The sequence below is a fragment of the Gopherus evgoodei genome, chromosome 6, assembly GCF_007399415.2.
Source record: "Gopherus evgoodei ecotype Sinaloan lineage chromosome 6, rGopEvg1_v1.p, whole genome shotgun sequence".
Taxonomy (NCBI): domain Eukaryota; kingdom Metazoa; phylum Chordata; order Testudines; family Testudinidae; genus Gopherus; species Gopherus evgoodei.
Window position 1 is genome coordinate 124,528,900 of NC_044327.1, and position 71,785 is coordinate 124,600,684.

At 46.3% G+C, this 71,785-nt stretch overlaps 2 protein-coding genes across 2 annotated transcripts in view; both read right to left on the reverse strand.

Annotated features, from left to right (window-relative positions):
* Positions 1-6,336: 6,336 nt before the first annotated feature.
* LOC115654056 (urea transporter 2-like) lies at positions 6,337-49,007 on the reverse strand. The gene is made up of 13 exons (XM_030567990.1): positions 48,916-49,007; positions 47,760-47,809; positions 29,592-29,663; positions 27,433-27,562; positions 24,033-24,192; positions 23,152-23,341; positions 22,421-22,549; positions 19,762-19,954; positions 13,392-13,539; positions 12,395-12,529; positions 10,848-10,897; positions 9,562-9,933; positions 6,337-6,408 (listed from the first exon to the last, which is right to left on the reverse strand). The coding sequence occupies exons 4-13, from the start codon at positions 27,445-27,447 to the stop codon at positions 6,337-6,339; spliced, it is 1,464 nt and encodes a 487-aa protein (XP_030423850.1). The 5' UTR covers positions 27,448-27,562; positions 29,592-29,663; positions 47,760-47,809; positions 48,916-49,007.
* Positions 49,008-68,309: 19,302 nt separating this feature from the next.
* LOC115653892 (urea transporter 2-like) overlaps positions 68,310-71,785 on the reverse strand; it is a 15,263-nt gene continuing 11,787 nt past the window's right edge. Inside the window, exons 6-7 of the mRNA XM_030567646.1 lie at positions 70,089-70,138; positions 68,310-68,600 (exon numbers count right to left, since the gene is read on the reverse strand). Coding sequence (XP_030423506.1) covers positions 68,400-68,600; positions 70,089-70,138 — 251 coding nt within the window. The 3' untranslated portion in view covers positions 68,310-68,399. The remainder of the gene's footprint in view (positions 68,601-70,088; positions 70,139-71,785) is intronic.

The following is a 71,785-nucleotide window of genomic DNA, read 5'->3' on the forward strand; positions in this document are numbered from 1 at the left end:
TGAGGTGGAAGCTGTTGAAATCGTGGTGGAATTTTTCCAGAGTCTCCTTCCCATGGGTCCAGATGATGAAGATATCATCAATGTAGCGTAGGTAGAGAAGGGGCGTGAGTGGATGAGAGCCGAGGAAGCGTTGTTCCAGGTCGGCCATAAAAATATTGTTATATTGTGGGGCCATGCAGGTGCCCATAGCGGTGCCACTGATCTGGAGATATATATTGTCATCAAATTTGAAATAGTTGTGTGTGAGGATAAAGGCACAGAGCTCAGCAGCCAGTTGTGCTGTGGCATCATCAGGGATACTGTTCCTGACAGCTTGTATTCCATCTGTGTGTGGGATGTTCGTGTACAGAGCCTCTACGTCCATGGTGGCTAGGATGGTGTTTTCTGGAAGGTCACCAACGCATTGTAGTTTCCTTAGGAAATCAGTGGTGTCACGGAGATAGCTGGGAGTGCTGATGGCATAGGGTCTGAGTAGAGAGTCCACATATCCAGACAGTCCTTCAGTGAGAGTGCCAATGCCCGAGATGATGGGGCGTCCAGGATTTCCGGGTTTGTGGATCTTGGGTAGTAGATAGAATAACCCTGGTCGGGGCTCTAAGGGTATGTTGATTTGTTCCGGTGTTAGTGTAGGGAGTGTCCTGAGTAGATGTTGCAGTTTCTTCGTGTATTCCTCAGTGGGATCTGAGGGAAGTGGCCTGTAGAATTTGGTGTTGGAGAGTTGTCTGGCGGCCTCCTTTTGGTAGTCAGATCTGTTCATGATGACAACAGCACTTCCTTTATCAGCCTCTTTGATGATAATGTCGGGGTGGTTTCTGAGGCTGTGGATGCCATTGCGTTCTGCACGACTTAGGTTATGAGGCAAATGATGTTGTTTTTCCACAATTTCTGCCTGTGCACGTCGGCGGAAGCATTCAACGGTAAAGAAGTTTATTGACTACAAAAGATAGATCTTAAGTGATTATAAGTGATAGGCAAAACATCAGAGTTAGTTGCCAAAAGAAAAGAAAATATAAGCATGCAGTCTAAACTCTCAACCTATTAGACTGGGCAACATCTAGATTAAGCAGTTTTTCGCACCCTAGTGGTTATTGCAGTTCATAGTACACAGGTTTCACCCTTGAAACCTGGGCCAGTCCCCTCTGTTGGAGTCTTCAGAGTGTCCTCGTTGTTTGCAGCATCAGTGAGGGCAGGAGAAAGGCCCAGCATGTGGCCACTGTGTTCTGCTTTATACCCTCAGTCCCATGTTCTTCTAGAACATAAGTCCAGGCATATCTGGTGGGCATTGCTGAGTCCCCAGGCAAGGCTGAACAATTCCCCTGGCGTGACCTTATGCAGGTGAGCCATTGAATTGTAGCTCCTTTGCTGGACAATGACTGTTCAGCATCCACACAGGTGTTGGTTACCTCCTTTGTCATTGTTTCTGGAGAGCTAGTATCTGAGCACCTCCCAAACTCACAGCGTATTTTAGTGACAACCATACAACACAGTCTCATAACTTCATATGCATTGATGATATACATATTTGGATAGAAAAATGACTTTCAGCAGATCATAGCCTTTCCCCTGATACCTCACACGGCCTGCTTTATATGCAAGCTAAATTACTGTATATATAAATGAGGAATATGGGGGTTACAGAGTGCTCCCCCAAGATATAGAATGTCACAAGAGGACCCTGCTGCACCTCCCCCCTGGCCTCGGAGAGGAGGTGGAGAACCTCAGTAAGAGCAGAGGTGAGGCTGGCAGGGAGGTGAGGGCTGAATGGACGAAGAGCAGCAGGTAAGCTGATCAGAGAGAGCCTGAGTGGGAGCAGAATTATTTACTGGGCAGGAGATGGGCAGATGTCGGGGTGAGAGTTCCTGCAGCAGGAGCTGAAAAAGCCTTGACATCTGGACATGTGAGCACCAGTGACTGGCAGCCAAACCCTTTGGAGCTGTGCAGGGGGAAGTTGAAAATCAAAAGACAGACCGAAAGAAATGCAACTTCAGGTTTTCTTTATTTTTTAACCTAAACTCATGATTTGTGGTGTCTGGCTCATGACTTTTGAGAGCTTGTGGTTCCAGCATTGCTTCTGTGGCCAGTTCCGGGGCAGAAGATGTCCTGTTTGGGGCTGAGGGGCTGGGGCTGCTGGTAATATGGACTCCTATGACAATGAGGGTCCAGATATCCCAAAAGGAGAACCCCGGGAATTAACCTGGGGCAGGGAGTGTTAAACTCCAGGAATAATCAGTTACATCAACTGATTACATGTGGTGATATCGTATTATTAAAGTATCGGGGGTAATTGTGTTAGTTTGTATCCAAAAAAACAACAAGGAGTCTGGTGGCACTTTAAAGACTAACTGATTTATTTGGGCATAAGCTTTTATGGGTAAAAAAACCACTTCTTTAGATGCATGGAGTGAAAATTACAGATGCAGACATTATTATACTGACACACGAAGAGAAGGAAGTTACCTCACAAGTGGAGAACCAGTGTTGACAGGGCCAATTCAATCAGAATGGATGTAGTCCACTCCCAGTAATTGATGAGGAGGTGTCAATTCCAGGGAAACTTGCTTTTGTAGTAAGCTAGACACTCCCAGTCCCTATTCAAGCCCAAATTAATGGTGTTAAGTTTGAAGATGAATTTTAGTTCTGCAGTTTCTGTCACTGAAGCTTTTTTGTTCAAGTATGGCTACTTTTAAATCTGTTATAGAATGTCCAGGGAGATTGAAGTGTTCTCCTACAGGAGAGGTGGGCAAACTACGACCTGGGGGCCACATCTGGCCCATGGGACCGTCCTGCTTGGCCCTTGAGCTCCCGGGCAGCGCTCTGGGCGGCGGGGCTCTGAGCTCCTGCTGAGCACAGTAGCAGCGTGTCTAGCTCCGGCCTGGTGGCGCGGCTGCCAGACATGCTGCTCTGAGTGGCATGGTAAAGGGGCTGGGGGGGTTGGATAAGGGATGGGGGGTACTGGGAGGCAGTCAGGGGACAGGGAGCAGGGGGCGGTTGGATGGGGCAGAGGTTCTGCGGGTGGGTGGCAGTCAGGGGATGGGCAACAGGGGGCGGGGTTGGATAGGCATGGGCTCTCGCGGGGCTTGTTGGGAACTGGGGTGTGGATATGGGTCAGGTAACTGGGAGCAGGGGGGTTGGATAGGGGGTGGGATCCCGGGGGGTGATTAGCGGCAGAGGTCCCAGTAGGACACGGTCAGGGGACAAGGAGCAGGGGGATTAGACGGGTTGGAGGTTCCGAGGGCGGCAGTCAGGGGGCGGGAAGTGGGAGGGGGCTGTTTGGGGAGGCAGAGTCTTCCCTACGCGGCCCTCCATATGGTTTTGCAAGCCCAATGTGGCCCTTGGGCCAAAAAGTTTGCCCACCTCTGTCCTACTGGCTTTTGTATGTTACCATCCCTGATGTCCAATTTGTGTTCATTTATTCTTTTGCGTAGAGACTATCCGGTCTGGCCAATGTACATGGCAGAGGGGCATTGCTGGCACATGATGGCATATATCGCATTAGTGGATGTGCAGGTGAATGAGCCCCTGATGGTGTGACTGATGTGGTTAGGTCCTATGATGGTGTCACTAGAGTAGATATGGAGACAGAGTAGGCAACGAGGTTTATTACAGGGATTGGTTACTAGGTTAGTGTTTTTGTTCTGTGGTGTGTAGTTGCTGGTGAGTATTTGCTTCAGGTTGGGGGGCTGTCTGAAGCGAGGACTGGCTTGTCTCCCAAGGTCTGTGAGAGCGAGGGATCATTTTCCAGGATAGGTTATAGATCGTTAATGATGTGCTGGAGAGGTTTTAGGTAGGGGTTGTATGTGACAGCCAGTGGTGTTAACAAACCTCGTTGCCTACTCTGTTCTGATTAAGCTGTTCTGGCAGCCTTTGTTTCTGGGGCTTATTCCTGCCTCCCTAAGCATGGACATGGGAAGTAGGGATGCAGGGGGTGCTGCAGCACCCCTAGGTTTTATGCAGGCCCCGTGCCCCGCTTCCCAGCCGCTGGCTCCGCACATAAAACCTGGGGGTGTTTCCTATGCCTATGCCCTGCTCCTAATCCTCCGCCCTCACTCTGCTCCCCAAACTCTCATCTTAAGTGAGGCTCGGGTCCTGGCTACCAGCTCCATCTCCGCTCCCCGGTTTTTGCTCCCACGGCCCGCCCCACTCCCAGCCCTGGGCCCGGGTCTCTGCTCCTGGGGCCTGGGCTGCCGGCCCAGCTTCCTGGCTGTTGGCCCTGTGCCCGGGGCCATGTGCCTGGCTCCACAGCTGAGCCTCTGCTCTTGGCCCCACACGTGGGGTCCTGGCTGCCGGCGCCTGCCTGGGGTTCCGCTCCTGGCCCCATTCCCGTCCCCAGCTGTGGCCTTGGCCTCCTTTCCCCTGTCCGGGTCCCTCCTTCCCCGAGGCACACCCTTGCTCCGAGCCTGTGGATGGGGGAGGGACAGGGGTAAGGGGGGTGACTTTTAGCACCCCCACTAGTAAAAATGTTTCAGTGCCACTCTGACCGCAAGGAGTGGAAGGGTCCCAATGGGGTTCAGGCCAAGTGAGAGACAAGTGGAGTTCTCAGGCATGGGGCATGGGATCTGGGAACCACTTAACCCAGCCTGGGTTGTTTCTAGGCTTATGGTACTTCCCCAGGGGTAGATTCCTGCCTCAGCAGGCAGAGCAGGCTATTTCCTCTCACTTCCCAGCATGCAAAGGGCTGGAGTGCTACCAAAACACTAATTCTGTATTCTCAGAGCCAGCTGTGTTCCTTGCTGACTCTGTGCCACTCACACTCAATGACACCCAGTGCCTTCACCTGCCTCTTGAAATTCAGGGTGTGACATTCCCCTCTGGTGTTATCTGGACTGTGATGTGTTAGGTGACTCCAATCCTTGACTCTGGGAGCCAGCCTTACCATGCTCTGCTGTAAACCCTCCCACTCCCCACAGCCAATGGCATGTAAGTTTCTCCTTGGATCATGCAACCAAATGACCTTAGCCAATATCTCTGGCCCCAAACATGATCCTAGGAAACTCCGTCTGGCAGTGTCCAGTTATGCCTGCTGGATGCTGCAAGCTTATATGAGTTCATCAATTTAACTAAGAAATTGATATGTACCAGGCTTGTTATCCCAAGGGAAGTCTCTGATGCGCTTCAAACCAAACACACTGCTTCAGGTAGAATAAACAAATAGATTTATTAACTATAAGGATAGATTTTAAGTGATTATAAGTCAAAGCACAACAAGTCAGATTTGGTCAAATGAAATAAAAGCAAAACACATTCTAAGCTGATCTTAACACTTTCAGTGCCCTTACAAACTTAGATGCTTCTCAATTCAGGCTGGCTGGTTGCCCTTCAGCCAGGCTCTCCCCTTTGATCAGTGCTTTCGTTGCTTGGTGGTGGTGCCTGTAGATGTAGGTGGAAGAGAGAGGAAGAGCATGGCAAATGTCTCTCCCTTTTATCATGTCCTTTCTTCCCTCTTAGCTTTGCCCCCCCGCTTCAAAGTCAGGTGAGCATTACCTCATCCTAGTCCCAAACTGAACAAAGGAAGGGGGGTGATTTACTCGAGAGTCTAACAGATTCTTTTGTTGTTGGCTAGGCCAGTGTCCTTTGTTCCTGTGAGGCTGGGCTGGGTTTCTGCCGTCCAAGCCCTGATGAGGTGTGAACTGCCCCTCTGTTCTTGGAGCGTTTTTGCCTGGGCTTGCTTTAAGCCATGAGGACACATTTTCAGCCTCATAACTATATACATGAAATTATAACCTATAACCTTACTATAACATCACTATAAAAACCATGTTCAGTGCATCATGAGCCTTCTGAAGACACACAACATGCCAAACTTTGCATTGGATACCACACAATCATTTTACAAGGATGAACATGGGGGTGCTGGGTGTTCCCCCGAGGTACAGAGCATCGCTGCCAATGGAGTTTCCTGGCACGGGGTGTGGAATTTAGGGACTACTTAACCAGCCTGGGTGGTTCCTGCACTTACGGTACTTCCCCAGGGGTAGATTCCTGCCTCAGCAGGCAGAGCAGGCTATTTCCTCTTACGTCCCACAGTAGGCAAAGGGCTGGAGTGCTACCAAAACACTAATCTCTGTATTCTCAGACTCAGCTGTGTTCCTTGCTGGGTCCGTGTCCACTCACACTCAATGACTGTCAGTGCCTTCACCTGCCTCTTTAGACTAGGGGCGCAGGAAGAAGTGTCCCCCTTCTTCTGAAGGAGGTTGGATGTTTGTTGAAGAACCGCCAACTGACAGCAGGAGCGGTGATGTGGTGGGTGACAGAAGCAGATACTGGTTGGGGGTGTCACAAATTTCATTGATGTGGGGTTATTGTCCAGGATAGGATGCAGAGGTCATTTATGTGGGGCTAGGAGCAGGGTGAGGTCTCAGAGGTAGCTGATCTGTAGGGGTGCAGAATTAAACTGATGTAGGACAAGAGCTGGGGAGAACATGTGAGACTGAATTAGGGGACACATAATTAATTAATTGGCATATGTGTTTTCTGAGAGGAGATGGGAATCCTTTTGTCATCAAGCAGAACTTGATGTAAACATTCTAATTTTATTCAAATGTAACTTTTTAATGCAGCTGGGGGTTTTTGTGATGTGATATTGACGGCTATGGGGGCTGTGTAAGAAGGAGTAGAAAAGAAAACTCTCAGAGTGAAAAGCTCCCTCATACTGGAGACATTTCTCACAATTCCACAATTGCTCATATTTCAGTGTGAAAAAATGAGAATGCAAAAGGCAGCTTGAAAACTCGCACAATTTGTGAACTTCAAGTACAGCTTATTTGGTATAAATGACACAGAGAAACACAACAACGTAGCTTCAGTAATAAGGTAAGTTACTTCTGTAAGCAAGGATGAAGCTGTTTGTTGTTCTGGGAAACAATGACAAAATAGGTATGTGTAGATACAACAGTGAATGGCAGGGATTCCTGGATAACATTTCTGTGGTAACTTGTCTGAAATTAAAGTCTGTCTAATATATACAGTGTGGAGTAGACTATTTGTCACAGTGAGGCAAATGCCAGTTCTGTATTTGATATATATTGTCTAAGGCTAAAAGCGACATATAGGATCTTATGAATGACTGAAGACGACACACTTCATTTCTATTTTTTTCTGAATGACTTGCTTCAGTATTGCTATAATAACCCTGATTCTCAGTTGGTATAAACTGAAATAACTCCATCAAAGTCAATGTAACGAGGCTGATTTCCACCAGCTGAGGATCAGGCCTTTAAAATGTATGCTCCATATAACTCTGTAGATTTTGCAATATCAATAAAATCTGGTCTTTGCCTTTCCTCTGTGGTTTTTACCTTCTCTGGTGCAGATTCCCTTGACAAGGTAGATTTCAGTTCAACAGTGATAGCTAACATTTTCCAGAGGAATATAGATATACAGAGAAATATAAACATACACATCCTCAGGACAAAATATGACCCAATCCAATACCCATTGAAGGGACCTGTTGACTTCAAAGAGAATTGAAGTGGACTCATGCCCTGATATTAAGGACCTCATCCCAGCGTCCAGGTCTTCAGGCACAAAACTGTGCCATCAGCTAACTGTGTTCACAGCTGCAGGTGCGAACACTAGCACTTTGGCATCTAATCATTGATTTGTGTGGCACCGTTGTAATTTAGATGCAATTAATTGCAGATGTAAATCTGCACGAGCACAAATAGAGTCTGAGTTGTAAAATCAAACCCTAAATATTGCATCAGTCATTGGCTACAGTCTCTTAAAAATCTGGAAAGCCGCTGAGTTTTCTGTTGCTTGTCTTCACATATAACTTACTTCTAGTCTATTTGCTATCTTTACAATCACTTAAACAATGCGCACTTTTGGAAAAAATGCTGCAACTAAACAGAGAAGGAAAATGTATATATGAAACCCTGAAACCTAGATGTGCAATTTTTTATTTACACCACAAAATGCTGTGCAGAGCTTTAGCAAGTAAAGCATGGCAAACGGTATTATTTCTCAACTGATTTTTGAAGCATTATTCATATTTAAATATTGCAGTTCGAAAAATCAATAAAAAATTTGCAGGAAAATACTGCCTGGTCACCTTGAATATTTCTCCTTTGGTGCTTGACTTACTTTACTTTCAAGGCCCTTCACAGCATATCCCAACCCTACCTCGCCTCTTTCATTCAGTTTCAAGATGCTGAATCTTGCCGCCAGTCGGCCCAAGGTATCAGCCTTCTTTGCCCACTTGTTACATTTTCAAATACCTTTGTGCTCTCTCCCATGTGGCCTCCTCACACCTGGGAGAAGCTCCTCATAAACACCCACCAGGTGTGGGTGAGCAGGCTCAGCCTGGCAGCAGGATCCAAGTGCAGAGGGACTTAGTGTGGGGGAATGCAGGGGAGGATAGGAGAGTTCTCTGGGGGGCAGTCTGGGTGCGGGCCGCTCAGTGGGAGGTCTGGATGCACAGAAGCTCATTGAGGGTTCCAGGAGCAGGGGCAGTGGGACTCTGCAGGGGATCCAGGTGAAGGTGTTTGGGGCTCAGCGGGGAGGTCTAGGTGCAGGGGAGGTGCAGATCATTTGGGTGGGGGTGCAGGTGTTTGGGACTCAGTGGGGAGGGTGTCTGGGGGGCTCATTGGGGTGGTACAGATACAGAGGAGGTGGGGTTTGTCAGGGTGAGGGTTCGATAAGCCTGCTTAACAGGGAGCCCCAGCTTCTGCCAAGGGGATCCTCATGCTGGGCCCCACTTCCCCCTACCCTCACTTGCCCCATCCCCTTCTCTTCCCCATCCCATGCCCCTTCCCCACCGCTCCATCTCCTCCGCATCCCACCCACTTCCCCCATCCCCTTCTCTTCCCCATACCATGCCCCTTCCCCATCCTATGCCCTTCCCCACCGCTCCATCTCCTCCCATCCCACCCACTTCCTTCCCCACTGCCTCTGCCGCCCCTGCCCCCACTTCCCCCATCCTCTTCTCTTCTCCATCTCATGCCCTTCCCCAATGCTTCATCTCCTCCCCATCCCACCCACTTCCTTCCCCGCTGCCTCTACTTCCCCCATCTCCTTCTCTTCCCCATCCCATGCCCCTTCCCCACTGCACCATCTCCTCCCTTCCCGCTACCCCCACTTCCCCTATCCCCTTCTCTTCCCCATCCCATGCCCCTTCGCCATTGCTCCATCTTCTCCCCACCCCACCCCCTTCTGCCCCTGCTTTCCCCCTGGTCCCGCTTCCCCCATCCCCTTCTCTTCCCCATCCCATGCCCCTTCCCCACTGCTCCATCTCCTCCCCAGGCTTGGGGGGAAGGGAGTAAACCGCCACCCAGCACGAGCCAGCGGAGCGGAGCGGGATGGGGTTGGGTTGCTCTACTTCCTGCCACCCGGTGATTGCAGGGTGGGTCTGACCCCGCACTCACAGGGTGGGGGAAAGTGAAGTAACTTGGCCCCCACCTGCTCCGCTCTGATCCCCTGGCTCCCAGCCTTGGGACTTGGCGGGTAGGGGGTAACTGCCACCCAGCACTCACCAGTGGCATGGCTGGGAGCTGGCGGAGTGGAGCGGGCTGGAGCCGGGTCACTCCACTTCCCACTCCCCGCTGAGTGCAGTGTGTGCCCCACCCCTGCTGCAGTCCCCCAGGATGCATAGCTCAGGGGAGGGGATGGAGTGGGGGCGGGGCTGGTGCGGAGCAGAGGGGGGAAGAGATCGGGTGGGGGCGGAGCAGGGGTGGAGACAGCTTTCCTGGCTGGCTCAGCTGGCTGGGGGATCGATCTGGCCGGGGCCGCTTCTGAGTTTGGGCCCAGAGCCATGGCACCACTGGTGCCATCGTAAACCCAGTACTGCTTCTTCATCGTGAGGTAATACACTCGGTTAGCTTCTGGGTAAGTGACTTTGTTGAGAGGTAACTTGTAGATCGCGGAGATGTTTGTGTTTAGTAACAGAAAGGTGAAGGCAGACAAGCAAAAAGCCCAGGTAAACGCTGCTAATCCGAACTGAAAAGAAGAGAATATTCATCATTTTAATCATTCTGTGACCCTTCTTAACTTAATCCTCCAGCCCCAAACATAATTCAAAGCTAGGTCTGCGATGAGCCTTCTCAGAGGCGTCTTGTTTCCCAAGTGGGTAGGTGCCTTTTTCCTCTTTACCAAAGCTTGTGGGATGATAACAACATTATGGAACTTGTCACATACGATGAGGACGGGCTGCACCGAGAATGGTGTATGACTAACGCCTTCCCTCTGTCACACCTATGCAACTCCAGTGAGGTCAAGTGTGAAGCGGGGCAGTATGTGGCCAGCAGGCTACAGAGCCAAATGCAGGAGTAAAAGCCAGGAAATTAACTCTGCCCTGGTTCTTGCACCAACGCCTTATGAGCACTTGGGCAAGTTGTTGTTGTCATCATGACAAATCCCAAAGGGACCTGGCTTCCTTGCAAATTGAGCGCCATCTGGATCAATCTCTGGCTAGGTCCTTAAGGTGGTCTACCTGGGCAAGTCACTTAGTCCTATATCCTCAAAGGCATTCAGGTGCCTAACTCTCATTGTGGGAGTTAGGCGCCTACATACCTTTGACGAGTGGGGCCTTAGTGTCTTCAGCTGTAAAATAGGGCGAATGAGCCCTACCTTGAGGGATGATTAGTTCATGTAGTGCCTGCAATTTGAAGATGAAAAGTTCTAAGTTATTTATAATATATTTTAATGAGCAGTGCAACTGTCCCATGAGGCAAAACCTGTTCCCGCTCTGGCGGGGTTCTGGAATGCCTGCTCAATGGGATTGGATGGCGCTGTATAAATAACCTGTTTACACCACACTGGAGATTAGGAAACAAAATATTGAGGATTTAAATCTGTCTTCAGAAACACATCTCACTTCCCTGTTAGTTGGCCCTGAGCTATTAAAAACTTACCACGGAAAACATATTGGCTACAGCTGCTCCCAGATAGGCACAAAAGAATGCTGTGAAAAGACAGATAGACAGACAATTCCTGGTAAATACGATTACTCACAGCACTTGGAGAAATGAGTAAGGACAGTGATCTTGGGCAAGCCTTGCCACTACACTTTACAGTCGCCTCCTCCTGTGATTCATGAGAGCCTAAGGATTAGTCTCATTCTGAATGCTACTTTTCACAGAGAGTGCGTGCGCCTTCCAACCATGCAAAAGGCACAATAGGTTGTGCCCAGCAATAGAAATGAAACAATGAAAAGATCTAATCTACCTGGATTTCAGGAAAGCAGTCCCACATAGGGTATTTGTTACATTGGAGAAGATGGGGATTAATAAGAGAACTGAAATGTGGGTTAAGGAACTGGTTAAGTGGGAGACTACAATGAGTCATGGACTGTCAAACTGGAGGGAGATTACTAGCGGAGTTCCTCAGGGATCAGATTTGCCACCAATCTTATTTAACATGTTAATTAATCACCTTGTTGCAGGGTCTAACTGACTGCTATATTTGGGATCGGGAAGGAATTTTCCCCCAGGTCAGAGACACTGGGTTTTTTTCACCTTCCTCCGTAGGGTGGGTCACTTGCTGGTTTGAGTTACTGTAAATAGTGACTTCTCTGTAACTTGAAGTCTTTCAATCGAGATTTCAGGATTTTAGTAACTTAGCCAGAGGTTATGGGCCTATTACAGGAGTGGGCGGGTGAGGTTCATGAGGTGAGCAGGAGGTCAGACTAATGATCATGACGGCTCCTTCTGGCCTTAAAATTTACAAGTCTCAGAGTGTGACTGTGGAAAGAGAATCATGGGAAATGTGTCTGCTGAAATTGCAAGGATGCACCTCGAAGGCTGGTATGAGATGGAAAACACTGTTTCCCCCGTATCTCTTCTGTCTTTAGGACACAGCAAGACTATAATGGGAGCCAGTGAAGAAATCAAATCTCATTTACTGAATGAGGGTCCATTCTGAGATCTACATGATGCAGATATACTGAAACCTCACCTGGAATTGCTTAATAAAGGCATTTCTGAAAGAACTCACAATTCCACTCTCCATTTAAATAGGGATAGTAAGTTGTGTAATGTAGTTTCAGGTAGAGATGGATCAGTCTGGTGCTGATTGTCTCCAGAGTTTAGGCATGTCCATATCTGGGGAAATCGTTTGGGTCCATCCCTAGTTTCAGCTATACCAGCATGACATATTGAAGAGCATTTAACAGATACATTTTATACATCAGAACATCTATCGATAAGTCACAATCATTAGGCAAACAGCTCTTCCTTTGGCATGGCTGAAGGCAAAGGTATTATTTTTGTTTTGACAGCATAAATTAGAGGGATGGCCCCTAATCAACATCTTTGATGGAAATAATCTTCAGCCTTACCTAAAATCATCTGCAGACCTAGCTGTGAACTTTGTGGCTTCACTCCTCTCTAGTACAAAAGCCTCCTGTATTTTTGTTTTCATAAGGAATCACCCCAGCCATAGACATCCATCAGGTACATACCACAAGCAATTGCTAGCAGGTGGGTCTGCCATGTCAGAGCATAGAACATGCCCCCGATAGCGATGCATGCGAGGCAACTGTTGTAACTCCACAAGCCAGCATAGATATTGCTAAAAGGTGCTGCTAGGCTCAGTGCTGTAAAGGAAGTCAGAAAAATGTCACTGCCGGGCTTAAGGAGTAAAAGAAGTAAAGAACTGGAATGAATCAGACTTATAAAGGGTTCAGTTCTGTGCTCAGGGGTATCACTCCCATTGGGCCAAGCTCTGATTTCACTCCCACTGGTGTAAATTCAGAGTTACTCCACCAAAGTCAGTGGAGTTACTCTGGACTTCCTTGGGGTGACTGAGAACAGAATCCCTGCTTCTATGAACTCACTGGAAGTTGATGAATGAAGGCAGATTTGGACCATGAGGCTAACTTTCCCTAATGCCCAGGGGAAGTTAGCCATCTAGGTACCTTTGTGAATCTGGGCCTAAATGCTTTCCCAGCCCTACATTTCAGAACCACAGAAATCTCTTGTTGTTTATGGAGGTGGTCAAAAAGGTCGGTATATTTCTTGATTTTTTTTGTTTTATTTGAACTTTACCACAAAATATATTTCATGTTTTCAATGAAAAATTTCTAAACAAAATTTAAAATAAAAGACATTTGAAAAATTGTGTTTCATTTTGGTGTGTAAAAATCATTTGTGCGCTCTCTTGTTCTTGTTTTTTTTTAACTGTTTGTCCATTGATAAAGGGGAGAGGAGAAGTGAAGAAGTGAAAGTAGCTTTCCCCCTCTCATTGCAACAAAATGTTTTTTTTTAAATCGTGAAATTTTTCATCACAAACTCAAAACTTCAACCAAAGTGCTTTTTGAAAAAGTTTTCATTTTTGTCAAAAAAAGCCATTTTTCCATGAGGAAAACCATTTATAGATAGCAAATGTTTCCACCGGCTTTAATTCTTTTCATTCTAAGTGATCGTGTATGACATTTGTAAGAGAGAAATCTGTAATACCTGCCAGCATCCCCACTGCTGATCCAATTGCAGCATGCAAGCAAATGAGAGGAGAGGAGATGAATAAAGCAACCAGGAAGATGCCACCAGTCCAGGGGTTATCACAGCCATACACCTGGCCGACGCCGACTGGAATGGATTGTAACAGCTACAGACATTTTTAAAGGAGAGGTTAGTGTACGGTACATAAGAACATAAGAATGGCCATACTGGGTCAGACCAAAGGCCCATCTAGCCCAGTATCTGTCTACCGACAGTGGCCAATGCCAGGTGCCCCAGAGGGAGTGAACCTAACAGGCAATGATCAAATGATCTCTCTTCTGCCATCCATCTTCATCTTCTGACCAACAGAGGCTAGGGACACCATTCTTTACCCATCCTGGCTAATAGCCATTTATGGACTTAGCCACCAGGAATTTATCCAGTTCCCTTTTAAACATTGTTACAGTCCTAGCCTTCTCAACCTCCTCAGATAAGGAGTTCCACAGGTTGACTGTGCGCTGTGTGAAGAAGAACTTCCTTTTATTTGTTTTAAACCTGTTGCCTATTAATTTCATTTGGTGACCTCTAGTTGTATTATGGGAATAAGTAAATAACTTTTCCTTATCCACTTTCTCAACATCACTCATGATTTTATATACCTCTATCATATCCCCCCTTAGTCTCCTCTTTTTCAAGCTGAAGAGTCCTAGCCTCTTTAATATTTCCTCCCTTGGGACCCTCTCCAAACCCCTAATCATTTTAGTTGCCCTTTTCTGAACCTTTTCTAGTGCTAGAATATCTTTTTTGAGGTGAGGAGACCACATCTGTACACAGTATTCGATATGTAGGCGTACCATGGATTTATATAAGGGCAATAATATATTCTCAGTCTTATTCTCTATCCCCTTTTTAATGATTCCAAACATCTTGTTTGCTTTTTTGACCACCTCTGCACACTGCGTGAACATCTTCAGAGAACTATCCACGATGACTCCAAGATCTTTTTCCTGATTCATTGTAGCTAAATTAGCCCCCATCATATTGTATGTATAGTTGGGGTTATTTTTTCCAATGTGCATTACTTTACATTTATCCACATTAAATTTCATTTGCCATTTTGTTACCCATTTTGTTGCGCGGTATATTGTTTGCATTGTTGTTGTACCCATGTTGGTCCCAGAATATAAGAGACAAGATGAGTGAGGTAATATCTTTTATTGCACCTACTTCTGAGGTGTTAATGCCCACTTCATTTTGAATATTTTCTTGCAACATGTGTTAACTTCTTATGCTTAACAATCAGGTCCACCTTGTATTTCGTTGTGACACTTGGGGTTTGTCTGGACTGCAGTTAAGTGCCTGTGGCTGGCCCAGATTTGATGACTTGGACTAGGACTGCTTGGGCTATGGGGCTGTACAGGGGCGGCTCTAGACATTTTGCTGCCCCAAGCATGGCGGCATGCCATGGGAGGCGCTCTGCTGGTTGCCGGTCCCGCGGCTCTGGTGGATCTCCCGCAGGCACCTCCTCCGAAGCCGCAGGACCAGTGGACCCTCCACAAGCACGCCTGCAGGAGGCCCACCGGAGCTGTGGAACCAGAGGACCCTCCACAGGCATGCCGCCGAAGGCGGCCTGCGTGCTGGCAACCAGCAGAATGCCCCCCTCGGCTTGCCACCCCAAGCACGCGCTTGGCGTGCTGGGGTCTGGAACCGCCTCTGGGGCTGTATACCGTGTAGACATTCAGACTTGGGCTAGAGTCTGTGCTCTGGCAGAAATCAGGAGACTCTCAGAGCTCAAATATCTCCACAGCAATTAAACAGCCCCGCAGCCCGAATCAGCTGACCGGGTGCAGCTGAAGGTGGTTACTTGCAGTGTAGACATGCCCGCTAATTACCTTTCCCAAATCTGAGGAAGAACCCTGTGGTGCTTGAAAACGTGTCTCTTTCACCAACAGAAACTGGTCCAACAATATTATCTCACCCATTTTGTCTCTCAGCTTGGTAAAGAGTTTGTTATTTCATTTTTCTGAGCATACAAACAAAACCCAAATGCATGGAAATTTCCCGTAGTAATGACACAGGGATTAGGAGGAGGAAATCCTCACTGCTAGGGCAGAGGAGAGCATTAGTAGTACTTATGGAGTGGAGTAGCAGATAGAGCCCATATTCGTCCCCCCCACTCTTTTTGTGGCCCCATGAATCTGCACTGGACTTGTACCTCCAATAATGGAAAGGTTCTGTACAATTTAACAGGGATGAAGCTAATGGGATTCAATAACAAGACCTCCAAATACCTATCAAATTTAATAAAAATGCTAGCTTGTTTCTATGCAGTGGAGCTGTAGCCAGGTCGGTCCCAGGATATTAGAGAGATGCAGTTGGGGAGGAAGAAGCAGCTCTGTGTGGCTGGAAAGCTCGTCTCTTTCATCAACAGAAGTTGGTCCAATAAAAGACATCACCTCACCCACCATGTCACTCTAACAACCTGTTAATATTTTATTTTTTAATCAGCCTACAAAATTCTATAGCCTGGATATAGTTTTGGATCATCCTATAGAATTCAATAGAAAACATCTGTAGAAAATATATCTATTAAATTTGACAGGGATTTTCCATAGTGAATGGCCACACTTCTGCCCCATCCACTTCCTTTAACCCCTGTGATGAGCCATGTAATTTTTAACCATGATGCACAGAGGATAGGATTTTGACTTTAACTGTGCTGGGTCCTCCTTTATGCAGCAGATCTTCACAGAGACATAGATTTTAAGACTGGAAGGGATCATTATATCATCTAGTCTGCTCTCCTCTTTATCACAGACCATAGAATTTCATCCAGTTACTGCTGAATTGAGCACAATAACTTGTGTTTGACTAAAGGCCTCCAGTCTTGATGTGAAGACATCAAGAGACAGAGAATCCACCACTTTCCTTAGTAGTTTGTTCCAGTAATTAATCAACCTCACTGCTAAGAATTTATGCCTTATATGTGAGTGGAGTTTATCTGGGTTTAACTTCCAGCCATTGATTTCTATTATGCCTTTCTCCACTGGGTTAAAGAGTCCTTTACTGTCTGGTATTTTCTTCCCATGAAGTGACTTATACATCACGATCAAGCCATCTCTTGATTTTCTTTATTGATCAGCTAAACAGATTGAGCTCCTTAAGTCTCTCATTGCAACTGCTGCTCTCAGTCCTAATGCAACTGCTTCAGTGCATGCTGTGTTGTTGCAGAAAAAGCATCAGAAAGCATCACCCCCGCCAAAAAAAAATTCCATATGAAAGTTTATGGGAGAGTTTAGTCAGAGTAAAGTCCTGGCAGCAGAGCTGAAACTTAAACAGTGGAGTATTTCAAAGCCAGATCTCAGGCTTTCCCAGTGCTTACTACCAGTCTGTGTTCCTTGGTTGCCATCACCTGGATCTCTTGGGGATTTAAAATTTCATCTGATAGCATAGGACCTGATCTATTTCCCATTATAGTCCATGAGAGTCATGCCATTGACCACAATGAGCGTCAGATCAGGCCCATGGTCCCTGGAGTTGAAGAAGGTTGTTTGTTATTAGTCCCTCTATTGCCCTTGAATTTCTGCATTCTAGGTCAGCACCTCAACATTCTCTTTGGCCTTTTGTTTCTTCTGAGACAAAAGAAATTAGAGAAAGAAATTAGGAGAGAAATTAGCCTAGTGTAAATAGGCCAAAGCTCCTTCAGACCTCCTGTCAAATTCATGCTCTGCGATTTCATGCTTATCAGCCTCCTTTCACTTTGGGACAATGCAGTTATTTTGGGAATTCTATTCATGGCGTGCCAGGGGGCTGACATGCCTGATCGTGACTCTCTGTCACTTATTCATATGCCCCTTATTGTCCTGCAGGGTTTTTCGCTCTGTGCAAACCTAACCAAGGGTTGTGTTAATCAGTAATCCAGAAACAAGCCACATAGATAGTGAGCTTTGGTAGTCACCCATTCAAAAGGACTGACAGCTTTCACTTGTTTCTGCTTTGGTCTGTGGACTTAGATATTGTAAGGCGAAGTCTCCAACCTAACATTTTTTTCCACGACTGATGTTGTGTTCAGATATTGATAACAGAATAAACTGAAATCTGATGCTTTGGCCTCCTCACCTCCTCAAAAGGCCTCATTGTAATGAACATGAGTTCCATAGAAATGGCTCTTTCTGGCAGCTGATAGAACAGGAGTACTTGTGGCACCTTAGAGACTAAAAAATTTATTTCAGCATAAGCTTTTGTGGGCTACAGCTCACTTCTTCGGATGCATAGAATGGAACATACAGACAGGAGATATTTATACATACAGAGAACATGAAAAGGTGGAAGTATGCATACCAACAGGAAGAGTCTAGTCAATTGAGATGAGCTATCATCAGCAGGAGAAAAAAAACTTTTGAAGTGATAATTGAGATGATCCATAGAAAGTGTGAGGAGAACTTAACATAGGGAAATAGATTCAATTAGTGTAATGACCCAACCATTCCCAGTCTCATTCATTTGATGATGTGCCCTGTGGAGTTGTACTTTGTTTTATTGCTCTCTCTATATTTTAAATTCTTGTTAGATGCTTATAAATAATATCTGTCATCATTGGGTTGTTTTTTTGTTTGTTCTCCACTTGGCAAAGGTTGATTTCCTTTTCCTATCTGTCTTAACAAGTTTAAAATGGAAATACCCATTTCTACAAGCTTTTTTTATACATTGGCATTAATTAATGATGGCGGCACAACTTTGGAAATAGCCCTGGTTGGTTAATAGTAGGGGGGGCCACAAGAGTAGAAAAAATTGTTTTGGTGTAGCTCCAGCATAAATATTGACTATAAAAAATCTGCATGTCTGCCTGAACATGAGTTTCTAAACATCCCCTTGTGATAGTGTGTCATGGTATAATTCCCCACTCTGAACCTTAGCGTCCAAAAGATGGGGTACCAGCATGAATTCCTCTAAGATCAATTACCAGCTTAGTACTTGTAGCACTGCCACCAACCAGGAATTCCAGTGCCTGGTACATTCTGGTCCCCCCAAAACCTTGTCTGGGAACCCCCAAGACCCAGACCCTCAGGATCTTAACACAAGGAAGGTAAACCCCTTTCCCTCACCGTTGCCTCTCCCAGACTTCCCCTCCCTGGAAGATCACTGTGATTCAAACTCCTTGAATCTTAAAACAGAGAGGAAAATCCACCTTCCCCCCTCCTTCTCTCTCCCCCTCCCAGACTCTCCCTGAGAGAGAAAGTAATCCTAACACAGAGAGAAAATTAACCTTTCTCTCCCCCTTCCCTCCTTTCTCCCCACCAATTCCCTGGTGGATCCAGACCCAGTCCCCTGGAGTCTCACACCAGAATAAAAAAAACAATCAGGTTCTTAAACAAGAAAAGCTTTTAATTAAAGAAAGAAAAAACAGTAAAAATTATCTTTGTAAATTTAAAATGGAATAGGTACAGGGTCTTTCAGCTATAGACACTGGGAATACCCTCCCAGCCTAAGTATACAAGTACAAATTAAAGCCCTTTCAGCAAATACAAATTTGAACTCCTTCCAGCCAAATACACATTTGCAAATAAAGAAAACAAGCATAAGCCTAACTCGCCTTATCTACCTAGTACTTACTATTCTGGACATATAAGAGACTGTATCAGAGAGATTGGAAAGAAACCTGGTTGCACCTCTGGTCCCTCTGAGCCCCCAGAGTGAACAACAACCACAAACTAATAGCACACACAAAAACTTCCCTCCCTCAAGATTTGAAAGTATCCTGTCCCCTGATTGGTCCTCTGGTCAGGTGACAGCCTGGCTCACTGATCTTGTTAACCTTTTACAGGCAAAAGAGAGATGAAGTACTTCTGTTCTATTAACTCTTACTTATCTGTTTATGACATAGTGTCTGTGTCAATTTCTTAACAAGAAGATGATTTTAAAAAACGTAATAGATTATATTAATCATATGTGATACAAAGGTGTAATTCCAGCATTACATGAAAATTGGAACAAAACTGTGGAGCCATGACCAGTATCTCCATGGTAATGGATTATTAGAATCCAGAGAGATTCACTGCGGATTATAACATGTATTTAGGTCCAGTTGTGTGCTTAAGATACTTGGAAACTCTTAAATTGAAGTCACAGTTGCCATAGTAAAATATTACATATCAGCAGCAAAGAATCCTGTGGCACCTTATAGACTAACAGACGTTTTGGAGCATGAGCTTTCGTGGGTGAATACCCACTTCCTCAGATGCATTACATACTATTACATATCAGTTACTTGTTACCATGGAAATACAGAATTGTATTGTGGGGCTCTGTCTTTGTCATATAAACTAAAAGGACATGGCTCTTTATTGGCTTACTGTGTAACAGGCATGGAACGTTTAGTGACTCTTACCTTTGGCACATCAATGGTGGACCAGCTGATATTGGGCACTGATGTTGCAGGCTTAGTGAGGACTGTAGGGAAGAAAAGGTTGTAGTGTCCAGTGGCCGCAGAGTATAATGTCAGTGCTGCATTGAAAGGCAAGGTGAAAACAGGAAGATCCCACCTACTGAAGATTGAGCCTAAAGCACTGGAGAAAACTGGGCTTAAAGAGAAAAACAAAATGATCTCATTAGAAGCTTGTGAAGATTAATTCCTCAGATCGCTCAGCCAGGCAAAAACTATCCATTATCCTGACAAATAATATAGGAAATGCATACTCTTCATGCCTTTTGGTTTTTAGGAACTGTTTGAGTTCCAGAGGTGCTTCTGATACAATCAGATTTATTTTATGTTATCTTGCAAGTCCCACATCCATATTTGTGCATTGCAATCAGCAATACACAGATTTCCTCCATGCTTCCACTACCCTAAACATATTTAGGAACAGATCTTCAGTTGGTGTGAACTGGTGAAGCTTCATGGACTTCAACAAAGCTGATTTACACCAACTGAGGATCTGGCTCTTAATTTATTAGGGCTAGAGAGGGGCCCAAATCAGACCAGACTGAAGCTTTGAACTGGGAAAAAGCTTAGAGTGTATCCAAGCTTATGAGTTGGGACCCTGGCTAAATAAATCAATAGACAAAGCGTATGACCATTTGAGTTACAGCAACAAAACTGGTTATAATTCACCACCTGAGCTTTAGGCAGATGAGAATCTATGTGTTTCAGCCCTTTCCAGCAAAATATCCTGAGTTTGAAAGACCGATTGCCAATCTGCCTGGGCACATCATTGTTTGACAGACCAGTAAAATATCATTAGTTGTTTTCATCAGTCATCATGGTTAAGGGCAGGTACGTAGTTTCTGTGCCTGGGCTGGTAAATTTTTATAACATTTTTAAAATAGCCATTTATACAAGTAAAAGAAAAAATGAAAAACTTGTGGTTTACAAGGGCAGGGAAATGGTGAAAAGAATGTTGATGTTCACATTACAATGGGCAACTGACATGTGGCTAATATTTAGGACATTGAATTAATTTTACTTAAACGTGGAATTTACATGTAAACTGGGAATGTATTTTAGAAAGGATTAATCTAAAATGTATAAAGGTAAATAATAGTAAAAAATCACTGCTTTAGAAGCCAATGCATGTGTGGTATACTCTGGAGGGAATTCTGCATCCCTCCCCAAAATTCTGCTCACAATATTTTAAAATGTTGCAATTTTTTCCCCATAACTAAATGTGGAGACTTCGCATGGCCATGGGAAACAGAGGCCACTGGCTGCATAGAGGTGGGAGATCACCCTGCAGCCCCCGGCCCTGACCCTGGACTTGGTGGTGAGGCTGCACCCGACCCACCTGCTCCTTCACACCAGGTGTGGCTGGAGAGGCTCAGTCTGGCAGGATCCAAGTGTGGAAGGGTTTAGTGGTGGTGGGGGTACAGCTGTAGGGTGAGAGGGTTCTAGGTAGGGCAATCTGGGTGTGTGCTGCTCAGTGGGTGGGTCTAGGTGCAGGGGATGGATCTGGATGCACAGGGCTCATTGGGGGACAATGAGACTCTGCGGGAGGATTCAGGTGAAGGTGGTTGGGGCCCAGCAGAGGGGTTCTGAGTGTGGGGGACTTATGGAGGGAGTAGGACTTGGCGGGGTGGGGGTCTGGATGCAGCTGGTAGGGGCTTAGTGGGGTGAAGGTCCGAGTTGTCCAGGTGCAGGTGGGGTGGGGCTCACCAAGATAGGTGTTTGAGTGCAGGGAGGTCAGTGGGGGACGGTCTGGGTGCAGGGGTGGGGGTCAGGGGAGTCCAGCTGGGGAAGTGGGGCTTGATGGGGGGATCTGGGTGCAGGGCAGCTATCAATGCAGGAGGTGAGGCTTGGTGGGGTGGATGGGTGGTTGGTGGTGAGGGTTCTGGATGCAGGGAAAATCATGGCTGAGGAGCGATTTGGGCAGGAAGCATGTGCGTGTGTGCATTCGTGCAGCTTCCTGCAGCCTGAGGAAGTTTCTGGGGGTGGTTCTGACCCAGCCCTGGCTGCTCGTTTCAAAGGAAGAGGAGTCATGCCTGATACAGGGTATGAGCCACCAACCAGGGTGTCTCCACCCCTGCACTACTGCAGTGATTTACTTCTCTGCCAGCTGTTCCAGGTGGCTGGAATGACTTGCCTGCACTGCTGGGGAGGGGTGCGTGACCGCTCTTGTGACTTCCTTTTGCTTCCCTGTCAGAAAGTCATTTTTCTGCAGAGAAGCAAAGAAATCTGTGGGGGACATGAATTCTGCATGTGCACAGTGGCCCAGAATTCCCCCAGGAGTAGTAGTAGTAGCATGATTTCATTAGTTTAAAAATCTATGCAAGACAACAGATGACAACCAATGTCTCAGGAACAGAAGGAATCAGAATCTAAGCACTGGTGCACCTCAATCCCTCTTATTCTCTGCCTGTGGCATGTAGGAGTCTAGTCTGTGAGGGTTGTAATATTTTGGTCTCATTTCAGTTGCTGGGTTTAGAGGGTGGGTGTGGGTGGGCTATGATATGCAGGAGGTCAGACTAGATGATCTGGTGGTCCATTCTGCCCTTAAATTCTACGACACAGAAGTGTTTAGGCTTTCACAGAAGCCTAAAAGTGTGCGACTTACCATGTCATGGATACTGCAGCAACAGGTAGTAGAAGCCACCAATAGAAGTTTCCCTTGTCAGATAATACTGCTATGAGCAGTCCCACCAGGACCCCATTATAGCCATGCAGTCCTGCTGCTATGGATGATCTGTGGGAGAAAGACAATTGACTGGAAGGTTTTGTTGTTGTTGAAATACATCATCACTTAACTCTGTCCCTTCACCTGCGGTGAATCAATGCTTCCTGTGCTGGAATGTAATTTCCAGGTGTGCTGTCTACCAGTGGAATTATACCAGTGTAAGGGAAGAATCAGGACCTAAAAGTCCTGGCTCCCAGTTCCTTGGTCTTGTGGTTAAGGTACTGGACTGACCCTGGAGAGATCTGGATTCAAGTCTCATCTGTGATACAGGCTTCTTGGTGACCAGGGGCAAGTCATTTAACTTCCCTGGGCTTCTGTTCTCCGTTTGTACATATCCTAACTCCTGGGCTTGTTTTGCCTCAGTTAGGATTTCAGGAGCTCAGGTCCTGAAGATGTAGGAAAAATGTATTTCTTAGTGAAGACAGCATTCCCTCGCGGTTATGTTTCAGAGTATAACAACCTATATAAGAATAGGTTAGGAAGCACATTTTCTTTCTATAGATATGTTAAGCTAAGGCAATACTAGCTACTCAGCACATCAAAGGGCAGATATTTGAACATGGATCTATTTCTCACTTATCACAATATTTTAAATCACAAGACAAACCTACCTGTCCTGATTCAGAAGAAGTGCTGTTAACGTTGAGACAACTGTTCCTAAACAGCCTGTAAGTGTCCACCAACGATTCTGGACAAGGAACCCAACAATCATGATAAGCCCACTGAGAGGGTTATTGACAAACATGACCTGGGATATCCCTCGCAGGACCCAGTCGACAAACTGAAATGGGACCGGTTTATCTGGAAGAGATCACATTGTAAACGCTTGATAAATGAGATGGTCTGTCCAGGATGGTTTTCTGGAAACTCATGGAGAAATGCAAGGGCGCCACATTGCTTGGCAGCAAAACCGAGGCATGGATCAGTGAGGCTGTAAAACTCGACTCAGATTTTATGATTGCCTGTACAATGGTTTGCAGCTGAAAACCTAACTGACACTAATAGTGTAGCTGTTAGAGTTCCCTATTCTAAAGCATGCTGGGCCAGATTCATACAAACTGGCTTATGTATGATGTCTGCATCTCGGATGGCAGATTAGGTGAGTATCTCGCTGCTGATTTATTGAGCGATCAAAACCCAGGATGAATGATTTAACTTCATACTGGCATTTGGGCATGACAAACATTAGTCTGTGGAAAGAAAGGGGAGCATGATAAGGAACGACCCACATTGAAATAAACATCCTCTGTTACACTCACAAGATGAAATTCACTTCTCTGCGGAGGGGCTGGCACATGGGGTGAATTTCAGCTTATGCACCCTCTGGACTTGGGTGGTGGATAAGCCTTGGGCTGGTTCTTTGCACAAGGGAGCATTTCTCCTACAATGTAGGAATGGTTCAGTATTATCATTTCTGTTCCACAGTTTATTAAGCCAGATCATCCTTGAATTAGTTGATACAGATGGAACATACTGGTTGCTATGGAATTACCTTGAAGCCAGACTCCAAACTGTTTCATGTCTCCTGTGATATAGCCCACGGCTTTGCTGACTCCCTTCCCACATTTTCTCACTGGAGTCTGGTTTTGTGTCTTCTTTTCCCCTTTTGTTTCTCTCTTGACTTCAACACCCTCCATGGGTTCTTTCAGAGCCTTTGAAGGAAATTCAGGAAAAGAGACAATGCATTATGATGCCCCAATATGTCTGTTATTTATTACCTCTGCCTCTTAGTATTTATTGCACACTGAAACTGGGAGCAATTCAAGAGAAGATGGTCTATTATGAAATTATCTGTTTTTCTTTAAACTATCACTCTTCACTGGATGAGAAGGTCATGTCTTTAATCTCTGTCAAGTACTCTGTATTGCCCCTCACCACAATACCCAAGATCAAGATTTTCATAGTTTCATAAATCTGAAGGCTAGAAGGAACCATGGTCATCTAGAATGACCTGAGGCGTAATCCAGGCCATAGTTTCACTCAGTAATACATGTGGTTCAGCTACAACCTACCTTCTAGAACTAAATCAATTCTTGATTTAAAGGGTGAAACCATGGTCCCCTTGAAGCCAATGGGAGTTTTGCCATTGACGTCAGTGGAGCCAAGATTTAATCCACTACATCCCTTGGGAAGCTGTTCCAATGGATATGAACACTCACTGCTAACATTTTTTTCACCTTATTTTTGGTTTGAATTCGTCTAGCTGTTTCTTCCAACCATCAAAATGAGTGCTTAAAGTTAGGACCACATGTCCATATTTGATCACTTAAATGAGGTCAAATACAGCAAAGCACAAAAACACAGGCTTCACTTTAAGCACATGCATAGTCCCTCACACCACTATTCTCTTACTTAAAGATAACCTTTTTCTTTTATGTTTGGCTGAATTAGGGTCTTAGGTGCAGATCCTCGAAGATAGATAGGTGCCTAGTTCCCAAGGAAATCAATAGGAGTTAGGCATCTAAATGGCTTTGCAATTCTCGGCCTAAATGCCTACTTTTCAAAAGTGCTCAGCATTTATTTAAGAGACTAGAGCCCTGATCCGAGGCCTGTTGTCATTGGAAAGACTTTATGAATGTAGGATGCTAATCACACACACTATTTTTGAAAATCTTGTCTCAAGTGCTTAGCGAGCATTTCCCAATTTAGCACCATGAGCTCAAAATCCCCAAAACTTTCATTGGAATTCACTCACTGTTTTGAGCGATAGGACCCATCCAGGCCAATTGTTGAGGAAAAGAAGACATTGCAGTGAATGGCAAACTAAAGCATCTGTTCTGATTGGTGGAATATTGCCTACACAGGAAGCAAAATGTAGTAGGGCACCCCTACTGGTAAGACTGTGAGTAGATAATTTAAATATGACACTAGATTTTACACACAAAGATTAGAAGAAGTCTATAGCCATTTAGGGCTTAACACTTAAAACGATGTTGTACATTATGGTTGCTTGGAGCTTCATGGCAGCAGTAGGGATAAAACTCATGCTCCAAAAGTACAGGCCCTATTACTTACATTAAAGGAGAAACTCCCTTAGGTGTAGCAGTTTAGGGCCTATAACACACAACTGAGCGGTTCTGACTCAGTCTGGAAGAACGCATGATTACATGCACATACTGGCCACCAGTTTATTGCCATAGACTATGGCACAACTTTGAAAAAAGCATAAAAATCATTTTTTTTCCAGACATATAAAAATCACTTTATTTTTTGAAAATAGCAAATCTGTGCTAGTGTAGGTGCCGCACCAAAACAAGTGCAGCTGTGATCCCTGCCCAGGAGAGCGCACAATCTTACCTCAGGTGTGTGTGTCTCAGTAAATAAGGGGTATCAACAGACAAGTAAGGGGAGCAAAAAGGAAGAAAACTATGACAATAATAAGATCATGTGGTTACTTAGTGCAGCACGGCCTGTACATACATATCTCAATGGTTCTGTTACTCATTTTTGTTTTTTGTTTAACCTTCCCCCCTTCCTCACTTTCCTAGACATAATCGCTGCACCAAATGCTTTGTACTTTTATTATTTTTGAAATCTTTCATTTCAGAATGGGGGTGTACTTGGCCACTTCCAGTATAAAAAAATCAAGTATCAGAATTTTCCATCCAAGAAAAGTGCTTGTGGGCAAATGGTTGAATGTACAGATAAATGACTCAGCATTTAAAAAAAAAAAGAATGATTATTTTTCCTGTTAATTATTATGCAGAAAACAATTGGCTAGTTCATAAAACCAATAGAAAGTGTGTTCTGAGTTTGGCAGAAAAATGTAATCTGTATTCAGCACTTAGCATACCTCACATGCTTCCTTGCATTCTGATTGAGTAACTAGGTATTTGTGTACATGATAAGCCTACTGATAGGGTTACTGACGAACATCACCTGGGATGTCCCTTGCAGGACCCAACAGACAAACTGAAACCCAAGTGGTTTATCTGAAAGAGATTGTAAATAAAATGGTCTGTCCAGGACGGGTTTTTAAAATCAGATGGAGAAATACAAGGATGCCACACTGCTTGGCAGCAAAACCGAGGCATGTACCAATGAGGCTGTAAAACTCAGATTTTACGATTGCCCATAGAATGGTTTGCAGCTGGAAAGCTAACTGAGATTGTTTATATCATAGTGACTTGGAAATGTTACACAGTAGGGAACATAATGTCCCAATGAAGAAGAGTCTACATACCTGGTCAGGTAAATTGTATAGTAGAGATGAGAAGGGTACATGCTTGATGCCTAAATTCGAGATAGCACATACTTAACTCTCTGTACATGCATGAATCCATTCCTGTTCAGTAAGGAATTTAAGAATGGGCTTATTCCATTGGCGCCAAAAAGGGACTTAAGTGTTTTGTTGAATAGGGGCCTAAATTAATAGTGAAATTTAAACTTTATTGGTGCTTCCTTTCTATGCAGAACCTGTCCTGTGGTGAAAAACATGATTAGGGCAGCTTCCACTAGTTTCCTCTCTGTTCCAAGGAACACTTGCCCTGGGTTATAGATTAATGCTGGCACATTAACCCTCAGTGAGATATGGAGTTCTAAATGAAAGACAACATGTGTGTGAATGCCAAGAGAACCTAGTCATTATGTTATTAATCAGTTTGTGTGTTCTGAAACGCTTAAGGGGACAGTCAATTAGTTTAAACACAATTATCTCATGGGACAAATTCTGCTCTCCACTATGCAGGTGTAAATCTGGGGGACTCCACTGAATTGAGTGGAATTGCTCTGGATTTTCATGGGCCTAATTGAGAGGAGAAATTGCCCCCGTTCTCTGTGAGGGGCAGCGAGGCAAAGTGAGAGGAGAGTGTGACATTTGTTTGGACATGCCCTTCCACTGTCCTGGCCTGAACTTCATCCTCAGAAGAAGGCTGCATTAAAGCTATGCCTACCTGGTCTTCCAGCATATCCAAAAGCTGCACTCTTGCTGGAAGGTCTGGCGAGTGTGCTGGCCAGAGGTGGTGCTTACACTCAGATTCGTTAGCCCTGTGTCCATCAAGAGGCGAGTCAGCCAAGAGAGGCCTACAGGAGATGTCACAAACATCGCTCAGAGAACAGCTGTTCATTCTTCCTAGCATGTCATGTGTGATAAAGGGCAAGCATAAGGAAATCAGTAGGAAACATGCCCACAGCAGCATGGCTTGCAGTAGGCAGAGCTCATGATTAATCTCAGAAAGAGTTATGAGATTATTAAGGGCCAGATCCTGTTCTCATTGACTTAAGTGCTGCAGGATCACAGCCTGGTTTTTAAATTATTGGCTTATTCTTGTATGTAATGGCTCATCTATCAAAATAGCTATGTAATGTATCCCGGCTTTCTTGCCATGATATTGGCAGTATGCTCACTCCTGGAGGATGGGGAAATCAGCTTGTTTTGCCCAAGAGGCTTATATGATTTGGTCTTTATATTCTTATAAACAAATATATTAATAAAGAACAAAATGAGCCTCTCTCCTACTCCCTCAGCATCAACCCTGCCCCTACCCAAAAGGACAGAGAACTCTGTACAACCTGCAAGGTGTAAACTAAAATGTGATGACTCCATCTAGTGCTCAAAGGAAAGCAGAAGTGAGATCTGACCCACTGAAAAATTGAGGCTGACAGAGGAGATTTTTGAATGTTTTTAATGAAACTGCAGACTTACAGAGGTTTTCACTGCAGTCTATGATTCTATAAGGTAATGACATGAAATCTTATGTTGAAAAATGCGCTCACAGGGCCACATTCTGATGTAGGTTACATGGGAGTAAATCTGGAGTAAGTCTCTTGAATTCATAGTAGTTACTCAGGTCTGCAGTTTGTTCTTTAATAAATAAATATGCTATTAAAGTAAAATTAACATTGTTTTCCACTCTTCTAAAAAGTATTTTAAATTAGAGGTGAGGAGGAACTGGAAAATGTACATAGGGGACAATTCTACAGTGACATGTGACAGGAATAATTGGCTTCAGTTTCTTTTGTCTCTCTCTGAATTGTCATGATTCTGTGAAATTTTGTGTGTGTGTGCTAAGATTCCATTTAAGGGTTATATTCTGTTCTTGATTTTGCTACTGTAAATCCAGAGTAACTCCATTAGTCTCTATGGAGCTACAATGATAATTTATAACACATGCTCCCTACTGGTTTGATATGAAACCATTTAAAAAAAAATCTGCTGATTGATCTATAGAACCTACAATAAAAGTAGATGAGCTAAGGAATATTCCTGATGTATATTTTGTGGGAGTTTCATTTTGAACACGATACAGCTCCATGTATGGGTCTGCTCCAACTCTTATTTTATACAGCTCAAGAATGAGAGATAAACACCCAAGAACTGCGTATAGAAAGTGATCAGGATGCAAGGAACTGTCCTGTCAAATTCTGACCTATCACATCACAGAGTTACTCGATTTACTGCTGATTTACACAAAGTAGGTGCATTGTTTACATTATCCAATAATTCCAACGGCTTTTTTTTCATTCCCCTTGCCTTGAGAATTTTGAGCTGTCAGATAAGTTATCTCACTGTAGCCTAAAGTAAATTATAGCCTTTAGAAGAACAATACTGTTTAGTTAAAATATTTCATAGTTATAATGAAATAGCCTATTGGAAGAAAAAAAAACCTACATGAATTTCTGATGTACAAATATTAAGCTGCAGCAGTGATTCTTCTGCAATGAATGAGAAGCCAGTCGATTGTTCTCTCTCATCTATCCAGAGCCAATATGTCTTATAATGGAGCTCTGGGTATTGCATAAATGTATCATCTGCTCAAATCAGGTCAATTCCATTCTGCTGTACATTGCAACCATAGCATTCTGCTGGCACCACACCTACAGTAGTGACCCACTAAAACTGAAGAGTGGTGAAGTGGATGGTGGGGTTTGAATCCTGGAACATCTGGCATGACCTGTAAATATTATTTCACATGTTGAAATAAAATGGTACATCTAGGAGTCCATTCATTAAAAAATATACATTATAATACACTACTTGTATTTACTGGTATCTACTTGTAGCTGGTAAAGGACCAGAGACTTTCATTAGAATTATTAGCTCAATACTCACAGATAATGCTGATTTCCAACGTCTCTCCTGTGTGTTTTCGGAGGAGGAGGGAGTTGATTTTCGCTTATGAGTCTGCAGATAGAAAAGTAATCAGTTATTCTCTTCTCTACACTAGAATTTCTCTTGTTGCCAATGTGACCCTGAGGATTTTCAAGTTTCTGTATAAGAGGATTTAAAGCCCCATGTGGTCTTTTTTTATTCCAGCAGATTTCAGCATGCACGTACATTCATTATATCTCACTTCCTTCAGGATTGTTATTGTAAAAGATTTTGAGCTGGCATAAATAAATGCAGCTCCATTGATGTTGATTAAGATCTGTTCCCATGTATCTAAGTTCATGTTGCTCAATATTAAGTACAAAATGCATATTTTGTGATTGCACGCGTGTGTGCACACACACAATCCCAAATGTTGGCAAGCTTCTAATGCATTTATTATGCTTGCTAGACATACTCCACTGTGTTGGATAAATGTGCAATTAGAAAATTAGAGTTAGCTTACGTTTGGTTAAGAAAATAACCTATTTGCTGTATCGTTTGTGGCTAGTAGGGAGAAGGCCCCAACCAGCAAGTAAAAGAAGGCCGTGAGAATGATAACTAGTGTTACTTGGAGTGTGGGAAAGAGCTTGATTCCAAAACTAACTAATAAAATAAAGATCTGCATTAACAAGACAAAGGGAAATTGTCTTCAAAGAAATAAGCCCAAAGCAAGCAAGGATGGGGAGAGAAATAAGAAAGGAAGGCCTTGGAGGAAGAGACTTAGCAAGGATAAACTGCTTCAGTCTGGGTTTTTGCTAAAACTAACATGTTAGCTGAAGAGTATAAAGGGAGCCATGAAACTGCAGGTTCTTGCTCAGACCCTACCTGATTATGCTGGAATACGCCAGAATGAGATGGTCATCCCTAGGTTTGGCCTATTTGTAAGTATACTGCTCACAAACTTAAGAATACTATATTGGGTGTGGTGACTGCTTATTTTTAGGCTGTTAGACATGTTTAGAGCAACTGCATAAAGTACCATTTGGGCTTTGGATTTAATACAAGAATTTATGGTTAAATTCGTGGTTGGTGATTTCTCATATTATTATTCATTATGCCAACATTTTGGTGATCCATGAAGGGACCACAGACATGAATTTCAGATGCTGTGAACCCCCAGAGTGAAGGGGTGGCGATCTATCCTCAGGGGCCAGTATAGAATTCTTTCCTAAAGAGAAATTCAATGACACCAGGGGAACAGAGGGAGGGACTTTGGATACCGCTGTAAAAGAATGCCTGGCAGAGCATGGCCAAGGTCTGCTGAATGCCATAAAGAACCCTGAAAAAGTCTAGTGAATGCTGTAAATAGATACATTATTGGCAGAGCACAACAGCGGTCCATTAAATGCCTCTGAAATTTTAAAGACTAAGACCCTTGGGTGACCCTGGAGACAAATATCAATACTGCCTTCTTAAGCAATCCCAAGGTAAAGAAAACACAGATGAAGGCAACTGTGTTTCAGAGACTGTACGTGGTGGCTACGTCTGCCCGGGCAAAGAGTACCATCTTGACATGCGTGCAGAAAAAGCCCAGAAATAAGTCCAGTGCTACTGAGAGAAATCGTCTGATGAAGGTGTGTCTCTGTGGGAGATAAGTAAGAGATTTAAGGAAAGAGAGTGAGGAGTTAAAAGGAGCTTTTGCACAAGTTAACACTACGGAGTTTGGAGGGAATTAAAGATTCGGAGGTTGTGGAAATGGTAGAGTGAAAGTGTTATAAGAAGAGAAAGCTTGGTTTGATAATAAAACCCAATTATGGCGGTACAACTCGGTACAGTCATGCCGAGTGGAACCCTGGCAGGCAAACAAGTTATACGGGAAGGGAGTGGAGAGGTTGAGGGAGGTGGGGAATTACCACCACTATGCTTTTGTCCCCAGGAATCTTTACAGCTGTTCTGAAAGAAAATGGGACCTTTTTTGAAAGGAATCGCCGGTAAATAAACAATTGTAAATGGCAGTTGCAGGCAGAGAGACAGTCTGATTCATATCATTTGACCGTGGATGATTTCGTCAAAGTCACTAAAAGGAAATCAGGGTTTTTCATTGGAACCTGACTGCCTCTGAATGTACAAGAAGGGCAAGTAATCTGGGAACAACAGCATAAAAGTAATTAGAGCAGAGCCAGGGATGTTAAGCAAAAACAATTTTTTTAATGTGAAACTCTATTTGTGTAAATATGTAAGGTTTTAAGGACCCAAAGCAACACTTCTATTCTATCAAAACCCCATTTTGTATGTTTAAAATGAATTGGCTTTTTTAAAAATGCCACTAAAAATCCACTTGAAGCTTTCATTCAAAGTTGCAAGACTGACAGACACTTTTTGCCAAAAACAGGTAGCTAGTGTTGTTTGGCTTTGTTATTTAGCATTTAACCCTTTGGGTATCTCAGTGTTTTTATAAAGTTCAATGTCTCAGTCATGGCTATGGAAGAGGCAGTCAGACCCAGGAGAGCGGGGAGAGAATCTGAATCCTTTTTCAGTAATAAAACAGCAGTTCAGAGCTGCGGGAGAAGAATGAAAAATTAAAACGGCAGTGCCCCACTGGAGCAATGACAGGGGAGAGGTACACAGGCGATGCAATTAGGAACACTGGGCCTTAAGATGGCTCTGAGTAATCAGACAGTCATGTTGATAAGGATGTATGGAAATTCTGTGAGCACAAAATAAGCAGTTATACTTCATGTGAGTATTGCGATGGCTATTATAATGTTATATCAAATAAACAGGGTATGGTAAATTATGGAAGAATGTGCATTTCCCCACCACATATGCAGGGCTAAAAGAAATGTAAACAAAATGTGCAACTTAATTAAAGTCCCATGAGGGCTCCAGAGAGGAGTCATGATAGGCCATGCTTTCTTTTTCAGATTGCTGTGTGCTTTGGAACCACAACTCAGCACCAAGAAAGATCAGCAAATATAAAAAAAAGGTGTTTAACCATGAAAAATCCTACCTAAAAACTATGATTAACTGAGGTGTAAAGTAAATGTTAGTAGGGAGTGAAAAATCTAGATGGTGGTGTTTTGTAAGTGAAAAAGAATAACTGTATTGAAACTAAAGCAACATTAGAAAAGATTAAAATGCCCTAGTTCGAAAACAACTTCAACTAATTAGGGTTAAACTTTTGAAGAAAACGTTGTGCAATGTGTGGATGCTATTCGGTGCATCCTACTGACAGGGAAAGCCATTTAAAAATACTAGAAGCCCTATTTAAGTTTTGATGAAAGTTGGACTCAGGCTAAACCCAGAAAAATGCCCAGCTAGTGAAGCAGGAGGTTTCCTTCCTGGGAGTAACTGCAACCCAGCCAGCAAGCTAGGTCAGTGTTTCCCAGACTTGTTCCACCACTTGTATAGGGAAAGCCCCTGCTGGGCTGGGCTGGTTTGTTTAACTGCTGTGTTGGCAGGTCTGGCCTATCGCTGCTCCCACTGGCCGTGGTTTGCTGCCCCAGGCAAATGGGAGCTGCTGGAAGCGGAGGCCAGTACGTCCCTCTGCCCACGCTGCTTCCAGCAGCTCCCATTGGCCTGGAGCTGAAAACCGTGGCCAGTGGGAGCCGTGGTCGGCTAGACCTGCAGATGGGGCAGGTAAACAAACCAGCCAGGCCCGCTAGGGGCTTTCCCTGCACAAGCGGCGTCCCAAGTTTGGGAAACACTGCTCAAGACAAACAAAATATTAAAGTGATTTTGGAGCTGCCCTGTCCTACCTCAGAAACAGCACTTGGCTTGACATGCTTTTGTTGGGATTTTTGTCCCTAACTACCTCTGCCACTGCGGCACACACCCCTCTCCCTGCTGCAGTAGAAAAAGCTAGAGTGGGAATGAGCCTCCAGCATATCCAGGCAGTGTTTCATTTCAAAGAGGTGACACCAGCTCCAGTCCCCAGTGCCCCAAATGATATAAAACTTTCTGGACTATTTGTTGCAACCAGGGACCCAGCCATTTCAGCCGTGTTCACTCAGGGCCATCTATCACGGCAGAGAAAATATTGCTTAGGCTTCCAGAGTACTGAATGGGAGTTGAAAAGCAGTAGAGCCTCTGTAAAAAACACGTATTGGCTGTGCGGTGGGCCTGGGCACTTTTCAGATGTCTGGTGGGCTTGGGACACATGAAACTGTAATGCTGGGCCAGTATATGGTTCTAGTTTAACACAGCCGCTGGCTGCTGAGAGCAGCAAACTGCAGTCTGGCCTCTTAAAGACCCCTCACCTTTGCTAGCATGGGACTATTAATTGATGTCGCTCCAGAGGAGTGTCCTGGAGGAATTCCCTGTCAAGGTGGCGGGGGGTCCCCTTACCTTTTTATCCCACTGCAGTACAGAATCTAACTTCTGAAGGGCTGCACCCTGGTAGTCTGGGACCCACTCACAGAATTTGTTCAATGCTTTATTTGAAATGAAAGAAGCGGCTCAAGCAATTAGGGGCTGGGCCCAAGCAATTCTTTTGCTTTCATAACTGATCACAAGCTCAGAGGTGCCAGGCTACAACCTGCCAAGCTGAGAGGTGCCGGGGCTGAGCCCCAGCACAATTAAGCCCAGGATTTGCTTTTTGGGTGGGTCCAGCCCTTAATTATCCAGTCCTTGCTGGTACCACCTGAGCGCAAGCAGAAAACAGTGAACATTGCAAGAGTCTGATCCAGGGCAATCCACATTTACACCCGAAGTAACGCACAGCGAGCTAAGCCAGCTGAAGGGTAAATAGCTCCTTGTCAAGGAAAACTTGTTGCTTTGTGAAGGGGATGATTTACATGACTCAGTCTGGATTCCACCACTTCCCCTTCAAAGAGAAACGTTAAGACTGGTGCATGATGTGCCATCGGGGGCCCCCCAAAACGCTGATGCCACTTATCAGTGACTAAGTAAGGTGGTGCAATAGTAAAACAAATGTAAAACTTCATGTTCTTCTTCGAGTGCTTGCTCATATCGATTCCAGTTAGGTGTGTGCATGCTGCATGCACGCTCGGAGGAAGATTTTTACCCTAGCAACGCTCCGTGGGTCGGCTGGGTCGCCCCCTGGAGTGGCGCTGTTATGGTGCTGGATATATACCCCTGCCGACCCAACGGCCCTTTAGTTCCTTCTTACCGCCCGTGATGGTCGTTGGAACTGTGGAGCGCGGCTTTGCTGATCTCCACGTCCCTAGCTACTCATGGTTCTTTGCTGTTTATTGTGTGTATAGTTCGAGTTCTTGTAGTTATAGTTAGTATTAGTTGTATTTATAGTTAGTGTATATAGTTTAAGGGGGGATCGGGGATTAGCCCCTTTCCTCCACCCCGGTGCAGGCCCTGCCCAAGGCACTGGGATTCAAACTTTGCTTGGCATGCCAAAAGCCGATGCCAATAGGGGATCCCCACGACTCCTGCCTCAAGTGCCTAGGGGAATCCCACCTTACTGATAAGTGCCGCATCTGCAAATCGTTTAAACCAAGGACAAAGAAGGAGCGGGACTTTCAATTGAAACAGCTCCTCATGGAGTCAGCACTTATTCCTGCAGCGTTGGTATCGAGCGCCCAACAGACTGCTTCTGTAAGGAGCACCCCTTTGGCCCCGGACTGCTCCGGTACCGAGAAGGAGCCCCGACACTGACCCCTACCGGCACCGACATCTGCTCGGCACCGCTTCCTGTCCCCAAGACCCAGGAAGCAACATAGCGCTCCAGCTGCTTCAGCTCCACAGAAGGAGCGCTCTTTGAAGATGGTTCATCTGGCACCTTCCTCTGCCGCAGCACCGTCGACTGTGGTACTGCTGATTGCGGCTCCACCGAGCATGGCACCGTCGATCCAAGTCCCACAAGGGCCGTTGAGTCCGGTGCCTGACAGCTCCCCGGCTCATGCTGTGGTTGAGCTTGCCCTCCCTTCTACACTGGAGACCTTCTCCACGGCAAGGGAGCTCATCGCCGTGACAGAGTCGACACGGCCTCAGCCCCCAGCAGGGTCATATAATCCATTGGAAAACTGGCCCTGGTAAGGCCACCTTCCATTGGTCCAACAGAGAGACGTCGTTCAAGATCATGGTCTCACAGATGCTCTCAATCACGCCATTCCCACTCCCGGCGCCGCTCGCAGTCCCGGCACCGCTCTCCATCACGGTACCGGTCGCACTCTTGGCACCGTTCGATGTCTTGTTCTCCAGCCGGATACTCCTGGTACTGATCCGACTTACGGCACTGCCCTTGGCACCATGTATCCTGCAGTCGCTCCAGACAAAGGGACTCAAAATCCCGGTCGACCTCCCGGCACTGCTACGGTAGAAGGTCCCAGTCTCGCTCACGGTACTATTCTAGCTCCCGGTACCGCTCCCTGGTACCTCCCCGGGATCGAGCATCCAGAACAATGGTGCTCTCCCAGGGTCTATCGGTACCATCATGGCCATCGAGACACACATCGGTGTCATCGCAGGCTGGTAGCGCATCCTATCCTCAGGAGCATGACTCTGACCTCTCCAGCCATATATTCCCATAGAGCCAGAGCCACGAGCAAGGGACTCATCACTGGTCCTTCTGGACACCGTGGGCATACCACCAGGCCCAAGGTGCTCCATCAGTGGCTCCGCGGTAGGCCCCATCAGAACACCGGGTACCAGAGGCGACAGTAAGCTGCCCCACCCCATGGGCACGGATGAGGCTCCGATACCATCTGCAGGCACCCAGGTTCCACCTGACACAGATGACGCTCCTCAAGTGCAGGAGCCCCCACAGGACCCCCTGGTCCCAGGCTTCTCCTCCTCCTTCTCGCCTGACGAGGCGGTGGCGGAAACATCCTCCTCAGGCCCTTCACCAATTGCTCTCAAGGCCCATCAAAACCTTTTGAGGCGAGTGGCTCAGAATATGAACTTACAGGTGGAGGAGGTCCCTGAAATAGGGGACCCTGTCGTGGACATCCTATCAGCTGATGAACCTGCTAGAGTGGCTCTTCCATTTATGCGCACCATACAGGTTAATGCGGATACCATTTGGCAACCCCCAGCCTCGATTCCACCTACAGCAAGGGGAGCAGAGAGAAAATATATGGTCCCCTCAAAGGGGTATGTATATCTCTACATTCACCCACCTCCTTGCTTTTTAGTGGTGCAATCGGTGAACGAGAAGGAGCGTCATGGCCAGCAAGCCCCAGCTCCTAAGTCAAAGGAGTCTAGATTCATGGACCTCCTAGGCTGCAAAATATACTCGGCTGGGGGCCTCCAACTTAGGGTGGCAAACCAACAAGCCCTCCTAAGTAGATATAACTATAACACGTGGTTGTCCTTGGGGAAGTTTACGAAGCTTCTTCCCCAGGAATCCCTTCAACAATTTACAGCCCTACTTGAGAAGGGTAAAAAGGTAGCAAAAACCTTCCTCCAAGCCTTTTTGGGCCCAGCGGACTCTGCAGCCAGAACTCTGGAGTCAGGAGTGACAATGAGGCATATCTCTTGGCTCCAGGTATCAGGCCTTCCCCCTGAATTACATTCAGGATTTGCCCTTTGAAGGCCAGGGCCTGTTCTCAGATAAAACCGACCCCAGATTGCAAAGTCTGAAGGACAATCGAGTTATAATGTGCTCGCTGGGTATGCACACGCCAGTGACCCAACGCAGGACCTTCCGGCCCCAGCCACACCACCCTAATGCCCCGCCTAGGCTGCATCAGGACTTTAGCAGAAGGCGTGGTCGAGGGAATCGTCAAAGACAATCTGGCCCCCAAGGAGGTCAAAATCAGGCGCCCCCTAAACCACCAGCAGGGCCCAAGCAGAACTTTTGATGGGACGCCCGAGGGCAGCCCACTAGTTGCTCTACCGGATCCTTCTCCTCCCTTTTTCAACTGCCTCTCACAATTCCTCTCTGCCTGGTCCTAGCTAACTTCAGATCGTTGGGTTCTGCGCATGGTGGAAGTAGGATACTACCTCCAGTTTGTTTCAACACTGACTTCCCACCCTCCCTACCCATCCCTCTTCAGGGACCCCTCTCATGAGCAATTCCTTTTACAAGAGGTCCAGTTGCTCCTAGCCATGGGAGCCACAGAGGAGATGCCAAAAGGCATGAGGGCCAAGGGGTTTTATTTCCGCTACTTCCAAATCCCCAAGGCAAAAGGAGGACTACGACCAAACCTAGACCTGCGAAAACTCAACAAATTCATGATAAAGCTGAAGTTCCGCATGGTAACCCTGGGGACCATTATCCCGTCCCTGGATCCGGGAGACTGGTATGCCGCCCTCAATATGAAGGATGTGTATTTCCACATCGCAATTTACCCACCACACAGACGGTACCTCCATTTTGTGGTCAACCATCAACAATTTCAGTTCACTGTCCTTCCGTTTGGCCTTTTTACAGCTCTGTGTGTGTTCACAAAATGCATGGCTGTAGTCGCCGCCTCCCTCTGGTGTCGTCGGGTACACGTCTACCTGTATCTCGATGATTGGCTCATTCAAGGGACTTCCCATTTACAAATGTCACAGCACCTGCGCATCGTCAAAGACCTCTTCGGTAGCCTAGGCCCGATGATCAACACAGAGAAGTCTACTCTGACACCCATGCAGAGAATAGACTTCATAGGAATGGTTCTGGACTCCAATCTGGCCACAGCATACCTCCCGCAGTCACGTTTTCAAGCAATGGCTTCAATTATTCGAGGTCTTCAAACCTTCCCAACAACGTCGGTGCACACCTGCCTCAGCCTAGTAGGTCACATGGCCTCCTGCACCTTCGTGACCAAGCACATGAGGCTACGCCTCCGTCCCTTTCAAACCTGGCTTGCTTCAATATACCAACCACGCAGAGATAGCCTGGACTTGGTGCTCACTATTCCTCGAAAGGTTCTGGGCTCCCTAACCTGGTGGCTAAACCCCACTCTAGTCTGTGCAGGGATGCCAGTCCACCCACCTCAACCCTTGATGGCCCTAACCACGGACACATCATTTCTAGGTTGGGATGCCCACCTCAAGGGCCTTCACACTCAAGGCCTCTGGTTCCCTCAAGAGCTGGCCTTGCACATCAATGTGTGGGAGCTGAGAGCGGTCCATCTAGCATGCCAGGTGTTTCGAGACCATCTCCAAGGCTGTTGTGTATCAGTGTTCACGGACAACACAACGGCCATGTTTTACATAAAAAAGCAGGGCGGAGCATGCTCCTCCCTCCTTTGTCAAGAAGCCGTCCACCTTTGGGACTTTTGCATAGCCCACTCGATCGATTTGGTAGCGTTTTTTCTCCCAAGAGTCCAGAACATTCTCAGCAGATCCTTCTTGTCTCGCTAGTGGTCGATTTGTCCGGACGTCATCCATTCTGTTTTCCAGAAGTTGGGGTTTCCCCACATAGACCTCTTTGCCTCCTGAGAGAACAGGAAATGCCAGGTATTCTGCTCCTCCCAGGGACGCTCCCCGGGCTCCCTCTCAGACGCATTCCTGATCCCATGGAAGAGGCACCAACTCTATGCCTTCCCACCGTTTCTGCTCGTCCTCAGAGTCTTACTAAAGCTCCGCAGGGACAGCGCCCACCTGATCCTGATTGCTCCAGCATGGCCGAGGCAGCACTGGTACACCATGTTGTTTGACCTCTCAGTGGCAGACCCGATTCCCCTGCCACTGTGGCTGGATCTCATAACACAGGATTTCAGCAGGCTTCGCCATGCAGACCTGCAGTCTCTTCACATCACAGCATGGTTGCTGTGTGGTTGAGCCAGTCTGAGTTGCGTTGCTCTGCCTCGGTCCAACAGGTGCTCTTGGGCAGAGGAAGCCTTCCACTAGGATGACATATTTGGCCAAGTGGAAGCGTTTCTCTTGCTGGTGTGCTCAGCGAAACTCCGTCCCCAGGCAGGTGTCCATTCCTACTGTCCTGGGCTACCTCTGGTCCCTGAAAGAACAGGGCCTAGCAGTCTGTTCCATAAAGGTACATCTGGCAGCCATTTCTGCCTTCCACCCAGGGGAAAATGGCCGATCAATCTTCTCTCACCCCATAGTTTCAAGGTTTCTCAAGGGATGGAATGTTTGTACCCTCAAGTCAGACTCCCGAACCCTACCTAGGATCTCAACCTGTTGCTAGACAAGCTTATGGGTGCTCCTTTCGAACCACTGGCCACCTGCTCGCTGCTGTATCTTTCCTGGAAGACAGCTTTCCTCGTCGCTATTACTTTGGCAAGACGACTATCTGAGCTTCGGGCCTTGACAGTGGACCCCCCCATATACGGTATTCCATAAGAACAAGGTAAAGCTGCGACCACATCCCTCCTTCCTCCCTAAAGTGATGTCCGCTTTTCATGTCAATCAAGACATCTTTCTCCCAGTCTTTTTCCAGAAGCCGCACCCATCACATCAGGAACAACAGCTGCACACCCTAGACGTTCGCAGGGCTCTCTTCTTTTGTATTGAGAGAAACCCTTCTGAAGGTCACCTCAGCTCTTTGTAGCTGTGGCAGACCGGATGAAAGGCCTACCCATCTCATCCCAATGAATTTCATCTTGGGTAACATCCTGCATCCGTACATGTTATGATTTGGCTCACGTTCCGGCTAGCCTCCTCACCACCCATTCTACTCGGGCTCAAGCTTCATCTGCCACCTTTCTGGCCCATGTTCCCATCCAGGAAATATGTTGGGCAGCTACCTGGTCATCGATTCCCATCTTTGCCTCACATTACGCATTAGTTCAACAGTGCAGAGATGATGCAGCATTTGGCTCAGCAGTTTTGCATTCTGCAACATCTCACTCCGACCCCACCGCCTAGGTAAGGCTTGGGAATCACCTAATTGGAATCGATATGAGCAAGCACTCGAAGAAGAAAAGACGGTTACTCACTTTTGTAACTGTTGTTCTTCGAGATGTGTTGCTCATATCCATTCAAAACCCGCCTTCCTTCCCGTCTGCTGGAGTAGCTGGCAAGAAGGGTCATTGGGTAAGCAGGGGTATATATCCAGCACCATAACGGTATCACTCCAGGAGGTGACCCAGCCAACCCACCGAGTGTTGCTAGAGTAAAAATTTTCCGATGAACATGCACGCGGTGTGCGCACACCTAATTGGAATCGATTTGAGCAACACATCTCGAAGAACAACAGTTACAAAGGTGAGTAACAGTCATTTTTGTGCTAAAAAGAATCCACCAAGGAAAACAAAATGTGGATTTAGCCAGGCTCAGCACTTCAGGGATCCTGGGAAAGATTGCCAGTTAACTATGCGGAGGAGTTACTACTTACAAAAAGCTGCAACCAATATTTAATTGCGGCTATGTACACACAACAGCTTAGGTCCGTATAAGCTATGTCACGCAGGGGCGTGAATAAGCCACCCCCCGCCCCCCGAGTGACGTAAGTTACATTGACCTAAGCGTCGGTATGGAGGGTGCTACATTGGTGGGAAAGTGATTTCTTATTGACTTAGAGCCTCCGCATCGGCAGTGCGTCAGCAGCGCAGCTGTAAGCGCTGTAGTGTAGCCATAGCCTGTGTGTGTTGATGCCTTTACTAAACGGATAGAAGCCTGGTCTACTAGAAAAGCCACTGCACCTGTTACAGCAAGCCTATTGGTGGCGCATGTCTTCTCTAGGTGGCAATGTCCCAGGCCATAGACAGTGATCGCGGAACAACTTTCACAGAGAAGGTAATGAAAGGTGCTTTCATCGTGCTGGGAAAAGAGCAAAAATGTCACAAACCCTACCAGCCCCAGGCCTCTGGCTTGGTGGAAAGGACAAACAGAACAATCAAAACAAAATCAGGCAAAGACTGAGATGAAAAGTGGCCTTTGATTCTTATGGATTTAAGGCGGGGAAGCCAAAGTAAACCAGCCAGTGTCACTCCTTTTATTGCCAAGATGGGTGGAGAGATGAGATTTCCAGAACATTTGTTCACTGACCCTGTTGCCAAAACTATTGAAGGAAGGATTGGTCACCTAGCAGCCGATAAGACTGCTGGGAGAAAATTTATGCCACACGTATGTATTGCACAGCAGCAGGGACAGGATCATGCTTTAACAAACAAGCCCAAAATATAGATTGGCAGTAAGGGGACAGAGTAATGGTGCAGTTAACCTCAGACAACTCCCTATTTTTGGCATCTGGATGGGGAGGTCCATGCTATATAATACAAAACCTCAGCCCTGCAGCTTATTTGGTACAAATAGAAGCAGGACCTAAAAGCCAGGATCGATGGCTACCTGCTAGCTACTCAGTTAAAGTTGCACAAAGGTTCCCATGAAGGGAACACCAGAAATTGGGTTGGATTTTTCAGGCTACTGTCAGTGTGTGGCGAATCTGGTGTCATTGTGCATAAGAAGTCTACTGCTGCGGTGTATGGAAAAAGCAATTAAATAAACACAGAAATAACAATCTAAGTTTGGGGCTCTGAGGAACTCTCTGTCACTGAGGTGAGGGCCAGAAGACCAGGTCAGTGGTGGGGTGAAATAAACAATGCCTCTGGATAGTGCATTCAATTCTGTAAGTGGTCTAAGAATGAGCAAACCATGATAATTGTGTAAGAACTGACAGTTGTCACATCAATCCCTGTTTAGGGAATGGTACCTTGAATTTTCCATATGGACCTGAGGGACATTATACAGGTTTTGTATTTCCTGTAAAGTTTACGCAAACAAGGGCTTATCAATATGTACCTTTCTGGGCATCGAAAAGGGTCGAAATAAGAGTGGCACAAAGGTACATTGAAAAGAAAAACTCAGTGTGCTTCAAGGCAGAGGCTGGACCCAGGAATGGATTGGTATTAAGGCCCCTTAAAGAATTGCTGTACAATGATGTTCAATGTAGACATGTACCTGCATTGTGTAATTTGATTTTGTTGCCTTTGCCAAAAGGATTCTGTCTGCTGGAGCTTGGCTAATTGTATGGCAAAATGATAAAGGACTATTGGGAAGACTTTGTTGATACAAATGCAGAGAAGTAAATGCACCCGAATCAATTCAGAGGTGAAGCCAATGGAACCTATCTGCCAGTGATGTAGCAGGCTGGTTTGGAGCCAGAGCATCACTCTGAAACCAGGCAGCCATTGAGCCCTTGTGGAAACATGACCAAACATTCCGATGCTAGGACATCCTGAGCCCAAGAAATGAGCACAGGAAAGAACTCATTAATCACTAACTTTTGAATGTATATAATATGCAATTTGTTTAAGGAAGTACAGCACAAAGTCAATGAACAAGTTAACCAACCCAATTAAGGTTATCAAAGCTGGGCAGTGGCCAGGGCCATACCCTGTTCTATGCCAGGAGAGAATGTACTAGACAAAATCAAGGACACTCTCACTGATATGGAATAAGGGAAATTGCCCTCTTTTATAACCCCAGAGAAATTGAAAATGTGATGAGCCTGATTGATGTAAAACTATAAGAACAAAACCTCTCCAGGCTCCAATACCATGAAAAGAATACAGGACTCCTTATCCCACCTATGCGCTCAGCCCAGTAATTGCAGAACATCAGGTCATTCAAACCCTTGTTAAACATCTTGGAGTACTGGAAGATACGGCAACTCATAAAGTTTGGAAAGAGTTTTGTTTCTCCGCCTCAAATACTGTTACAAGTTAAGGACAAGGTCTGGAAAGCCCTGGACTTGTCCTGTTGCTCACACTTGAGAGAGACCCACATATGCCCGTGTAATATCTTACAGACAGAGTTGCTGGCATGTGAGTTCACTTTGCAGGAGCAATCTCCAAACTGCACAGTACGGTTGAGATGCTGGGGACCTGGTGGCTGGAAATAATCACTTTCGATATAGATTCAAAAATTGTTATTCTGATTGGCCATGTTTTGTACCCCACCAAAATTCACTGCAGTGATAAATGGAAATACTTTACATCCTATACCCATTTTCCATAATGTAACTGAATGACAGGCTGAATTCAGATTACAGGACGATGCTTTAAAAGCAATACCAAAGTTTGGGCATTCTGTCCTCACTTGAGCCTGGGTCTTAAAAGCTTAATAGCCAGGTACAGAGAATTCGGCAGTTAACTAGCTCCACCTGGTGGGACCAAGCATGCAAAGTGGAATTACATCCAGGGTGACGATTGTCATTCAAAGCCGTGATAGTTATCAGCTCGATTGTGGTAATTGTAATCTTGATTTTGTATCATCAGGTTTGTTAGTTGTACAAGATGTTGCAAAATTATAGATGTGTGTTTAAAATGCTTGTACTATGTAGAGTTTTAAGGTGGTGAATGTAGGATAATTATGAAATTAAACAATTAGAGTTAGCATAAGTTTGGTTAAGAAAATAATATAATTGCTTTATGGAGTCTGGCTAATATGGAGAGGGCCTCAAAAATCAACTAAAAGCCCGCCGTGAGAGTAATTAGTGTAATTTGTATTGCGGGAAAAGTGTGTGATGCCAAAACTAACAAAGAGCTGCACGAACAAGACAAAGGAAAATTGTCTTCAAAGAAACAATCCCAAACTTTTCCACTGTTCTGCTGGCAAGCAAGACTGGGGGGAGAAGACAAGAAAGGGAGGCTTGGAAGAGGGAACATGGCAAGGATAAAGTGGCTCAAACTGGGGTTTTGTTAACGCTATCAGGTTAGCTGAAGGGTATCAAGAGAGCCATGAATCGGAAAGTTCTTGGTCAGACCCTACCTGATCATGTTGGAGTCAGGGCCAGATTAACCTTTTGTGGGCCCAGCGCCAAACATATTTGTGGGCCCCCATGGGGGCAAAGGAGCATGACGTTGGGAGGTCGGTCCCCAGAGCGAGGGGCCAGCCAGGGGCAATGGGGCATGGCATGGTGGGGATGGCCCCACTCCACCCAGCCCAGTGCAAGGGCACTGTATACAAACTGGCGGTTGCCAGACGCACACTGGCCCGCCCAGCCCTGTGCTGCCAGCATGTCCCGTCTCCTTGGGGGTGGGCCCATGCAGTGCCACACAGCCCCCGACTCCCTATGCCCAGCATTCCCCGGAACTGCTATGCCCAGTAGCCCCCCCCCCCACAGCCTCTTCACCACAAATGCATAGAGGCCTGCACCTCCCACCACTCAGTACCCTCCCACCCCCACAGCTGTATCACTACTGCCCAATGCACTTCCTCACAGCCCACCACCACAACTACACAGCCCCCTACTAAGACCCCCCCACTGCCCAGCATCCCAACACACGGACCTCCCCACACCTACAGAGACCCTCCACTGGCCAGCAGCCCCCCCCCTCAACCTCCAGAGACCCACTTCCTGCCCCCTGGCCACACTCACTGGCCTTGCTGGAAGGTGACAGTGTCTGCCAAGCTGAGCTGGCAGCGTGGCCAGGGCTGGTCCAGTGCCAAGGCGGAGAATCACTCCGAGCTCTTGGGAGTGGCATGATTAGCCAGGCCAGGGTCTGTCCCTGCCCTGGCCAATTTCCTCAAGACCCACTTGCCTGGAGATAGGGTGACCATACATCCCTGTTTGGTCAGGACAGTTCCCTTTTTAAGCTCTGTCCCGGCCATCCTGACTTTTTTGGGGGGACAAAAATGGGCATTTATCCTGTTTGCTCAGTTGGCAAGAGCAAATGAACAAATTCCCAGTTTACCCACAAAATCTTGCGCCCCCCCCCCCCGAAAGGTGTGGAGGAACATGTATGTGCGCACGGTGGCAATGTGAGATGTCAGGCAGCAGGGCTTGGGTGGTGGGGGTCAACCCCAGACCCAGCCAGAATGGAGCTTGGGGGGGGGTTTAGGGGCCAGCCTCAGCCCTTGGCAGCGGTGTGGAGGGCTGGAGTGAGGGAGGGGTCAGTCCCTGTCCTGGGAGTGGCATGCAGAGCTTGGGGGGTCAGCCCCTGGCTGTCGTATGGGGAGCTATGGGGGAGGAGTTAGCCCCAGTGGCAGATTTAGAGTTAGTGGGGCCCTGTGCTCAGCTTCATTTTTGGGGTGCCTCCTTGGGGACCCAGCCAAGAAAAAGAACATTCGCTCTTATCGCCCTCCCCCACCCCGTTTTTCATTCTTTTTTTCTTCAACCTCCTCCTATGAGTGATAGCAAGTAAATGGAAATAAAGTGCGATACTTTTATTGCTTTGATGACCTTATTTTTCCATAGACCACTTGAAAAAATTGCTGGGGGTCTCAGCAGATCACTTAATGATCTTTCCAAATATTAGTGGTACAGGGTCTGGGAGGGAGTTAGGGTGCAGGAGAAAGCTGAAGTTTGGGGTGCAGGGTCTGGCCAAGAGTTAGGGTGAGGGAGGAGGCTCAGCGTTGAGGCAGGAGGTTGGCATGTGGAGTGCTTACCTGGGGTGCAAGGGGTGCAGGTGGGGATGTGGCAGGGGGGTGCAGGAGGTCCCATTTGGTGCTCAGGGTTGGGGTATGGATGTGGGTGGGTGCAGGAGTCAGGGCATGGGGTGTGGGGGGCTGGGTATGTGTGAGGGGGTGCAGCAGTCAGGGAAGGGGGTGCAGGAGTGGGTTGAGGGGGTTGGGCTGCAGGGTCTGGCCAGGAGTTAGGATGCAGAAGGGGGCTCAAGGCTGGAGCAGGAGGTTGGGGTGTGGCGGGCTTACCTGGGGCAGCTCTTGTTTGGTGCGAGGGGTGCAGGTGGGAATGTGTGTGGGGGGGTGCAGGAGTGCCCGTTTGGTGCTCAGGGTGGGAGTAGGGATGTGGGGGCAGGGCAGGAGTCAGGGCAGGGGTCGTGGGGTGTGGGCTGGGTTGTGGGGCTGCTCCCAGCCCCCTGCCCTGAGCGGCTCACAGCGGGGTGGGGTATGTGATAGGGGAGTGTGGGGGCCCCACCTTTGCTCCACCTTCCCTGATTCCATCCCCTTCCCCAAGACCCCGCCCCTGCCTTTTCTCCGCCTCTCCCCCCGAGTGCACTGCAGCCTCACTCCTCACCATCCCTCCTGGAGCGCTGGCAAACAGTTGTTCGATGGTGCAGGAAGTGCTGGGAGGGAGGTGGGAATGTGACATGCTCGGGAGAAGAGGTGCGGGAGCTTCGCTGCTGGTGGGTGCGGGTGGAGCCTGCCCCGCAGCAGGAGCCCCAGGAGTCAGCAGGACCAAGCATTTGCCCCCGCAAGTGAGACGGGTGGGTGGGGAGGGGAGTGGCGTGGAGAAGAGCATTTGGGGCCTTGTACCCAAGCAGAGCGGGCCAGGCTAGGGTCCCTCTGGAGCCTAAGCCCAGTGCTATGGCGCCAGTGGCGCCATGGTAAACCCGGGTCCTGGCTGGAGTACACCAGAATGAAGGGATCAGCCCAAGGTCTGGCCTATTTGTAAGAATACTGATCACCTACTTAAGAAAACTCTGTTACTGTATTGGGTGTGGTGACTGCTCATTTTTAGGTTCTTAGATATATGTAGAGCTACTGCATAAAGTATCATTTGGCCTTTGGATTAAAAGAAATTTATGGTTAAATGGGTGTTTGGTGATTTCCCATAAGAACAGCCATACAGGGTCAGACCAATAGTCCATCTAGCCCAGTATTCTGTCTCCTGACAATGGCCAATGCCAATTGCTTCAGAGGGAATGAACAGAACAAACAATTATCCAGTGATACATCCCCTGTCAATCACACCCAGCTTTCGGCAGTCAGCGGCTAGGAACACTCAGCACATCGGGTTGCATCCCTGACCATCTTGCCTAGCAACCATTGATGATCCAATCCTCCATGAACTTATATAATGCTTTTCTGAACCCAGTTATAGTTTTGGCATTCACAACATCCCCTGGCAATGAGTTCCCCAGGTCGACTGTGTATTGTGTGAAGTAGTACTTCCTTTTCTTTGTTTTAAACCTGCTGCCTATTAAATATTCCAGCACATTGCTCATAGATAAATGCCTTCTTAAAACACTAATTTCAAATGTAGCTCATTTCAAATGTCGCAATCAAACACCCATTAAATCCATTCATAGTTCAACTTGCAAAGATCTGTCCAATATTAGAATCTCTCTGGCTTTGCTATCACAGACAATCCTGATCAGTTTTGACTGGTCATTTTTCATTCGTGAAATTAAAAGACAGTAAACAGAATAGATAAGAGAGAAGCGATGCATTTATCAAAGGTACAGTCAGTCGGGTTAATATATGTAATTACAGTGCCTAGCAGAAAACTTCTGGTAATGAATATGGTTGAGTCAGTCCCCGGGTGCTGTTTCACTTACGCTGATCTGCTTTATTTACTTTCATTTACTTCCATTCAAGAGTTTTTTTTAACTGTCTGTATTTTCCTATTCATGGGAAAAAATGCACAGATACATAAGAAATTCAAGCTCTGCATTTAAAACAAACTCTTCTTACCTTCCAGTTGAGTCCAGCAAGGCAGCTGTTGCTATGCAGTATCTCACTATCTATTAAAGAATGTGTGCTGAGTGAGAGATAGTAGAACAAGTGCCCCACCAGTTTATATAGCTAGAACAGTTCCTGTCAAACTAGAGCACTCCTCCTACCATTTCATGTTACACTGTGGACTGGAAAGAAATGCTAGATGGCAGCCACCTGCTCCACCTTTTGTCTTGGTTTCTTGCCAAATATTTTAAGAAACCCCATCTTTCCTGCTGCTTTTCTGCATTTTCACAAAGCTTTTCCACTCCACATTAAAATTCAATTATTTAATTGTACAACTTTGCCTTTTAAGTCACTAAAGAAGAATCTGGAGGAGTCTGAACTGGCTATTTCTATGGTAACTCTTTTGGTGAAGAAATAAATGATTGGCCGTTTTAATGCATCAAAACACACATCAGAGATGGCTGCTTAGCAGAGAGGGGAGTCAACTGCAGAAATCTGAACAATCCAACACCCCCAAGCCCGAGGAGGGAATTGGAGGCAGGATTTCACTTTGGTCAAGTCCAATGAAAAGAACCAGTTACGATATATGGATTTGGCTTTTGAAACCTTCCCACCCTAACCCCAAATTCTAAGGCCATATGAAACTGCTTTGGGCTCATACCTGCTTCTCAGCAGCATTCCATGAGCCCAATCTTGTAACATGCGGCACTTCGGCTACAAGTGCTTAGCACACTTATGACCTTTACTTTGTGAACTGGGTTTTTCCTAGTCACTTGAGAAATTCAAGTTATTTTTTTCACTGGGACCCCCTGGCCTGTGGGAGGAATCTAGCATAGTAGAACATTGGCATTTTTGAGACGTTTATAAGGCAAACATACATAGTTGTGAAAGGTAAAAAGAGGGTACCAGCGGGAAATCTAAGAAGGGTGAATAGTGCAAGAAAAGAGTGAATTAAACCTCATGAACTTAGATCTTGCCAAAATGCAGGATTTGCAGTTCACAGGAAATTTTGCTTTGGTTCAGTGCCAAAGTGAATACATCTATTATTATTATTATTATTTTAACATTTCCTGCAAACTGGAACTCTCAAAAACAAATTCATTTAAGAGACACTGACAGTTGGTGCTTCCGACACAAAAGCTACTCCCCACAGCTGAGTGAAACTTACATTCTTGTGAATTTCACAGTTGCTGTTATCGGGGGCCAGTCTGCATGGTGGATTTGCCTTAGGAGAGCTGATCCTGGGTGTCCATCCCAGGGCTTCCAGTTCCTAACTCTATGTCAGGGAGCATGAAAGCACAGGAAGTCCCCTCAGAGCTGCATTTCCTGGAAAACAGAGGTCCTGAGCACCCCAATGAGCTGATAGGTTTTCCATGGAACTGTGCCTTTGATTAGCTGAAGGTTTCATGTTTGATGAATCAGCATTCTCTCAAGTATCAGAGGGGTAGCCATGTTAGTCTGGATCTGTAAAAGCGGCAAAGAATCCTGTGGCACCTTATAGACTAACAGACGTTTTGGAGCATGAGCTTTCATGGGTGAATACCCACTTCGTCAGATGCATGTAGTGGAAATTTGACACCATCAGCTCAGGATTAAACAAGGACTGTGAATGGCTTGCCAACTACAAAACCAGTTTCTCCTCCCTTGGTTTTCACACCTCAACTGCTAGAACAGGGCCTCATCCTCCCTGATTGAACTAACCTCATTATCTCTAGCTTGCTTACATATATATATATATATATATATACCTGCCCCTGGAAATTTCCACTACATGCATCTGACGAAGTGGGTATTCACCCACGAAAGCTCATGCTCCAAAACGTCTGTTAGTCTATAAGGTGCCACAGGATTCTTTGCTGCTTTTACAGCATTCTCTGACATTCTTAGTTTTGGATGTAAAATTCCAACCAGCTCTGCTTAGATATTTGTTACACGAATTAAAGCCCCAGTTTCATAGTTCTGAAGGCCGCAAAAGACGATCATGATTAGCTAGCCAGAAGGAGACAGACCATAGTATCTCACCGAGGGATCCCTGCATCGAATCCACCAGCTTGTAGTTGAAGTATAGACCACATCTGGTTTTCTGGCTTTGCTTCCTAACCTGTAGAAATACAAGCTCTTGCTGTGCAGTAACTGAAAGGAGGGTATTCTATATATATATATATATTGTAGATGCCCATCCCTGAAATGCCTATGAATCACATGCACCGTATTCTGACCAAGACATTTTTAACGGTAGAATTCTCTTACTTTTTCTTAGCTGGGTCTACGCTCGCAGTTGTCAGCTTCAGTTCATCAATGTGAGCTGGTCTCTGCTTAATCTCCCAGGCACTATCCTTGGGACATAGCCAGAGTGCACAGAAGCTGTGGCTCATAGTGCATGTGTTGTATAAGATAATGTGATGTTATTCTACGAAGTGCCCAGTAATAATTTTGTTTGCTTTTTCTCATTGTTTGTTACTCTTTTTGAGCCCTTTACTTTTCTTTCCTGTTCAGCAAACACCAGGTGCTCAGAGGAAGGAAAAGGATTTGGGCGGACGGGCCTTATAGAAAGAGTCTGACCCCAAAACCTCTGTTCCAGGACCTGACCTCTAAGCCACCTTTGTATTTCCCACATTTTGGGGGTGTTCAGCTGCAAACCTGGCTCCTGGTGCAATGTAAAGCAGGCTCTCTTTTATTCTTGGTTATATTTGCACTGCCCCAGGCCTCCTAGGTAATATGAGCTAGAGTTCAAAGGTGCTGCAACCCCCTCCCTCATTCCTTTGGAGTGCCCCTGCAGAATGACCCCAGGCCCTCGAAGCCACGAGCTACTAATTAGCATTTCAGTGAATTAAGGAGGAAATGCACTTCTCAGCAAAATGCCCACAAGCGTCCTGGTCAAGTTCATCTGAAGCAGCAAAGAGTCCTGTGGCACCTTATAGAATAAGAAATATTGGAGCATGAGCTTTTGTGGGTGAACACCCACTTCGTCGTATTCACCCACAAAAGCTCATGCTCCAAAACATCTGTTAGTTTATAATGTGTCACGGGACTCTTTGCTGCTTTTACAGATCCAGACTAACACAGCTACCCCTCTGATACTTGTCATCTGAACAAAAATCTCTAGGGCTAATTCAGGTCTTGTCGGAGGCACCCTTTAAAAGAGGGAGTAGCAACCTGAAAAGGGTTCAGAAAAGAGCTTCAAGAATGATCAGATGCCTGTAATACATGTCTTTGCAACACTCTAGCTGTTTAGCTATCAAATAGAAGATCTCATCAAAGAGTAGCTTGATCGTGGTCTATACGTTCCTTCAGAGGGAAGAGATTTTCGACAGCAGCCAGTTCTTCCATCTAGCCTACTAAGATATAACAAGTTCCAGTGGCTGGAAGTTGAAGTTTAAGGAATTTAGACTAGAAATATGATGCACAAGAAGAGTGATTAACCACTGGAACAGTTGTCACGTGAGTTGTCACGTGAGCTCTTTAAAGCAAGGTTGGATGTTCTCTGAAAAGATCAGTTTTTGCTCAGCCAGACAATAGAGTTGATGCAGGAAATTCTTGTGGCCAGAGCCAGAAAGGCCCAAGGTGCCTAACTCCACCATTTCAGTACCATCAGCATTTTCAGAGCCATTGCCTAACCTCTTAAACACCTAAGCCCCCTAGCTTTCTGCTGGTTGGCATTTTAACTTTCTACCGGTCAGACCTGGCAGCAAGTGGGCCGGACTCAAGTAGCTGATTGATGTGGGAGGGAAGGAGCCCAGCACTCACACAAAAGACAGCTGTAGGAAGGGGGAAATGCAGGGTGTGCATGTTAGAGGTGAGAGGAGGGGTGGAGTGGGGGGGAAGACAGAGAGAGAGAGGGTGACATTTCTGCTGGTAGGACAAGGGCTACCTAAGTGGCTGACCTGGCTTAGGTCCTATCTCCAGAAGAGGGTTCACAACTGAGGCTCCTGAGCAGAGGGAGATACCAATCTGCAGCGCATCAACCAGATGCACCAGCTCAGCCAGCTAAGCCCGTCTTCTCGGCACTGCATTCCTGGATACCGTAGGTGGCTCCCCATTCAGCTGGTTGGCTTTTGAGGATCCCTGCCTGCTGGCTAACTCTCCCCAGGCACTGAATGGAGAGCTTAGCACCTAGCTCTGGGCTGAAAATGCCAGAGGGCAGCAGGCTGCCTAGGGGTTAGGTGTTGCAATGCCTTAATACCTTTAAGACCCCAGGCCTTGGTGAAAGTCTGTAGCCTGGGTCATGGAGGCGGTCAGACTAGATAATGAAATGGTCCCTGCCGGCTTGAAAAAGCCATGAATATGTGACTGCAGATCTCACTTGTGCCAGCTTTACACCATCGTAACTCCACTGACTCCTGCATTAGACCAGAGTAAGGGAGAGCAAAACCAGTGGGGAGCTGCCCAGTCTAACCCCCAATCCCATGAGCTGCCAAGAGACTGTACCGAGTACATTCCGCAGCCCCACAGCTGCCAGATTAACTGACACCTGCGGGATCATCGGGGGCATAGGTGTGACTGGCTTTACTTGAAGTTGATAGTGCTCAGATGCTTTTGGAAGGAGAAGGAGAATCCCCTGCTTGTAAAGACCCATTGTAACAATGTCCTGCTATAAGTTAATAAAACCTGCTCCACTCACCCCCAGACACCATCAATGCTGTTCCTTCAGGTGTGCTGCGATCTCTTCCCTTGGGGCTGAGTGCTCTGCTGCCACATCCCACCTAGCTACCAACATCTCCGAGAGGCGCATGCAGCAGTAGACTGCCACTGAACTGGGCTGATGTCACATTTTGGCTGTATTACTATGCACAACAAAATGTTTCAGAACATTCATCAAGAATTCATATTTCAAGTCTATTGTTGGTGGGAAAACAATACAATAATCTTTGTTACTGATTCATCAGCATCAGTTGGCTGCTGGTTGGCAGCTGGTATCAAGTGGAGTGCCCCAGGGGTCGGTCCTGGGTTCCGGTTTTGTTCAACATCTTTATTAATGATCTGGATGATGGGAGAGATTGCACCCTCAGCAAGTTTTCAGGTGATGCACAGCTGAGGGGGAGAGAGGTAGATATGCTGGAGGATAGGGATAGAGTCCAGAGTGACCGAGACAAGTTGGAGGGTTGGGCCAAAAGAAATTTGATGAGGTTCTAAAAGAACAAGTGCAGAGTCCTGCACTTAGGATGGAAGAATCCCATGCACCACTACAGGCTGGGGATGGATTGGCTCAGCAGCAGTTGTGCAGAAAAGGACCTGGGGGTTACAGTGGATGAGAAGTTGGATATGAATCAGTAATGTGCCCTTGTTGCCAAGAAAGCTAATGGCATATTGGGCTGCATTAGTAGGAGCATTGCCAGCATATTGAGGGACATGATCATTCCTTTCTATTCGGCACTGGTGAGGCCACATCTGGAGTATTGCGTCCAGTTTGGGGCCCCCCCAGTATAGAAATTGGAAAGAGTCCAGCTAAGGGCAACGAAAATGATCAGGGGAATGGGGCACATGACTTACGAGGAGAGACTGTGGTAACTGGGCTTATTTAGTCTGCAGAAGAGAAGAGTGAGGGGGTATTTGATAGCAGCCTTCAACTACCTGAAACGGGGTTCCATAGAGGATGGCGCTTGTCTGTTCTCAGTGGTGGCAGATGACAGAACAAGGAGCAATGGTCTCAAGCTGCAGTGGGGGATGTCTAGGTTGGATATTAGAAAACATTATTTCAGTAGGAGGGTGGTGAAGCACTGGAATGGCTTACCTAGGGACGTGGTGGAATCTCCATCCTTAGAGGTTTTTAAGGTCAGGCTTGACAAAACCCTGGCTGGGATTGGTTCTGCTTCGAGCAGGGGATTGGCCTAGATGACCTCTTGAGGTCCCATCCAACCCTAATCTTCTATGATTCTATGAGCCCACTTAGCCTCATGCAATGCCCCATGTGACTCAGATGGAGTCAGACCCCCTAAAAAGTGGAACACTGAGGAACACCACAAGATAGCTACATGGATGGTCATTTTATGTGGCCTAGTGGTATGATTAGATTTGAGCGGGCTGCCACAACCAGTGATGGAACATGTCACAAGGGGAACATCTATCAACAACTTTGTGGCTTTCCATGTCCTAGGCCACATTACTGCAAGCCATTTCTGTTTAGGAGCACATCAGCGATCGAGTGAAAAAGTGCACACAACAGGTCTGTCACAATCCTGCATGTGTTTGTGGAGGGGAATAGTGCTTTATTTATATACAGTGGGAGTGTTCATAATCTGGTGTAAAAGGGGCTGAGAATCCATCCCTTGAAACTGGCCCATAATAAAATTCTCCTTGGCTATCTGCTGGATCATTTCTGTCCCAAGTGCACAGGCAGCAACCCCTCTATACTGAGCTCTGTGGAGGCAGTTTCAGGAGAGGATGGGATGAGAAATGGCAGGAAGAAGGCAGCATGGCAGTTGGGGCAATGTGTGGCACTGCTGGAGTCTAGCTTATACGTGGATTCAAAGGCTGCAAAGCTGGCATTTTTCTTAAGCAACATAGTCACTACATGAACAATAAAACAGTTAATTATAGGTCAGTCACTATAGTCCTTTATTCCATTAGGCCATATTGCAAGTTGGGTAATTGTAGCAGCCTGCTAGGGTCTTGGTGTCTCGATTTGAGTGTGTTTCTCAATGGAGCACAAAGCTTGTGCAGCTGTAACATCAATTCTGCATGACGTGCTTAGGTGCAGTGGGGCACATCATACTAAAACCCCCTCCGTCTGTTGCTCAGTGTGCGCGGGGAACGGCTTCAATGGATGTGAAAACCCTGGATGTCATTAGAGTGGAATTGCACTTTAATTTCTTCTGCAGAGGAGAACCTCAGTTGTGACCACCAGAGTTACGAATGGATTGGTCAACCACACACCTCACTTGGAAACGGAAATATGCAATCAGGAAGCAGCAGAGACACACACACACACACAAAAAAGCAGCAAATATTGTACAGTACAATAGTAATACAATAGTAATAAATGTAAACTACTACAAAATAAAGGGAAAGTTTAAATAAAAGATTTGCCAAGGTAAGGAAACTGTTTCTGTGCTTGTTTTATTTGAATAAAGATGGTTAAAAGCAGCATTGTTCTTCTGCATGAGGTGATCAGATGTCACGATTTTCTAGGGACAATCTCGATTTTGGGGTCTTTTTCTTATATAGACTCCTGTTACCCCCCACCTCCTGTCCTGATTTTTCACACTTGCTTTTTGGTCGCCATATTTCTGCACAGTAAAGAGTCAAAACAGTATTAAGTCAATGTTCTGTTTTGCACCTTTGAAAGAACCAACATAATGTTTTGTTCAGAGTTAGGGACATTTCAGAGTTACCAACAACCTCCATTCTGGAGGGTCTAGTGCAGTTAAAACCTTAAGGTAGTCTTGTTATTCTCTGATGTTTTGGCTCTCTCTGGTGGCATATTCCAAAAATAACAACATGAGCCATTGTGAAATCCTTTGGTGCGTGGATGTGTAAATGCTGATATGCCATTCTTGGCATAGCCACAATTCCCGCACATACATATTCCTTGGCACAGGCCCTACTGAATTGCTCTAACTTCTTACAGGGGCTGTGTGAACAAGTATCAGACTGCTTTTTATCATCCCAACTGAGGTGTATCATGGGGGTGGTGGAAGTGAGTTTGGAATAACAGCTTGGCTGAAGGAACCAGGTGTGTTTTGTTTGTAAAAGAGACGATTAAGGGGAACAGGCTGATAGCAGGCTTCAGGTACTTGAAAGGCTGCCATAAACATGGAGAAAAGGTGAATTCTTTTGCCACAGAGGGCAGAACAAGAGGCAGTGGGCTCAAACTGCAGCATAGCAGATTTAGACTAAATGACAGGAAGCACTTCCTATCTGTAAGAACAATAGGACAATGGAACAGATGCCTTGGGAGGCTCTGGATGCTCCTTCACTGGAGGTTTACAAAAGGAGACTGGCAGTCTTGGATTTGTTGAGACCAGGAGTTCACACAACAAAATTATTGGTGGCCTCAGAGTATGGCCACCAACTCTTGCTGGTGGCCACTCTGACAACTTTTTCTAAAATACTAAATTTAACTTTAGGACAAACAAAACAAAACAAAAATGCACACAGACATGGCCAACTCATTGTACTTTATTTAGGTACAGAGGCAGATTAGAGGTTTTTGGGGCCCTGGACCAGAGGAAGTGGAGGCCTCCCTCCCACCCCTTCAAGCTGTGGTCTCTACTCCATCCCCCAGAGCTCCTGCCGGTTGTTTGAAGGACCATGTGCTGTAGCTGGCAGCTGGAGGCTGAGCTACAAAGGAAGGTTTGAAAGCTAGAAGCCTCTGGTAATTGGCTGAGCCTTAACCAGTGGGCAGGGCATTCACTCAGGCCAGGGCTTTATAAAGCCGCGCACAAGTGGCCAGGGAGCTTTGTGAACAGGGACTGCTAACAGGGAGTTTGGAAGGGGAGTAGGAAGGGAGCGGGGGTCCCTTGTCGGTCCTATCTGTGACCCATTAGTTCCTTGAAAACCTATAAATCAAACTACATCCAAAACCTTTCTCTTTAAAGCAGAGCAGAGCAGACAGGGAGCTGCAGACAGGGGAGTTTGGATGCTTCTACCCAGATACTGGTGTGGTTTTGCAAAGACTGTAACTTGCAATTTCCACTTATTGATATCCAGGCTGGCGGGGGGCATCCAATGTGAAAGGTGCCTACTGGTGGAATCTCTCAGGCAGCAGGTGGGAGAGCTACAGGAGGGGGTGGCTAGGTTGAGGAACACCCGTATCCACGAGCAATTCCTGGACAGTGTCCATGTGGAGACAGCTGAGGTAGCTGTCCCAGTTCACAGGACTGCTGATGCACCACTGGTAGAGGAAGAGATGGCTCAGGGTGGACACTGGCAGCTGGTTACTTCTGGCAGCAGGCAGTGCTCCACCCCTGCTGTGAACCCTCCCGCCGTGGTAATAGGTAACCGTTATGCTCTTCTTGATACAGGAGAAAAGGAATCACCCCCTACAGTAAAGGAGGAGAAGCCTCCTACCCCAAAGGCTGGGAGGTCTGCTGCCACCACTGAAAATAGGAAACGTAGGGTAGTGGTGGTCGGAGACTCTCTGCTGAGGGGGACGGAGGTGCCCATCTGTCGCCCTGACATTTCATCTCGGGAGGTATGCTGCCTGCCGGGGTCCCATACCTGAAATGTTACAGAGGCATTGTCGAGGATTATCCGGCCTTCTGACTACTACCTCATGCTACTGATCCATGTTGCACAAATGATACTGCGAGATGTGATGCTGAGCAGATCAAGAGTGACTACAGGGCTCTGGGAGTACGGGTGAAGGAGTTTGGAGTGCAGGTGGTATTCTCTTCGATTCTTCCTGTCGAAGGTAGAGGCCCTGGCAGAGACAGATGCATCGTGGAGGTGAATGCCTGGCTGCGAAGATGGTGTCGCCAGGAGGGCTTTCGCTTCCTCGACCACGGGATGCTATTCGAGGAAGGACTGCTAGGCAGAGATGGCGTTCACCTTTCGAGGAGGGGAAAGACCCTATTTGCACACAGACTGGCTAACCTAGTGAGGAGGGCTTTAAACTAGGTTCGACGGGGACAAGTGAGCAAAGCCCACAGGTAAGTGGGGAACAAGAAGACCTGGGAGATGGGTCAGAAAAAAGAGGGAGTGTGGGCTATAATGGCAGAGAGAAAGGAGGGTCAGGGCAAAACCAGGAGGCAAGATCAAATCAGTATCTTAGATGCCTATATACAAATGCGAGAAGTATGGGTAATAAGCAGGAAGAACTGGAAGTGCTAATAAATGAATACAACTGTGACATTGCTGGCATCACTGAAACTTGGTGGGATAATACACACGACTGGAATGTTGGTGTGGATGGGTATAGTTTGCTCAGGAAGGATAGATGGGGGAAAAAGGGAGTTGTTGTTGCCTTATATATTAAAAATGTACACACTTAGACTGACATGGAGATAGACATAGGAAATGTTGAGGATAAAAGGGGTAAAAAACAAGGGTGAAGTCATGCTAGGAGTCTACTACAGGCCACCTAACCAGGTGGAAGAGGTGGATGAGGCTTTTTTCAAACAACTAACAAAATCATCCAAAGCCCAAGATTTGGTGGTGATGGGGGACTTCAACTATCCAGATAGATGTTGGGAAAATAACACCGCGGGGCACAGACTATCCAATAAGTTCCTGGACTGCATTGCAGACAACTTTTTATTTCAGAAGGTTGGGAAAGCTACTGGGGGGAAGCTGTTCTAGACTTGATTTTAACAAATAGGGAGGAACTCGTTGAGAATTTGAAAGTAGAAGGAAGCTTGGGCGAAAGTGCTCATGAAATACAGTTTGCAATTCTAAGGAAGGGTAGAAGGGAATACAGCAAAATAGAGACAATGGATTTCAGGAAGGCAGATTTTGGTAAGCTCAGAGAGCTGATAGGTAAGGTCCCATGGGAATCGAGACTGAGGGGAAAAACAGCTGAGGAGAGTTGGCAGTTTTTCAAAGGGACACTATTAAGGGCCCAAAAGCAAGCTATTCCGATGGGTAGGAAAGATAGAAAATGTAGTAAAAGACCACCTTGACTTAACCACGAGATCTTGCATGACCTACAAAATAAAAAGGAGTCATATAAAAAGTGGAAACTAGGTCAGATTACAAAGAATGAATATAGGCAAATAACACAGGAATGCAGGGGCAAGATTAGAAAGGCAAAGGCACAAAATGAGCTCAAACTAGCTATGGGAATAAAGGGAAACAAGAAGACTTTTTATCCATACATTAGAAGCAAGCGAAGACCAAGGACAGGGTAGGCCCACTGCTCAGTGAGGAGGGAGAAACAGTAACAGGAAACTTGGAAATGGCAGAGATGCTTAATGACTTCTTTGTTTCGGACTTAGCTGAGAAATCTGAAAGAATGTCTAACATAGTGAATGCTTATGGGAAGGGGGTAGGTTTAGAAGAGAAAATAAAAAAAAGAGAAAGTTAAAAATCACTTAGAAAAGTTAGATGCCTGCAAGTCACCAGGGCCTGATGAAATGCATCCTAGAGTACTCAAGGAGTTAATAGAGGAGGTATCTGAGCCTCTAGCGATTATCTTTGGAAAGTCATGGGAGACGGGGGATATTCCAGAAGACTGGAAGGGGGCAAATATAGGGCCCATCTGTAAAAAGGGAAATAAAAACAACCCAGGAAACTACAGACTAGTTAGTTTAACTTCTGTGCCAGGGAAGATAATGGAGCAAGTAATTAAAGAAATCATCTTCAAACACTTGGAAGGTGGTAAGGTGATAGGGAAAAGCCAGCATTGATTTGTAAAGAACAAATCATGTCAAACCAATCTGATAGCTTTCTTTGATAGGATAAGGAGTCTTGTGGATAAGGGAGAAGCGGTGGATGTGGTATACCTAGACTTTAGTAAGGCATTTGATACTGTCTCACGTGATATCCTTATTGATAAACTAGGCAAATACAGTTTAGATGTGGCTACTATAAGATGGGTGCACAACTGGCTGGATAACCGTACTCAGAGAGTAGTTATTAATGGCTCCCAATCTTGCTGGAAAGGTATAACAAGTGGGGTTCAACAGGGGTCTGTTTTGGAACCAACTCTGTTCAATATTTTCATCAACGACTTAGATGTTGGCATAGAAAGTACGCTTATTAAGTTTGCAGACAATACCAAACTGGGAGGGATTGCAACTGCTTTGGAGGACAGGGTCAAAATTCAAAATGATCTGGACAAATTGGAGAAATGGTCTGAGGTAAACCGGATGAAGTTTAATAAAGACAAATGCAAAGTGCTCCACTTAGGAAGGAACAATCAGTTTCACACACACAGAATGGGAAGAGACTGTCTAGGAAGGAGTATGGCAGAAAGAGATCTAGGGGTCATAGTGGACCACAAGCTAAATATGAGTCAACAGTGTGATACTGTTGCAAGAAGAGCAAACGTGATTCTGGGATGCATTAACAGGTGTGTTTTAAACAAGACACGAGAAGTCATTCTTCCACTCTACTCTGCTCTGGTTAGGCCTCAACTGGAGTATTGTGTCCAGTTCTGGGCACCGCATTTCAAGAAAGATGTGGAGAAATTGGAGAGGGTCCAGAGAAGAGCAACAAGAATGATTAAAGGTCTTGAGAACATGACCTATGAAGGAAGGCTGAAAGAATTGGGTTTATTTAGTTTGGAAAAGAGAAGACTGAGAGGTGACATGATAGCAGTTTTCAGGCATCTAAAAGGGTGTCATCAGGAGGAGGGAGAAAACTTGTTCACTTTAGCCTCTAATGATAGACCAAGAAGCAATGGGCTTAAACTGCAGCAAGGGAGATTTAGGTTGGACATTAGGAAAAAGTTCCTAACTGTCAGAGTAGTTAAACACTGGAATAAATTGCCTAGGGAGGCTGTGGAATCTCCATTTCTGGAGATATTTAAGAGTAGGTTAGATAAATGTCTATCAGGGATGGTCTAGACAGTATTTGGTCCTACCATGAGGGCAGGGGACTGGACTTGATGACCTCTCGAGGTCCCTTCCAGTCCTAGAGTCTATGAATCTATGAATCTTTTAAATAAGGTCAGGAGCAGGGTTGGTGCATGGAGGCTTCCCCCACTCCCCAGCAGGAGCACTGGATGGTCAGGACATGGGCCTGACCATTTTTCCAGTGGCTGCCCAATTGGCTTGGGCCACTGGGCATGGGTCCTTTTAGCCCAGTGGCTAATCTGCCATTGTTTATGTAGGTTGTTTTTTTTACAGACTCAATAATAACAATATGTTACAGTTATATGTTGGTTCCCCTGGCCCCTGCTTCCCCCAACAGATTCCCCTAGCCCTCCCCTGCCTCCCACCAGCCCCTCCATCACTATCCTGGGCCCTGCTGTTCTCCACCATTGTCCTAAGCTCCCTTCCATGGCCTGAGAGCACAGGCTCACCAGAACAGGGGCAGGCAGGGGACTGTGGTGCCATCACTTTTTATCAGCCTTAAGAGTGAGTGACAGGGGCTGGCAGAGAGGAACGAGTGGGGGGCTGGGGTCTTGGGGGGGAGAGGCAGTGCAGGCATGGGGCCTTGGGTGGGGGGGAAGTGGCAGTGCAGGCATGGAGCCTTGAGGGGAAGTGGCAGTGCGGGCGTGGGGCTTTGGGGGGAAGTGGCAGTGTGGGCGTGTTGTCTTGGGGGGAGGTGGCAGTGAGGGCGTGGGGTCTTGGGGGGGAGAGGCAGTGCAGGCATGGGGCCTTGGGGGGGGAGTGGCAGTGCAGGCATGGAGCCTTGAGGGGAAGTGGCAGTGCGGGCGTGGGGCTTTGGGGGGAAGTGGCAGTGTGGGCGTGGGGCCTTGGGGGGAAGTGGCAGTGCGGGCGTGTTGCCTTGGGGGGAGGTGGCAGTGAGGGCATGGGGCCTTGGGGAGGAGAGGCAGTGCAGGCATGGAGCCTTGGGGGGAAGTGGCAGTGTGGGTGTGGGGCCTTGGGGAGAAGTGGCAGTGCAGGCATGGGCCCTTGGGGGAAGTGGCAGTGCGGATGTGGGGCCTTGGGGGAATGAGTGGTGTGGGAAGTATGGCCTCAGGTAGAAACGGTTATGCAGGGGAGCGGAACAGGTCAGGTACCAGTGCCCCCCCCAGTTTGAGGGACCTTCCGTTGTTTCTGACTCACCCCGCTCCTTACCTCTTGACCATGGCGCCGTCAGAAGCCCTGCTGCCAGAGCCAGAGCCCCACAGCTGGAGCCGGGAGGGGAACGGAAGGGGGTTAACCCTGCCCCAGGAGCCCTGCGACTAGAGCTGAGAGGGGAATTGCAGGGGGTTAAGGCAGCCCCAGGAGCCCTGCAGCTGAAGCTGCGGTGGGTGGGGGCTCAAGCCCACGGTTTGAGCCTTCTGCTGAAACAGGGGTGGGGTTAAAGTCCACCCCCAGAGTCCCACAGCTGCATCACCCTCACTCTGCAGTGTAGACCAGGGCTAAGTGATGTAGGGGCCCAATGAGTGTGAATGGCTGTTTGTTGGCCCAGCTGTGAGCAATTTACTCCTCAAAGAGATGGGACAGCAGGACAAGCAGCTAATGGGAGGGTGGGGGACTGGTGTAGCAGAAACATAGGGGTCTGAGTCCTCCTTACACCTTCCAAAGACAATTTACATGGGGTTGGTCTTGTCTGAGTCAATGTGCCCCCTTGGTTAGGCTAAGATCTCAATGCATAGGTAGAGTCACAATACATTTTGGTCAATGTCATGGTAATAGAATTTTTAAAATAGTAAATTTCGTGATTTCAGAAGTTTAAATCTGAAATTTCACGGTGGTGTAACCATGGAGGGGGGGTCCTGACCCGAAAGAGGGTTTTTTGGGGGGAGGGAAATCACAAAGTTATTACAGGAAGATCACCATACTGCCACCTTTACTTCTGCACTGCTGCTGGTGCAGAGCCTTCAGAGTTGGGCAACAGGAAAGGAGCAGCTGCTGGTCGGGAGCCCAGCTCTGAAGGCAGCGCCACCACCAGCAACAACTCAAAAGTAAGGATGGCCTGGTATGGTATGGTACGGTACGGGAGTGTCACCCTTACTTCTGGGCTGCTGCCGGCAGAGCTGGGCCCTCATTCAGCAGCTGCCGCTCTTTGGCTGCCCAGCCCTGAAGGCAGCAGCGCAGAAGTAAGGATGTCATGATATGGTATTGCCACCATTACTTCTGCTCTGCAGTTGGTGGGATGCTGCCTTCAAAACTGAGCGCCCAGCCGACAGCTGCTGTCTTCAGAACCGGTCTCCCAGCTCCGAAGGCAAGGCAGAAGTAAGAGTGATAATGCCACAACCCCCCACCCCCTACAATAACCTTGTGATCCCTCTGTGACTCTCTTGCATTGGGACCTCCAGTTGCAGAAACGCTCGTCTCCCCCTTGAAATCTGCATAGTGTCGGGTAAACACACACAAAAGACCAGATTTCACAGGGGAGACCAGATTTCACAGACGCGAATTTGGTAGGGACTTAAACATTGGCCCAGATCCTCAAATAGGTGACTAAAGCCCTTTGAGGATCTAGGCCTCAGTTCTGCTTTCTCTGCACCTTCTAAAGACAGCAAGCCAAGCAGAGAACACCTGCTCTGGGACTGGTGACAGGATTTCCCCATGGATGACTGTTTCTGTAACCCTTTGGAGGTTTAGCGAGCATGGCCCATTTAAACCATGAGGGAAGTGCTGCTTTTTAGAGAGAAAAAGAGAGAGTGTGTGTGTGTGTAGCTGGTTTTATTCTGGATTTGCCATTGCAAGGAAAATTACTTACTCTGCAGTTTTTTTTAATGTGGGTGTAAGGATTTGCGTTATTATCACAATACACTGAGACTGCTAATGTTAAAAGCTTCTGTGTCCAGCTAAAGATGCTGCAGTTCCTACTTCCACAGTTTAAGTGAGAACCAGATCAAAACGGTTGAAAATACAGCAGCTGGCTGCCCAACAACAGGCAGGCACACTGCATGTGTGGTGAGAGAGGGTCATGTGAGTGTGAGAAAATGTGCAAGGCATATTAAATAATAGAAGAGCAGTGCTATGGTGCCAGTGATCCTACTAGACCCCTGGAAAAAAAGCTTGCATGAGAAACAGCCCATTCAGTCACAACTGGTTAAACAAACCAGACTACAAAGCCTAGATGGCAAAATGTGCTGATAAAACATACCCCGGTGAGTTATCATTGATGTGGTCAATCTTATCTACATATGCTATCTCTCTAGGTACTCTAAGTGGCTGTTGAAGATAGGGGTTGAGGAGTTGCCTTGTGGTTTGGGTTGCCTTGGACTTGCCTTGAGGAGGGTGGACGTGCTGGGTATTTTTGCATTTCAAAGGCCGTAACCCTACCTGGGAGGGACATAGTGACCGACAGGATCACTCCAGGACTGGAGCCAGGAGGAGCACCGTGCCAGAGAGGAATCACCCAAGAATGACAGACCGGAGCTGGACCCACTATCACAGCTGTCCAGTGCTATATGGGACCATGAATACTGGGGCTTGTGACTTTGCACTAGGATTAAAGAGAGAGGCTGTAGCTAGTGGGAAGGTTGTCGTGTGTGGCTTTGCAGAGAACAGTAGAAGAGGGCAATGGAGGGGTTTGTTGGGGAAAGATTCCTGGCGCTGAAGATGACCAGGAGCACCCAAGACACACCACTGGACTGGGACTTTATGGAGGACTCCTGAACTCTGAGTGCAGATGCATTGCTCAGTGTCTACCTTTTCAGACCTTGTGGTGAATGTAACCCTGTTTTACCAACCACCCCATCCTTCCTCCTGTTGTTTTTCTCCATTCATCCCTCTGTAAATAAATATTTCCCTTTCCAGTATTCATTGTATTCTTCCGCTGTGTGCGTGTTTATAACACCGACAGACCCCAGTCGTTGGTGGGCAGGATCAAACTTTGGACCTCTGGAGTTTAGTGCACGAGCTTCTACTGCATGAGGTAAAAGCTGTGTGGCTGGAATGCATGGGGCCTGGATATAGTGCTGCTTTCCCTCAGATGCCTTAAAATCCCCTGTTCTTCACATTCCTTTTTTGGCTGTCTGTGACTGAGGACCAGCTCAACCAATGCGACTAGGTCCTCAGATCAGGCATGTCTTCATTTCAGGAATGCTAATCTCAGGAGACAGTGTTTGTTAATGTCATTCTCCTTTGCTCTAGTCAGAATCTTCAGGATGCCCATTATCCCAGTCACTCGAAGCTCTAGATGAGCCAGAACAAAAACACCAGATTCAAACATCCCCAAACACAGAGTGGAAACACCAAAAGTCCCATCTGGGGTGCCATCTGTAGCCTGACCCAAAGTTGGGTGTATATAATTGGGTGTATACAAAGTTGGGTGTATACAGTTGGAATTTGAGGATTAACTGGATGTTGTCCCAAGATTAGGCCAAGTTAGATTATTGTAAAATTACCATATAATTTTGGAACCCCGACGCGCACAGGTGCAACACTTACATTATAAAAAGCAACAAAGAGTCCTATGACACCTTATAGACTAACAAATGTATTGGAGCATGAGCTTTCGTGGGTGAATACCCACTTCGTCGGATGTATGATGCATCTGACGAAGTGGGTATTCACCCACGAAAGTTTATGCTCCAATACATTTATTAGTGTATAAGGTGCCACAGGACTCTTTGCTGCTTTTTACAGATCCAGACTAACACAGCTACCCCTCTGATACTTACATGATAGGAACTCTTTATAAAGATATGATTTATTAATAATTTAGCGAACTTATACACACACAAACTTAACAAAGCGGACAGAGAGAATACAGAAAGTACATTTGGATGGCCATACTTACACCCTGGAATGTTAACCCAGATCTTTTTTATTACTGTCACCGTCCTCATCTTCCCAGGTGGCCATTATTTTGGCCCCTCCCAGGGTCTACATCTCCCTCCTTGCTATCCCTGGGACATTACTTTTTATAGTAGGTTATGCTGATCTACCATGTCCAATGTATATTCAATAGAGGTCCTTATTTGTATTTCCTCCCCTTAAGTTGTCAGTTTTCTATAGGTTAGTATATGTATGATGTCACCCTATTAGCATACACGTCAATTGGTGGACATGGCCCCTTTGCAGTCTGACGTTCTGTTTGGAACCTTCCAGATACTGGTGTCAGCTATGTTCTGTGCATGGCTGATGTTGGTATTCTGGACAAAATTCCCCCTCTTGCATGCTACTTTCCATTCCCTATAACTCAGGAGTTACTTAAATGTATCTATTCCAAAGGTTATAGACCTCAAGTCTCACACTATCCGCTAAAGCCAAATCTTACAGATGAAAGCCTGTAGGATCCTTGTTTTACTACTAAATATAATAAAGCAGAATAACAAAGCAATGAGTATTTAATACAGGTAAGATCGCCCACTGGGCTACAAAGTGGAACCATGTGGAGCTGGGTTTTTTTACTTAAGAATGGGACCGAACCAGAAACACCAACTCAAGTGACTCCGAATTGCGAATTCAATGCCCCTCATCACAGAGCCTCGGTGGATTACAGCTGAGAATGCCAAATTCAGGACAAACTGCTGAGAAATAGGGCAGACTCACCTCAAACTGGTGGTTATTCTAGCATTAGATTATACCAAACCAGTAACAAAAGTTAACGTCTGTCTCACCACACTGGTTAACAAGAAGCCAAAAATGCAGTCTCCTTAGGTATTCTAGCTCTTGACTCACCAGCCAGACACTGGACTCTATGGTGAGTGGTAACTAAAAACAAATTTAATCAAATATAGTTTATTTTTAGTCTATAAGGTGCCACAGGATTCTTTGCTGCTAAAAACTAAAGGTTTAATAAAAAAGGAAGAGAGTTGGTAATGGTTAATAGACCAGATACATAAAAATGATTGCAAAGTTGTTACATCAGGTTTGTAGCAGGCTTGTAAAGTCTCTCTGGTAAGAAGATCCTCAGTTCATAGTTCAAAATGCTCCTTTTTGTTGTACATCCATAGAATCAGGACAGGAAAAAGAGGCAAAATGGAGATATCTCAGGGGTCATTTGTATCTTCTGCCATGTATCTGGAAATTTACTGTCTCAAACAAAGCTCACAGCCTTTGTTTGTGGAAAGTTACTGGCCCAAGATGAAGTCCAGAGTCACATGAGCATATCACATGTCCTAACATGGCTTGAGACTCACAAGGGATGGCCATTGGTCCTTTGGAGTCTGAGGTATCCACAGGAAGAGCTATCTGGGTAGAATGAGTTTCTTCTATGGGCCACTATGAGAGCTAAGTGTTCTCGATGGGCCCTCAATACATAGCTGTCTGGCCTTAATGTAAATTTTACCAGGTGGGTGTTACCCAGGAATACAATCCATGTGTATAATGCCAGTACACAGCCAATGTTCACAACTTCAAATACAAAGATGATACACGCCAGAGCCATAACAAGGAATTTTTGCACCTGAGGTAAGGGCCGGCTCCAGGCTCTTCGGCAGCAATTCAGCTGAGGGTCCCTGAGTCCCTGTCGTAGGGAAGGACCTGCCGCTGAATTGCCACCGCTGCTTCATTCATTCTTCGGTGGCAATTCGGCGGTGGGTCCCTGAGTCCCTCTGTTATAACCTTAGTCCCAGATCTGGACCTTAGCGTCCAAAATATGGGGGTTAGCATGAAAACCTCCAAGCTTAGTTACCAGCTTGGACCTGGTACTTGCTGCCACCACCCAAAAAATTAGAGTGTTTTGGGGCACTCTGGTCCCCCTGAAACACCTTCCCTGGGGACCCCAAGACCCAAATCCCTTGAGTCTCACAACAAAGGGAAATAATCCTGTTTCCCTTCCCCCTCCAGGTGCTCCTGGAGAGATACACAGACACAAGCTCTGTGAAACTACACAGAGTGATTCCCCCTCTCCGTTCCCCAGTCCTGGGAACAAAAAGGACTTTCCTATTCCCCAGAGGGAATGCAAAATCAGGCTAGCCAATTCAACACACACAGACCTCCCCTGATTTCTTCCTCCCACCAATTCCCTGGTGAGTACAGAATCAATTTCCCTGAAGTAAAGAAAAACTCCAACAGGTCTTAAAAGAAAGCTTTATATAAAAAAGTAAGAAAAAATACAAATAGTCTCTCTGTATTAAGATGATACAACACAGGGTCAATTGCTTAAAAGAATATTGAATAAACAGCCTTATTCAAAAAGAAGACAAATCAAAGCACTCCAGCACTTATATTCATGCAAATACCAAAGAAAAGAAACCATATAACTTACTATCTGATCTCTTTGTCCTTACACTTAGAAACAGAAGATTAGAAAACAGAGCTACTTCTCCAAAGCTCAGAGACAGCAGGCAGACAGACAAAAGACTCAGACACACAATTCCCTCCACCCAAAGTTGAAAAAAAATCCGGTTTCCTGATTGGTTCTCTGGTCAGGTGTTTCAGGTGAAAGAGACATTAACCCTTAGCTATCTGTTTATGACACCCTCTCAGAGAGAAGGACCGGCAGCCGAATTGCCGCTGAAGAAGCGACAGTGGTAGAGCTACCGCTGAAGCATCGCCAATTGCGGTAGAGCTGCACCTCTCAGCTTTGCACGCCTGAGGCAAGTGCCTCGCCCTTGTTAAGGCACTGATGCATGCATATAAACAGGGTATTCATACTTAGAAGATCATAACTTTTCCATTGACACCTTACATGACATACTTTGTACAAGATTTGCTGCAACTGCATAACTAGCAATATCAATAATACAAATGGTCATATTCAATCAGACAGCATCACCCCTGTCCTTTTGGTTCGAGGAAAGATTTTCTATTTTACTGCTCTACCTCAGAAAGGCAGGAGCTTTACATCATCCCCTGAGAGTGGATCTTTGGGCTATTTCAGCCATTTCTATGCCCAAATGCTTGCACCCACAAAAGCTAATCTCAACCTAGTACAGATCCATCCAGCATCACCTATCTCCATGCATGACGCAGACCGAACGTTCTGGGTCAGCAGCTAATCAGCATTCCAATAACTCAACCATTCTTACCGCTCTCCATGTTATAGGAAATGAGCGTGTAAAGGCTCAGTGAACAGCAAGACAGCTTAATTCTAAAATGAAATCCATTACAATTCAGAACTTACAGTACATCCATTTCATGATACACAAAAGAAAATCATCATCTTCAGTAAACAAAATGCAGTATTGTTTTGTTTACAAATGTCCCAAGGAGGATTTAGTTCACATATTGGGAGTAGAGCTATGAAACTGCATTAGGAAGCCATGTTAGACTGCTGTTTTGTCATCACTGTTGCCTTCCTGTTTCTTTCCACTGCCAGGTAATAGACACGGTTGGCTTCTGGGTAAGTGACTTTGCAGAGTGGCAGCTTGTAGATGGCAGAGTTGTCTGTAGTTAGTAGCAGGAAGAGAAATGTGGAGAAGCAGAAAGGCCAGGTGCAGGCTGGTATTCCAAACTGAAAGAAAAAGGATCTTGATCATTCCACTCACAATTTTGACCATTCTATTTTCTTAATTCTTCAACCTTAGATAGATGTAAAGCAAAGAATCATGGAGCTTCAAAACAAGCCTGTTGTTAAATAGGTAGATAGGGAGGGAGGGAGGTGTGTGTGCGTGCGTGCGCACACACACACAGACTATAGCATACAGGTTATATGATGGGCTACAGAGCCTTAGGATTCTCTTGTCCAAACGGCTGCTCAGTGTCCAATGTGAAATGAGTTGGCTGTCTCATCCAGCTCCTAATAGACTTGTGTTCCCACGTTGTATGAAACTGGATTTATGGCTTATTACAACAATCTCCAACTCACTAACCCCCATTTTGTCCTATGACTTCAGGAGTGCTAACAGGCCACTTCACCTTGACTAGACCCTTAGAATATGCGATAAATACTTATGCTAAACTATCTATTTGAACTTGTATTTAGTGGTGACACTCTGAGCCCTGGTCTTCACTCAGGGCAGGCTCCAGGCACCAGCTAAGGAAGCCAGTGCTTCAGGTGGCCATTACAAAGGGGCAGCACTCCGTCTGCTATTGGGGTGGCACGGCCGGGTCTTCGGCGGGAATTCGGTAGCAGGTCCCTGAGTACCTCTCTTCCTCTTTGAGCTGTCGCTGAAGTGCCGCCGAAGAATGGAGTGGCACGAGTGACCTGCCGCCAAAGTGCTGCCAATTGGCTTTTTTTTTTTTTTTTTGCCACTTGGGGCAGCAGAAAACCTGGAGCCGGCCCTGTCTACACTACAAAATTACTTGGGTATACCTATGTTGCTCCAGGGTTTGAATAATCCAAGTTCCTGAATGACACTGTTATACCAACCTAAGTGCCAGTGTAGACAGTGCTATGTTGGCAGGAGAATATCTTCTCTTGCAGGGCTGGCTCCAGGGATTTTGCCACCCCAAGCGGTGAAAAAAAAAGAAAAAAGAAAAAGCTGTGATCGCGATCGGCGGCAGCTCCACTACGCCTCTTTCTTCTTCGGTGACACTTTGGCGGCAGGTCCTTCCCTCCGAGAGGAACTGAGGGACCCACCGCCGAATTGCCACCGAAGAGCCCGACGTGCCGCGCCTTCTCCTTGGCCGCCTCAAGAACCTGCTTGCTGAGCTGGTGCCTGGAGCCGGCCCTGTTCTCTTGGCATAGCTACCACCTTGCGTGGAGGAGGATTAGCTTAGAGAAGCAGTGGGAGAAGCTTGGCTTAGATGGCCTTCATTAAAGTGTTGTAGCTGTGCCGATGCAGTGTTTAAGTGTAGACCTGCCCTCAGTACCTTTCCCAGACCTGAAGAAGAGCTCTGTGTGGCTCAGAAGCTTGTCTCTCACCAACAGAAGTTGTTTCAATAAAAGATATTACCTCACCCACCTTGCCTCTCTAGTGTCCATATCTCATACTTGTTGGCAGCCTCAGAACAGTCCTGGGAACTGAAAATTAGAAAACAACTCTAAAAAAATACCTACCACAGAGAGGGAATTAGCAAGTGCTGCTCCCAGATAGGCACAAAAGAAGGCTGTGAAAAGGACAAAGGAAACTTCAGGTTAAAATGTGTTTGCTTGCAGCATTAGATAGCTAGCAAAAATTACACCACAATCCCAGATCCCCTGATTGCATCTCCTTATAAATACACAGATACGCATCCTTGTTTTTTCTATGGATCAATGCCAGGCACAAATGTTTGGTATTCAGAGATTTTAAGGGGTTTGTCTATACGTAATGCGGCAGGAGCCCAGCTGTACCGATACAGCAGCGCTGCTGCAGCACATCCAGTGAGGACGCTCTATGCCGACAGGAGAGACTTCTCCCGTTTGCTTAAAAATACCCACCACTGGACGTGGCAGAATCTATATCAGCAGGAGAAACTCTCCTGGCAACATAGTACTGTGCACACGAGTGCTTATGTGGGTGTCACTTATGTGGCTCAGGGGGCTGAATATTCACACCCCTGAGTGACATAGGTTTTGCCAACATAGGCTGTAGTGTAGACATAGCCTAAGGCCAGAAGGGACCATTATGTTCATCTAGTCAGACTTTCTACATAACAGGCCATAGAGTGTCACCTAGTGATTCCTGCATTGTGCCCGTAATTTCTATTAATCACTGATGGAAGACACATTCCTGTGCCTACCTTGCATCCTGCCATATTGTGTGTGAGCACGAAAGGGAGCTTACAGAATGAAAAACTGGTTTAAAACTGCTCTGTGTATGAATTTCTCTCAAAGGGGATGAGGAGGGAGGCTCATAGATCTGCCCCTTCTCTCTACATCCTGTATAGATAAAATTTCCTGTATTGAAAATTTCCTGTCGAAAGTGTTTTCCAAAAGAAATTTGGGGTTTTGATTCAGTTGATTTTTTTGTGAAGAGCACCTGCTCTGTATGGGAAATTTCGACACTTCGTTGAAAAATGGAATGCCTAAAATTAGAAAAGTTTACAGTTTTCACTGAAAATGGAAATGTTTTCATTCAGAATGGCGCTGCTATGCCTAATGGAAGCCGTAGTGTGGGTGCCTTTTGCTCCCATTCTCCTCTCGCAGTGACTATGTCTTCCATGAAGTGTCATGACCCCTCTGATTCACTTTCTCCCCTCACCAACATGGGAGAAAGTGGTGCCTCATGGGACATGTAGTCCAGGCCTATAGAGCATGAGGCAACTAAGCTGCAATTCCCATGGGGCATGGTGGTGCCATTTTGAATTAAAATATTTCAGGTTTTGGACAAAATATATTTTGATATTTCACTGAAAAGTCAACATTTTCTGAGGAAAACCCCCTATTTTCTGACCAGCGCTGCTCATGGAGCATGACTGGCATATTGTGGGAACAGGCTGCTGTGCACATGCACCCTGTGCAGTGGGAAGCTTGGGATGAGATTGAACTTCCCTGAAGCATGGTCTCTCCCTGAGGTGACTTTTCACTGTGTGGATCTTCCCTCCCCCCTGAAAAATATAGGTTGGTGCCCAAATGGCATGTTTTAACCCTAGCTAATCAATCATACTCTGGGGTCACACACAGGGCGACCAGACAGCAAATGTAAAAAATTGGGAAAAGGGGTGGGGGTGGGGATTATAGGAACCTATATAAGAAAAAAGACCCCCAAATTGGGACTTTCCCTATAAAATTGGGACATCTGGTCACCCTAGTCACACATCTAGCATCTTTCA

What these genes read in the sequence shown, in the direction of transcription:
- LOC115654056 (XM_030567990.1), bottom strand. An exon ending in GTTTGGAGTCTGGCTTCAAG is followed by an intron (nt 23,342 to 24,032) that starts GTAATTCCATAG and finishes GATCTCTTCCAG; the next exon opens with ATAAACCGGTCCCATTTCAG. An exon ending in GCTGCAGTATCCATGACATG is followed by an intron (nt 19,955 to 22,420) that starts GTAAGTCGCACA and finishes TTTCTCTTTAAG; the next exon opens with CCCAGTTTTCTCCAGTGCTT.